At 40.4% G+C, this 70,478-nt stretch overlaps 13 protein-coding genes across 13 annotated transcripts; 7 read left to right on the plus strand and 6 right to left on the minus strand.

Annotated features, from left to right (window-relative positions):
* Positions 1–6,677: 6,677 nt before the first annotated feature.
* Positions 6,678–8,130, minus strand: EAF02_001428 (uncharacterized protein; the record flags this gene model as incomplete). Its single annotated transcript, XM_038897476.1, has 2 exons — positions 6,678–6,990; positions 7,049–8,130. 2 exons carry the CDS (start codon positions 8,128–8,130, stop codon positions 6,678–6,680), a joined length of 1,395 nt encoding a protein of 464 aa, XP_038762451.1.
* A 5,535-nt stretch (positions 8,131–13,665) lies between these two features.
* EAF02_001429 (uncharacterized protein) lies at positions 13,666–15,149 on the minus strand (the record flags this gene model as incomplete). Its single annotated transcript, XM_038897477.1, has 4 exons — positions 13,666–13,729; positions 13,780–14,819; positions 14,898–15,052; positions 15,104–15,149. 4 exons carry the CDS (start codon positions 15,147–15,149, stop codon positions 13,666–13,668), a joined length of 1,305 nt encoding a protein of 434 aa, XP_038762452.1.
* Positions 15,150–15,616: 467 nt separating this feature from the next.
* Positions 15,617–19,058, plus strand: EAF02_001430 (uncharacterized protein; the record flags this gene model as incomplete). Its single annotated transcript, XM_038897478.1, has 7 exons — positions 15,617–15,712; positions 15,767–15,987; positions 16,037–16,398; positions 16,449–17,506; positions 17,556–18,218; positions 18,266–18,556; positions 18,612–19,058. The coding sequence occupies 7 exons, from the start codon at positions 15,617–15,619 to the stop codon at positions 19,056–19,058; spliced, it is 3,138 nt and encodes a 1,045-aa protein (XP_038762453.1).
* A 481-nt stretch (positions 19,059–19,539) lies between these two features.
* On the minus strand, positions 19,540–23,978 carry EAF02_001431 (uncharacterized protein). The gene is made up of 7 exons (XM_038897479.1): positions 23,583–23,978; positions 23,385–23,463; positions 21,958–23,272; positions 21,695–21,905; positions 20,716–21,644; positions 20,405–20,638; positions 19,540–20,257 (listed from the first exon to the last, which is right to left on the minus strand). Exons 1-7 carry the CDS (start codon positions 23,620–23,622, stop codon positions 20,000–20,002), a joined length of 3,066 nt encoding a protein of 1,021 aa, XP_038762454.1. The 5' UTR covers positions 23,623–23,978; the 3' UTR covers positions 19,540–19,999.
* A 43-nt stretch (positions 23,979–24,021) lies between these two features.
* EAF02_001432 (uncharacterized protein) lies at positions 24,022–26,329 on the minus strand. Its single transcript, XM_038897480.1, has 3 exons — positions 26,016–26,329; positions 25,828–25,945; positions 24,022–25,769 (listed from the first exon to the last, which is right to left on the minus strand). Exons 1-3 carry the CDS (start codon positions 26,076–26,078, stop codon positions 24,400–24,402), a joined length of 1,551 nt encoding a protein of 516 aa, XP_038762455.1. The 5' UTR covers positions 26,079–26,329; the 3' UTR covers positions 24,022–24,399.
* A 454-nt stretch (positions 26,330–26,783) lies between these two features.
* Positions 26,784–28,847, minus strand: EAF02_001433 (uncharacterized protein; the record flags this gene model as incomplete). Its single annotated transcript, XM_038897481.1, has 3 exons — positions 26,784–27,752; positions 27,802–28,095; positions 28,155–28,847. 3 exons carry the CDS (start codon positions 28,845–28,847, stop codon positions 26,784–26,786), a joined length of 1,956 nt encoding a protein of 651 aa, XP_038762456.1.
* A 2,392-nt stretch (positions 28,848–31,239) lies between these two features.
* On the plus strand, positions 31,240–36,273 carry EAF02_001434 (uncharacterized protein; the record flags this gene model as incomplete). The annotated part of the gene is made up of 7 exons (XM_038897482.1): positions 31,240–31,459; positions 31,515–31,550; positions 31,719–31,907; positions 31,961–34,574; positions 34,623–34,793; positions 34,851–35,586; positions 35,635–36,273. The coding sequence occupies 7 exons, from the start codon at positions 31,240–31,242 to the stop codon at positions 36,271–36,273; spliced, it is 4,605 nt and encodes a 1,534-aa protein (XP_038762457.1).
* Positions 36,274–37,723: 1,450 nt separating this feature from the next.
* Positions 37,724–41,968, plus strand: EAF02_001435 (uncharacterized protein; the record flags this gene model as incomplete). The annotated part of the gene is made up of 1 exon (XM_038897483.1): positions 37,724–41,968. The coding sequence occupies one exon, from the start codon at positions 37,724–37,726 to the stop codon at positions 41,966–41,968; it is 4,245 nt and encodes a 1,414-aa protein (XP_038762458.1).
* A 628-nt stretch (positions 41,969–42,596) lies between these two features.
* Positions 42,597–43,714, plus strand: EAF02_001436 (uncharacterized protein; the record flags this gene model as incomplete). Its single annotated transcript, XM_038897484.1, has 4 exons — positions 42,597–42,674; positions 42,931–43,030; positions 43,120–43,493; positions 43,589–43,714. 4 exons carry the CDS (start codon positions 42,597–42,599, stop codon positions 43,712–43,714), a joined length of 678 nt encoding a protein of 225 aa, XP_038762459.1.
* A 26-nt stretch (positions 43,715–43,740) lies between these two features.
* On the minus strand, positions 43,741–45,002 carry EAF02_001437 (uncharacterized protein). The gene is made up of 4 exons (XM_038897485.1): positions 44,692–45,002; positions 44,483–44,587; positions 44,187–44,371; positions 43,741–44,062 (listed from the first exon to the last, which is right to left on the minus strand). Exons 1-4 carry the CDS (start codon positions 44,819–44,821, stop codon positions 43,829–43,831), a joined length of 654 nt encoding a protein of 217 aa, XP_038762460.1. The 5' UTR covers positions 44,822–45,002; the 3' UTR covers positions 43,741–43,828.
* A 5,749-nt stretch (positions 45,003–50,751) lies between these two features.
* EAF02_001438 (uncharacterized protein) lies at positions 50,752–51,631 on the plus strand (the record flags this gene model as incomplete). The annotated part of the gene is made up of 4 exons (XM_038897486.1): positions 50,752–50,764; positions 50,859–50,950; positions 51,150–51,294; positions 51,336–51,631. 4 exons carry the CDS (start codon positions 50,752–50,754, stop codon positions 51,629–51,631), a joined length of 546 nt encoding a protein of 181 aa, XP_038762461.1.
* Positions 51,632–52,496: 865 nt separating this feature from the next.
* Positions 52,497–53,252, plus strand: EAF02_001439 (uncharacterized protein; the record flags this gene model as incomplete). The annotated part of the gene is made up of 1 exon (XM_038897487.1): positions 52,497–53,252. The coding sequence occupies one exon, from the start codon at positions 52,497–52,499 to the stop codon at positions 53,250–53,252; it is 756 nt and encodes a 251-aa protein (XP_038762462.1).
* A 4,749-nt stretch (positions 53,253–58,001) lies between these two features.
* Positions 58,002–58,470, plus strand: EAF02_001440 (uncharacterized protein; the record flags this gene model as incomplete). The annotated part of the gene is made up of 3 exons (XM_038897488.1): positions 58,002–58,067; positions 58,133–58,333; positions 58,399–58,470. The coding sequence occupies 3 exons, from the start codon at positions 58,002–58,004 to the stop codon at positions 58,468–58,470; spliced, it is 339 nt and encodes a 112-aa protein (XP_038762463.1).
* Positions 58,471–70,478: the final 12,008 nt, after the last annotated feature.

Below are 70,478 nucleotides of genomic sequence, written 5' to 3' on the forward strand. Positions count from 1 at the left end.
TTCAAAATGGAGAGGCACATAATAGGTGGCAAAAAGTCACTCGTGTCATATGAGTAGAAGGATTTCATTCATGGATGTTCGGTTGATAAGGAGAGGCTAGACTAGGGCAACTCGAGACATTCAAGTCAACTTGACCTGTTATTGGCTGAACAAACGACTTCCCATGTTCCAGCGGCACCAAGCTAGTTAAAACCACCTTGTATGGAATTGACCAGATGATTTGAAGCCAAAGCAGATTTATGTTAAAGATAATTTGCTCGAAAAGCGGTTATATAGAATCTCTCCTCGGTCTCGCACTGGGCCGTCCTAGTCCAAAATACAAAATAGGAAATAAACCGAGAGTTCTAGCAACATTCATATTCCTATTAAAGACCCAGAATTGGCTTATGACTCCTGATGCACTGCTGATGAGTCCCAAATGGGCAATGGCTGAAACTTTTTACGAGTGCAGATAATCCTTGGAGAACTAAAGAGGCACAATATCAAAATCTATCTCCTATTGGACAAACCATTTCTCTAGAGAACTGAAATTTAAGGCCCCTTTCTATTGATTGTCTCATTGTGGAGTTCTTTGGGACCCAGAATACTTTTTGAAACAAGAGTGTCCACTTGGTCTCTAAAAATATTCAGATGCACATCAACACTGGCATATACGATTTTGGTGTGTGTGTGTGGATGGCTGTTCCACCGACTGCATAATGCTTGAAGATCTTGTTTGACTTGCCGCGATACTCCACTGGAAGGTATTTATTAAGCGCTGAAGATGCGCAACCACTAGGACTGCATATGGCATGTAGGCTATGGGCTCTACTGCCATTTCAGGTGCAGACTGTGCCTCGCGGAACGGAACGACGCTGTGAGATCTTTGATGGAGATGTTATTAGGATTCTACGCTGCCTTAACTGGCTTCGATCCGCAAACGAACATTCGTTGAAGTACCCGAAACGGAATTCAACTCCGAATTCGTTTCAAGTGCGGAATGATGAGATTGGAGGTATTAGATATAGAGTTTAGTGATAAGAATAGGTATCATCTTCTGATGAACAAGGAGAGAATGTCCAGGTAGTTTATCCGGAAATACATTACAGGGTAGCTAAGGTAGCTTTGGTGAACGATGCTTGATGCCAATCAAGTGGAAGGATACTTGAAGGAATCGATCATCGAAGGTTGCGATAGGTGTGATGGAGGGGTGGAAGTCGTCTGTCTAATTTTGGTGGCTCATTGCTCCTACCAGAAGGTTGACCAGGTTTCTGAACCTTGCAGAATAAGAAGAGCGTGTCATCCACGTTTTGGTATATTTTGGTGTACGTAAAAATACAAGCAGACAGATTTATAACGACTTAGCAAGGGGAATAGATTAAATCTCCGGGGCTATGTCGACATATGAAGCTATCTTCAACTGTTGAAGACTTTCCTGCAGCTCGCACTGCCGCATTCTAACTATCAACCTTGAGTGGAGAATTTTTAGCGTAATGCATTCGTTCAGACGAAATATATAGAGGTTGATGGGATAAATTGTATAAGCCTTATTTTTAATAAAAATTGTTGTTTTATGAAATTCTAATATTGCTTTTATTAATTTTATTAAATATTCAATTATCCTTTTAAAATTTCGAAATTTGAATCCTTTTATTCAAATTTTCAATTCTTACAATTTTAAAGCTTTTGAAGTTTTCAAAACTTTTTATAGATTCTAAATAGATTTAAAATAATATTTCTAAAAAGAAAAATCTGTGTTGGTTCGAGAGAGATACGGAAGACGTGGTTCCCACTATCAGTAGGCCCCTAAATGTCTATTTGTATTCAATCTAAAGAGCTAGCTAATGAGGGGAAATAGTAGGCCTTATATAGGCACTACTGAAAGAGCTAGTCTCCTTCGCATTCGCCTAAATACCTTTGATACAGTAGCCATTGTATTGAAGTCATTCTTTTGAAGTGAATTCCCTTGTTCACACAATCTGAATTTCGATAAATTTGAATGATTTTGTTAAAAGTAGAATAAATTTATAATATTTTCATTATCTAGAATTTACTATATAAATTTTCAATTAATATAATAATATAATTGATTTAAATAATAAAAATAGGAAAAAGCTTGATCGCTTTTTGATGTGTTTTGTAATACTTATGCCGTTAATCTCTATACATCTTGAATATCAAGGATTATGTAAGGCTGGTGGTTAATCATGTTGGGGGCCAAGTCAGATAGATGGGGCTGTCTGTCGGCTTAGATCATGGATTATAGAATTCTGGTCCGCATTTTAAATGAGATGAGATGAGATGAGATGAGATAAAGCCCCCGTCAGCCAGTCAGCTTTTGATAGTACGCATTGTTGCTGTGCGAATTAGACAACTGCCGTTGTCCTGTATCGATGTGTAGGATCATTTGTGAGACTATTCAGGTCCCCCCCACGTAGACATGATTGCTTACTTACATTGCAGTTCGTAGACTTGACCAATGAGGAGATATCCCGCAATATCCTCCCAACTTGCCAACAATACACAATAGATTTGATGCATAGTAAGAACTAGACAATCAGCCAATGTGAGTGGTAACCATAGAATGGAAATTGGTACAAGAATAGAAAGATGTAATGTAATGGGCTGGGTGTAATGTAGTAATGGAACGGAGAATACCCCGAATTAGGCGATGGGTCTCTTAGCGTCGGGGAACGATCACCCCGATATTCAGTAAGATTCACAGTTGTTTTCTCGTTGCCCATGTACAACATAACATTTCAAGCACACACACCTTCTATCTTGTATGAGATGATCATGAGATATGACATAATATCAAGAAAATAAGTCCGGATAATTTCTTGCTTTTTACTGTGGAAACTTGTTGATAAGTTTTTGTAAAGTCGGCCAAGACACTACCCATGATTTCACAATTATCTTTCCATTTATCCTTCCATTTTGAAGTCAAATCTATACACAGAGATATTGCATGTTACGTCTCGAGCCCAGGTATCTTGTAGTACCCAGTACTTTGTCTGAAAGGAGTTGCCGAAAGACCATCACCAAAGTAACTTTTGCAAGGTCCTCATATATTATTAACCACTTACTACTCAGCGGGGGAACGGATGGGAGAATGTGATGGTGGGCACTTGAGATTCGAACTGAATTCAACTCTTTTTACCAATGTATCTAATCCTTATCTAAGCGATCACAACCCAGTCCTCGTCCATCGTTCTCCATGATTTTCACTTGCCACTATCAATCGAACGATATATCCCGTTAATCCCCTGAGTTCTCCACTATCGTCCAGAACATCATGGATAACATTTCCGGGATTGTTGCTATCCTCAAAAGGAAAAAGCAAGCTCAGATGAGATTAATAGCAGGCATCAACGATGATCTCCCATGGAAGATCAAAGCGTCTATCGAAAGATTCAACTACTCCAGCTAGGCGAGATGCTTTTGATTGTAGCCGCCGTTTAGGTGCGTACCACTGCCGTGCTATCCGTAGCGATATCATCTGGATTTGATTACTTCTTGGCTTATCGGCTTATTTAATCAGATCTCAGCCTCCAAGCTCGTTTGTTTCAAAAGCTTCTGAAACCTTCGATCAAGGGTAACACAGAAAGAGTGTTCTTTGCAGTACTCGGCGTAGCGCCATTTTTTGAAGTGTGGGTGAAAATGAAACCCAATGTTCAGAAGCGAACTACACTATGTACCATCAAAACAAACAGTATATCGGACAACGTTGCCACGAGCATGACAAGCAAGAAACGGGCCAGAATGTAACGGTTGTACATGCATCATGTATGACAATCGTGGGTCATGGTTATCATGAATTCGGTTGCTCCCTTGTGCATAAATGTAAAATATCCTAGTTCAAATTACAAAATTACATTTCACGGTATTACTCCGTGCAATTAGCCTCGTCTATCGAGAAGGGACTCAACGGGAGCTCCCCTTATCAATTGCATCTCGATGTGCAAATGATCAGCATTGTCAGCCGAAACTAACCATGTTGACGGCCAGCAGTGGAACCAACATCTGACATATCTAACAAATCGAAAGACAACACATCAATCTTAGGGGGTGAAATGCGCGCGCTTAAAATACCGATTCTTCCCCTGCCCGGAACACGCACAGCCATCTGCCCCGTCTCCGTCCGGACCGGTTTTCATTGTGGGGTTAAGTTTTGGCCCGTTGGTCTCTACTCCGTAGAGACGCAAGGGTATGCGTCCTTTTTGAAATTTAGCCTTCCGACCAATGACCATATTTTTCACCAACCAACAGCTCGGATTTTCAGCCAATAGATGGCCAATCCATTGGAGCGGTATCGACGCCAGATTTACAGTCATTACTGTGTAAGCACCCTTCAAAGCAACAGAAAAACGTATGATTAATCCACAAGGAGAGGGGGATATGCCCTGATTTTCTGCTCTTACCTTCTCTATTCGCTCTAGTCCGTCCAAAAAGTATTTCCCATCTAATATTTTGATTCTATTTCCAATTTTCCATCAAGTCATACATCTACTTCGTACATACGGTAAGTACCTTTGTTCCTCCCCGGCCACTACTTCCCGGTCGTTTTGCCCTGCTAATACCCCTGTGATTCTCGCTTACCGCACACCCTCCAATCCAACCCATCGACCCGGCATAATGTTCTCCCTTTCTTACTTACATCTTTACCCCTACCCTAGCATTCATATATTCTTGAGCTATTCATGTTCGATTACACCTATTCTTTGTCAGTTTGTACCCACTAGCCCCATCATATAAGTCAGCATTAGCCTCATTTCGTACCTGCCGCCCTAATCACATCCATCATTCTAAGCAGCAATGACCATGGTTCCATTTCACCTATTGATTAGATACTTGAGTAGCCAATAAGTTAATTTACATCCAATTTATATCTAATAGCCCAAGCTCCTTACCAACATTGAAACAACGAAATACAAATAATTCCTATCATGTGAATGATTTAATTCCAAATTCAGAATCATGTCCCCAATTGGGATTTCACGAGGTGCCCAATGATCTCGAGAGAATCGAAGATTATTCCAACTCCTGGTACGATGAGAGAGAAAGCTGAAAGGGGCATACATGATACAGCATCCAATTTGCAACGCAAAAACGAATACATACACCGAGAGCACTCAAAACAAGGCAAACGAAAATTCCATAATGGTTGTTCAGGTAAAGCAAATAATTTAACTCAGGTGTCAATCCAAAATGGAATTTTATTTTTCCATGTCATCTTATCTCATCTATTTGATCTGTGCAACTAACAGTCCCCAAATTTTAATTTGGCCATCCAACGATCCAGCTTCAACTCGCTTGTAAACATCCTTCCCCTTCACCATATTTTTTGGCAGTTACAAGAAACGGGAAAATAGAAATCTCTCTATGTAAGGTACCATATCACATAACTCAGCTCCGATTCATACACATAGTAAGGAAAGAGATAGAAAATAAGAAAATAAAAATTTATATCAAAAATTGAAGAGATCCGGAATTCATCATGTCTTTTCCATCCAATCCCATTAGCCCAATCCCATATTTACCCTGCCGTTTAAAAATCATCTCGTTTCCGAATCCATCGCGCATATTCCCAAATGAATGCATGACCTTGACCTTGCCTACCAAAGCCCAAGTCTTTTTTTCATCCATCAATCCATCCATCATCCTACCAAGCCTTTGTTTCCCAGTGCCGACCGACCGTTTGTATGATGTTGTATCCCGCTGACGGCGGGATTACAGAATTTGAAAAGGGTATTCGTACGCTGAAGGAAACAAAAAAAAGAATGAACAAAAGAGAAGTTTTAAATAAAACAAGATTGCTAGAGAAGAAAAACGGAAAACAAACAATCAATACAATAAGTTGATGGATAACATCGAGATCCCACTCTCAAGAAAATCCACCCAACTGTTTGTAAAAGTACATGTGATGAGTTGATATTGGAAGCGACCGAGGTTCGAATCCAAACCATCGGGATTTTGTAAATCGCAGATTGCAGAATCCAAAAAAAAGGGTGGATAATTTCCCCAAAATGACACCGAGTATGATTACACAACGCAAAGCAACACAACACAACACAACACAACACAACCAAACAGGTAGGAAAGGGAAAAAGAGAACAGTTGACCCGATGCAATGCAAGGCAGGGCAGCCAACATCGCGACTGCACTTCCCAATGGACGCGTGAACGAGCGCTGAGCATTCATCTCCCAATCTTGCATTTGAATTCGTGCGGTCGGTCGTGCATCGTACATCCGGTTGTGGAACCATCAGCGACCCCCAACCTAACAAGTGTTCTTTGGCGTATGGAGACATGTAATTCTTTGGAATTGAACCGGAAGTATCTTTTTAGTGTGATAGTATACATGCTGAATGAATAGTGCGGCGGTACAATACGATACCAAAAATGCAGGTTCGTGCTGACATCTGACATCCGCGTATGCACGTCGGTTTTTTTTTTGGAAAAATTCATTTATGATTGATGACTGATGATGACTGATGAGTTTGAACCGAAGCGCTGAGCTATCGAAAATCTAGGTGATCTTTTCGTGTTTTGCAATATTTTGTGTAAGGCTCTGATGGAAATGAAAATGAAATGAAATAATCTTTAAATTCCCTCGGAAATTTTATGCCCATGGTATCCTTCTCGCCGTGACCGTTCTCAAATATCCTCCCTTGCGCCGAACAATAATGATAGTAAAATCTACTGAGTATGCCAGATAGGCTCATGATTGTGATGTTCCGAGCTTGTCGTCATTAGATATGGAGCCCCTGATGAGGATGATGTAAGAGGGCTAACCATAGCATCATGAGGCGCATGACCGGAGCTTCCGCTGTGTGGGGGTGATGAATAGTGAGAGTTCTGAATGTAAGATGGATTCCGTCCCATCTGATCTGGATGAGGTGGAAGCACTAGCTTTAGGGTGTTTATGGCATTGTTGTCCATAACGTAGTTCTGAGGTCTGAAATCAACAGTTTCGATATCAAAGCGTTTAGAACAACCATCTTCCATATGTCTATTGCAGTTGTTAGTTTGGGGGGACAGTAAAGATATAGAGTGGGAGGGAGGCGTACCTTCTCAGTGTGTCTTTTCTTGCAAAGTATCTACTGCAATAGTCACATTTATGGTTTCGTTGCTTCATGTGAACACTCTGGTTGTGGCGTTGGAGGTCCGTCTTCCGAACAAATTTTTTGGTGCAGTTGTCCACGGTACATGGAAATGGATACTCTCGGTCTGCATCATGAGTTTCCATATGCGCCTTGTAGTTGTAACTACGACCGAAAAGCTTTCCACATCCTTTAACACGACATTGGAAGTTTGCGTCTTCCTTGGTGGTGAGCTTTCGAGGTCCCCTGGTCCTTGCTACTACGCTTGGACGTCGAAAATCTTGTGATGGTGATCCATCCTGACTTTCGGATCGTCTGTCATAAATCGGGATTTGTAGAGCCGAGAATGGTGGCAAGTCAGTGGAAGTGTATTCAACCTTTTGTCCCCATGGTGATTGGTCGTAGTACGAAGTCTCGAGCGACCCTGGATAAGTATTTGTTGCACCAACATATTGAGTGTGGCCATTGTGGGGGGAGCCTAGTGTGAAGGAATCACTATTTGGAGCATATTCTGGATGGTCTTCCATCTTTATACGTGGAGTGTAAGAAGGTATCGATCCTGCTTGAGTAAAGATCTCTGAAGGTGGAACAGAAGAAAGTGAAGAGCGATGAGAGGTATTGCTGGAGTGAAGTGGAGAAGCTGGAAGAATGGATGTTTCGGCAGTTTGGGAAGTGGTATATATATCAGAAGTGAAAGGAGCTGATACTGCCGGATTATAGGAGGCAAAGGGATCATACTCCGCGGAAAGGATGTTAGGCGTTGACCTTGATGACCTGGGCGAATCACGGTGTTGCAAAGGCGTATCTGCCCAGTGGTTGGTCATCACAGATGATGAGCCTCCTGACTCCGAGCTAGCATCCTGATTGTCCATTGCTGGTGGAGATCCTGGAATAGAGCAAGAATAGAGTCCCAAGCCTTGAATAGAATCCGTCGATCTGTATCTCGAGTCACTTTGAGCCGGTGAAGGATATTCAAAGAGTGGCTGTGAGTGGCCTGAGAATGTGAAAGGCGGCGTTGGGGAACGAGTGGATTGTGGTGTCAACTCCATAGTGTTTATAAGAATAGAGTAGATATATTAGGAGAAGTAGAGAAGTGATGGAAGGAGCAAATAGCTAATGTAACGGTTGGGGGCTAGAAGTGTGACTTGAGTAATGGCTTATAGTGCCAGGTACTGGTAGATCACGACTTGGAGAGGTGTAATAAAGATCCCTGAAGTGTGATGTGATATTTCATACAGAATCTGAGGCGATGACTGTGGAGAATGAGGACTTGGACCGTGACGAATATAAACCTGAAGGAATCGGGAGTTTGGGAGCTTTGGGAGTGATATCCAACAGGATGTGAAAGGTTGAAGATGCAATATGAAGCTACAAGAATAGCTGGAGTTCAAGTGCTAGGAAGATTGAAGGATGTAGGGTGGTAGATGAGCTGTATATTTCTTGTTCTTTCGAGGAAGAGAAAGGAAGACTACGAGCATATAAGTATTGCAAGGCAGATTTCCAAGGGTTGTCGTGCTTTTCAAATAAATATATATAAACATAGCGGCTTTCAAGGAATCCTGTAACTCACCAGCGTTGCGGCAGTCTAGGTTGGCATACGGAACTAGTTAGAAGAGGAAGCAGGGGGGTGAGCCCCATGGTCCATGGAAGTTCAAATCGGTGGCACCCCTGTCATATAAGCCAACTGCAGGAGACGCACTGGTTAAGATCCGACATAAAGGTAACAAAATTTACCCGTGAGCAAGGATATTATGCTCATTCTGCTCCATTATAACGGCAAGTAAGTTAAGTAAATTAGGTTAAGAGTGCAAAGTAATATGGGGAAGGGCAAGTGGAGGTTTTGTTATTGTATGGGGCAAGTTATTAGTACAATCGGAATGACTGTATGGTTTTCTAGTCCCTCGTTTAGAAGAGCTAACGACCCCAAAAGATTGTTAGAAGCAGTAGCTGAAAACGTAGAATGCATCTAATTGAATGAAATTGGTATTTCCAACAGATGATTGCAAGACAACACTTCAAGTTGCTACATTTGATGGTATAAAGCAGGCTCAGGGGTCCATTCGTCCCAGGGTCTTGAGGAAGAGTACAAAATGAAAGACTAAGCCTTGTCATTGTTGTCAGATAGATCTGACAATGATTGGCTGAGAGATGATTTGAGGTATCTTTTTTGGGCCATCTCGTAATTTGATCTCGTTTAGAGTGAGTGCTGAGGCCGTTGACTGAATTGGGGATGTGTTCTCAAGTATCGGGATGTTTTCACCATCAGATAATGAGATTCTTATCCGCAAGGGTTCCCGCTACGACACCACGCTCAATTTTGGAAAGTTCGCGAGAAATCCAGGGACGTCTAAGTAAAGGTTTCCTGACTCCATCATTACCCTTTCATATATGGAATATCCGTGAAAGACCTCTTAACAGTCAATCGCAGAGTAGATATCTCTCATATCCCGGATGTATGATCGTACCGGAACCGGAATGCTGTGTGGATCAGAGATAACATGGTTGCCCTGCCGAATAGCACGTTGTCAATAGCACTTGGATTTGTATTTGATCTTTCCAACCCAGTGTTTCGAGAATCATCACGCAAACTAATAGGTATTTGGTCATGGGGAATAAACTTCTAGAGGGCAAACGTGTTGGATGACTGTACTCCGAGTCTCCGTAAGGGAAGGTTACTAGCAAACGCGCTGCAAGAATTAAAAATTGATACTAATCATCATAACCATTAGTGGCCGTTCTAGCATCTGAAAGCTTATAATTTTTTACTTCTCCACTGATCACTTCCATTATCTCATCCACATATTAATTAGCTCGAGACTAGGTAGCTAAGTGCCAGGTGGTAGGTATCCTTTGCCATTGACGCGCGAAACGACCAATTTACCCGCTGTTTGGGTATTAAAATCAGATCAATCTTACTTTTTCGACCAGTCATTCAAGACATTCCCAATCAAATGCCAGAGGATGACGATAAAAAAAGTGCACACAGCCTTGGGGGTAGTTTAGTAGCGACGTTAGAACTTAGGACAGTACCTAGGAAACGGCTATTAGAATAGGCCAGTAGGAAACATACCTCAGATAACAAACAACACCATAACAATATTTTAAGGGTTCAGGGCTGTACGGTACGGTACTGTACTTTGTTATGGCATTTCTAAGTGGACCACATGTTTAGACCCGCAGTTAAGTCTGGTCAGATGAATGAAAATAGGGAAATGGGAAAATTGATGAATTCAGATCTTACAGCATGAAAATGATGCCTTGCTAGACACATCGTGGAGGCCAGGTTACAGGATGGTCGATCGGTCGTTATACTTGTTGTAATGCGTTACGTTACTTTGTCTTTGTCTACTTGCTTGCTTCCGTGTTATTCTTGGGTCATCGAGTCGAGATCAAGATTGATATTTTTGTCAGATAACAGTCAGAGAGGTTCGGCTGCCTGCAGATGGGGGAAACAGATTGTCTCGGCTGCCTCTGCCCTAGATAAGATTAGTATGATTTCAAGAGATTTCGAGAGTTGAAGCAGCAATAGATCCTCCACTTCTGGTTTAGCTGCAATAAAACTCGTTGAAAAATGAGGTCACTCAAGCCACTGTATTTTGTATATTTTGTACGTGACAGGCTACCGAGCATGACCCTGAATGGCTATGTCTTTTGACCTCCCACCAACACAGCTAAGGGACAGCTCGTTTAGGTCGATTTGCGGGTGTGCTTGATCAGTGCATCAGAGGGCTTAGACCGGTACAACTATCGAAGTATTATCAAGATCTTGGCTGATCAGTATGATTACCTCAGTCTTTCACTCTATCTACTACTCCTTTTGGAACGATTTGCGGATTGTCGTTGCATCATAGAGCCATTTGCTTAGTACATTTGCTCCCCTCCTGATCCCCTTCATTCACGCGATAGGATGTAACTCATTTTCTTTTCCTTCCTCCCAATTACTTGGGTCCGTATGTTCGTACTTTCGATCCAGTCAGAAGCCTAAGTTTGCAACCGAGTTCATAGGGCCAGTTGTTCCCACATACTAACTAGCCTGCCCTGCCAATCTAATTATCGACCGTGCGAATTTTTGGTCTAGGCTAACAAGCATGTAGATCTTTTTGGGACCGGATGGGTACATGTAACTCTGATGGTCGGATCGCACTCTATTAAAAAAGAGGCTGTTGGACCGAAATGACAATTTTCCACTTTATTAATAATAATGACCAAATCCCGACCCATGGAAACCGGACGGTGAATGCCATATTCCCACGTTTGAATCCAACAGTTACTTGACTAGATGTCCATCTTCTCTGCTCATCCGCTCATCTAATCCCATTTTTGGAAATGTCTAAATTTGACCTACCGCAATGACTGTGATGATATACAAGATGTCAGACAGCCTAAGACCCATCAACAGCCTTCTTACACCTAGCCATTGAGTCGATCTCGTTCCAACATCCACACCTCGTCGTCTCGTCTGCCTGTGCTCCCCGAGAAAATGCCCACACACCCATACTGATCTAGCTTCATACCCTGGCTATTGTAACTGAAATTCCAACCCTTGTAAGTTCGTCCCAAATAAATCCCATAGGTTGAGAACGGCTTCTAGCCGGATGTGTTTTTCCTGCGACAGCGCTTAGATCCTTGAAGTTTTTCAAACCCGACTGGCCAGTACAAGCAGGAGAAGGTCAGTAGATGGAGGAAGACGAGGGGGAGGAAAACCAAGTCTTGGGGCCATCCGATGTTGTGTGATTATGGAAGAGATGCAGATGCACACATACACGCGATGCAATGCTACACTTTCCCTTGGGTAGATTACTATGTACCAAGTAACCGTACGTGAAAATCCCTCCTTGCCATGCATATCTCTTTGTTTGGGAATAATGAATGACATCTATATTTATCAATGATACATCTGGGTTTCGTCCATGTTGGTCTATTCGAAGTGATGACGGCCCCACGACCGGTACCTTCTTCGTGAGATCGAGAATAGACCTGAGATGATCATATGCCAATGATGCAATCACACATCCCGTGTTTGTTTGATTGATGACTCTTTTCTTTTTTCTGCTTCTTTTAGCTGGCCTCCATACTCAAGCTCGATACTTTGATACCGCAAATCTGCCTTGAGGAGGCAGACTTCGCGGTTAATGTTCAGCCTCTGCTCATGAATCATGTAAACGAGCTTCGATATCCTGCATGTGCAGGTAAACTACGGAGGAACCACGAGATAGAATCATCTAATCATATTCATTACAAAACCCCCATAAGTAATTTTCTACTTACAATTTCAAAATTCCATCTGCACTCCGCCGAGGCTGTGGTGGGGCTTCCATTCCCTTCTACCAATTCCGAAAATCCTCCCCTGAATGCAACATCACCTACGTAGACATAGATCACATGAACATTGACACCTTGATCATAACAACAGCAATCAAGTTCTAAAAAAGAATCTAAAACAAAAAGTTCTCCTTGGGGCTATCAGGATTCCAAATCCACCATCCAATCAAATCCAACCCAATCCAGAAATTCCTCCATCTAATCACCCACACATCAAAGGATTCGAAACAACACTATACCTACCTACATACTGCTGCGTATTCGCACAGAAAGGCAAGAAATGCCAAACATGCTCTATCTGTCTACAAAAAGGCCCCCCGGGTAACATGTCCGATCTCAACTCAGTTTGACACCCATCGGTTTGATCCATCTCTATCTAGTAGGTAGTTCTCTGCGGTGAGACTCCTTCCGGAACCGTTTTTCTTCACGCTAAATTATCATCTAAACTTAAACGAAAGGATTCACATTCTTGCGCAACCACTACAACAACCTCAAGGCCCATCGCCACCACCAAATAATCCTGTACCACAAAAATAGGCGATGTACGATCTGTTAGGGTCTTTCTGTAAGGTACGGTACCTACATCGTGTATTCGTAAATCGTGCCCTGAAACGCGATCTAATGTATAGTATTATCTACGCGGCGCTTCATCCTAATCCATCCCATTTCGTCTCATCTCATCTTACCTCAATCACATGCCACAAAAGGCCTGGACAATGAGTAATCTGGGGATACTGGAATTTTGGCCATGTACGATCCATTCTAGAATATACACATGTAGACAGGGCTACAACTACATTGGCACAGAAAGGTACGGAGGAATTGCTCTCCTATCCTATCCGTCGACGATTCGAATTTCATGCAGCAAAACCCATGCCTGTCACTGAATCCTTCTCGCGCGAAATACTCAAACAAGCCCTATTCTACCACTCCACTCTACTCTAGCCCAGGTAAAGGTGGTTGAACCATATTCCGTGTTAAGTTCCATTTTGTAAGTGAAACTTGTCAACCTGCTGCATTTGGCCGAAAGACGATAAGAGTTACTAGGGATGACAACGAGATGAGATTGTAATGATGTTTGTTATTAATTTTTATGATCAATGAGATGAGAGACGGCTCGTAAGCTTGGTCAATATTTGCCCTCCTAGTACCGAAAACGACCGACCAGAAACACCTAACATAATGCTGAAAGTTTTAAAGACTGAAAATTAGAAAAAAGCACGCTAAAGCTTGATGGGAAAACGCCATTAAATATACACCCTCTAGGTACGGTAGCTCACATAATTAATGGGCGGTGGCTCCAGACTGTCGTCGCCCTCAAGGACACTGCCGAAGTGGTTAGAAATATATAAATCAATCACAGGATTTTCACTTACGAATACTGTTTAACCAAAATTCCCTCTCCTCCCGTCTCCATGTCTATGCTGTAAATGTAAAAGCCCCCATCGCTCGTCACTACCATTACTTGGGGACTACTGCTACTCATTGCCACAACACTTTTGACTGGACCACTTCGGGGAGTAACTCCCATTCCTCCTTTTGGAAGCTTAATGAAAGCGAAATCTCTCGCTGGTTCCCACATTTCAGTGACAGCTTGGGGTAGGTATCCTCCAACGACTCCAGCAACACCTTTGCCCACCATTTGCGAGGATCTCCTGATCATGCTTCCAAAAGTGCCACTAGACTTGGTTTTTTCTATAGGAACATCTGCCATTTCACTGCCAGGTGATATCCCAGCTGGAGGAGACCCATTCTCACTATCAAAACTTCGGGATCGTCTCCATTTATCTTTATCGCCGGGAGATCGTGGGGACTCCGGCAAACCAGTAACAGGCCCGCCCAAACGGAATATATGGATTGTATCAGAGTTTGAAGATACGCAGAGCAGCGTAGAGCTCATATTAAATGATAGACTAAAAATTGATGACGGATAAGTGCCTCTTCGAAATTGGTAGAGCTTCTGTCCATCTGGTACCGAAAATACCCTAATAATGGTTCCTGTTTCTGACGCGGTTGCCAGCAACGTCCCATCATTGTTCAATGCAATACAAGACAGTGGCGCCCGATGTGCCTCAATAACATTTACAGCCTTTAATGATTTCGCGTCAAATATGAGAACCTCTCCGGATGTCGGTGCAACGTATGGAGAGAGCGGTGGTGCATGGGCTGGTCTCTTGTCTCCAGTCTCCTCCCTGGGCTTTGGTAGTGGATATGCCAAATAACAGTTGTCAGAAGAAGCGGATAGAGAGCATATGGCGTTGGGGTTTGCTGACGTAGAAATGGTGTATAGTAGACCCATGTTCTGTATATCGTACAAGTATATTTCCTCCTCCAACAACACGGCAAATCGTTTTCGGTTCAACCGCACCGCCAAGACCGCAGATGGGAATGTAAGTTCGCATATTACCGTACCTCTCTGCAGTGAAAAAAATGGTCAGCATATGTGATACTCGGAGCTCCCAAAACATATGATAACCTTGATCTCAAACCGTACCTTGGTATTCTGAATCACAATATGTCTGGGTGACTGCTTGATGGCCACCAAAGACGTCGAGAAAAGCATCTCGATTATGGTTACATTCTCATTGTCCCCCGTGAATATCTTCGAGAATGGCTCGGTGTGGTATATTCGAAATCCTTTGGCAGTTCCTGATGAGAGGCATTAGTAATTATCGGTATTGGATCAGATAGAACACCAACCAACTGCCAGGCAGCTGTAATCCTGGTTGAACGTAACATAATTCATGGCTGCAAATCAGGAGGCCCCAAAGCGATTATATGCGCGACGATGTTTCTCTAGGATAATGCAAGAACTGTGCGCTGCAAGCTTCAGGGTTGACTGGTAGTCACAATGGTGTTGGTTGAGGATTAGGAATGGCTCTTCTGCGGATGTCACTCAAGATCAACTAGACAGCGCAGCTGTAGCAATTGATGTTCCTTTGTATGAGCTGCACATTTGATTTCGAATCTCAAGATTGATGCCTCGATAAACGACTTCAAGGAAGTTATTGAGGGACGCGGGGTTGTTTCCCATTCTCTCCAAAGAGCTCCAGGAATGGGAGCTGGTTCGCCGCCTAAATCTCGGTAATTCGGCCGCTAGACTAAAATGTCAGAGCCGTTGAAGTTCCAGTATCAAATTTTTGCCAGAGGACTTTTGAGCAGTTTGTGAGACCTTTCGATTTATTATAGGTAAGGGAGAAATCTTTTGAAATCATGGAAGGCCAAATACAAAATGGGCGTCGCCCAGCGAAAGTCTCCAAATCTTCTGGGCAGACCAAAGCCCAGAAAACTGATGATTCAATCATGGGTGTAAGTTTTTACACTGGAAAAACTCTATCTTCTGTGGATGTTAATGAAAATTAGACCAATAACAGCAGTATTGTTTCCAAACGCAGTGTTGAGCGTCTCTACTTTCCAAATGAACCACATTTCTTTCGTTATTTCGTCAAAAAACCCCTTAGGCGATCCCCTCTTATAAATCGTGGGTATTGGCTACGTATGAAGGCCATAGACCATGTAGTGAAACAGTTCCTGGAGCAGAAGTCTGAAAAACAAAAGGTTGTTATCAATCTGGGATGCGGATAGTAGGTCTTAAAACCTCGGGTTTACACACTGTTCGCTGATGCTCCAAAGTGATCCCCTTCCATGGCAATGTATGAGTAGATATCCTGCTGCTTCTCAAGGTGTGAAGTTCATCGATATCGATTACAAAGATTTAATGATCAAGAAGCAAACGGTGGTACAAAACGCACCAGAGCTCAATTCCATGCTCACTAATCTGAATATCATTCAAAATGGAGACATATTGCTCAGTAGTGATCAGTACTTGCAACTGGGATGTGACTTGCGAGATCTTAAGCGGCTTGAAGAAACTATATCAAAAGTTGTGGATATAGAGAAATGTTCATTCTTGTTCACAGCAGAGGTTTCAATCACATATATGCCCACGGAGGCAGCAGATGCACTGATACAATGGGCAAATAAACTTCCCGATGGTAAAATCATTTCCTATCTTCTCCAGGGTTGTAAAGTTAACCTCTTTTAGCTCGTTTCTGTCTTCTAGAGCAATTACTTCCAGAAGAAATAAGTCATCCGTTTGCAAAAACAATGATGGCACACTTTGACAAGCTCGGTACACCTTTAGGCGCCTGCAAGAAATACCCAACTGTGGCGGCGCAAGACAGACGTTTCCGTTCTTTAGGGTGGCCATCTGTATTAGTTCGCAATCTATGGGAGCTTTGGGGAGCCGAAGATTTTCTAGATTCTAGTGAAAGGATTGCTTTGGACAGCGTTGAACCTTTCGACGAGTGGGAAGAGTTTGCTTTATTTGGCTGTCATTATCTATTACTCGTCGCAGATAATGTGAGTAGAGAGAGTCGTGAAGCGATCCAGGAGAGCTCTAAGCAAAACTTGGATGGCTTCAAGACTAGCTACACTGAAAGTATATATTCTGAGTATCCAAAAGCTCAAGGCCAACGAAGATTTGCCGCTCCACTCTTTCTAAAAAGTGAGAAAAAGGGCCAAGATCTCATTGGTAACTTTTCCGGCATGGGTCTCAATACTCGAGTTAGCAGTTGTGACGTGTACTCTACAGATGTACATGGTTTCAGTTCATTCGACTACCAAGGTTCTCATTCATGGCCATCAAGTCGCATGTGCCACACTATCACTGAAATTGGCGATGGTGGATCTCTATTAGTTGGTGGCCGAACGTCGCCAGATAATTCTATAGCGGACTGCTGGGTGTACCATAAATGGTTAAACGCTTGGGAGAGAGTTGATGATCTTCCTCAGCCGAGATATCGACATTCTGCTGTCCATCTTGGCAATGGCTATGTGATGGTTATTGGTGGCAAAAGTACTTCAAGAACTCTGGTCGATGATATCATGATCTGGAGCCGACAGGGTGGATGGGTGAGATGCAGTACAGATTCAAACGAGCGGCCATCACCTACCATTGGTTCTTCTCTTGTTATCTATCCTAAATTATTACCATCTGATTCTCCAGGGTCAAGTTTTGGGGTTATCGCTGGTGGCATAGCTGAAGATGGACTAGTCCAAGAAGAGGTTTGGGAATGGAGTATATCGCAACATACGGGAAAGGTATGCCTCACACTTAGTTACATTTGATCTTTAAAGCTGACATGAGCAGCAACCTTGCATCGTTTTCAAATTTCTTGGAAGTCCCAGCACAAAGGCCGAAAACGGGGCAACTCTTGCTCGCTTTGGCGCACAAGCACTGATCCACCAAGGCAATATCATTGTTGTAGGCGGTATTGTCAGAGATGTTCTATTGCCCCTTTCACATGAGGTATGTAGCAGTAGTATCGAAGATATGACGAGAGCCGGGCTCTCTTGCTCAAGCGTATCGATGAGTTTTGAGCCGCGGCCGCTTCTCATTGGTACTTCTGCAATTTCCAATGGCGATAATATCATAATCATGGGCGGTTCAGCAGTATGCTTTTCATTTGGAACATTCTGGAACAAGGGTTGCTATACGTTAACCACGAAACACTCTGGCGATTCCAAGTCCGGTGAAAATGCCACGAACGATGCTTCGTGTGCGCCATGGAAATTTGTGCATACTTTCGATGCTGCTGCTCCTCCTAAATCAACTCCTACTAGTCTCTCAAGCTCGGTTCCAGGAACTCAGATTCTGGTTAAAGTACCACGGGTAAAGATCGATTCATCTGTAGAGTTTGACAAGATTCTTGACGCCAGCAAGCCTGTCATCCTTGAAGGCCTCGACATCGGTGTTTGCACTCAAGAATGGACCTCTGAGTATTTGAAGGCCAAAGTTGGTGCGGATAGAGAGGTAAGTTTGCACCCGTCCTCCTAATAATTTGTCTTTAATTCTTATAGGTTGTTGTGCATGAAGCATCATCAGAGAATATGAACTTTAGCTCGAAGAACTTCGCGTATGTCACAAAGAAGTTTGGCTGCTTTTTAGACGAGGTAGAAAAGGGAGAAAAGCTCTATCTACGTTCACTATCTGCGGAAAAGGCATCAGAACTCCCTGCCGATATCGTGAAAGATTATCCTGCGATTTCCGCGGATTTTAAACTGCCTCCAGAATTAGCGTCCGTTACGGATAACGCACATAGCTCCCCGCTACGTATCTCCGGACCCGTGAATATGTGGTTACATTATGATGTAAGTTTTCTCCCCGCTAAATCAAAAGATGAAACTCAAGTCTTAACGTCTTTAGGTTATGGCCAATGTTCTCTGCCAAGTCAGGGGCTCTAAACGCCTCTTACTCTTCCCACCTTCCGATGTCAAACATTTCGACTTCGCTCCCGGTGCTTCAAGCTCGGATATAAATGTTTTCGAAAACCTCAGCGATCCTAGCCTATCGCATACGCACCCACATGAAGTCTTACTCCAACCGGGCGATGTACTATTTCTCCCTTCGCTCTGGCTACACACTGCCTCGCCTACTTCTGGCATGAGCGTCGCTGTCAATGTCTTTTTCCGCAATCTCCGAAATGGATATGCGGCAGGCAAGGATGTTTATGGTAATCGCGATCTCCAAGCTTATGAGAAAGGAAGACAAGATATCGCTAAGATTGTCAAGTCTTTTGAAAGTCTGCCTACGGATGTTCGAGGATTCTATTTACAGAGGTTGGCAGATGAGTTTGTGCAAAAAGCTACATAGGTACTGACGTCACGATAAACTTTTCTTGCAAATCTGATGGAGAGACGGTGCGGGCATGTGGTCAAAGATAGAGAATCTAAAGATTTGGTGTTGTAAGGTGGACTTCTTTCTCAAAACCAAACCAATTCGAAGACGTACACACTTCTTCACATTCCCAATAGCCGTCTCTCGTAGTCTTGAACATGTAATCGATACCCAGCTTCAATAAGCTTTCAGGCAAATTGTGAACCGGAATAGCTAAACTCCAGGCACAGATCAGCATTGCTGATTTCCTCCATCTTTACCTCCCACCCATCCATGGCTTCGAATACTACATACAAATTGAATACAGAAATCAAGCATTCAACAATCCTATTTTATATATCGCCATAAAATTGAACTGATCATCTTGATGTTAATGGAAAATTAGTAGCAATTCCCTTTTGTCTCCCCCCGGAATGTGTTTCAGCATCACACGCAGTTAACCATACTTGACGCCACTTGCCAAAGAATATAGAAATGTCTCACTAATTTTTGACTTCTTATCACAACTCCTACACTCAAACATGCAAAATCAACTTTCAAGTATCCTAACGCCACGAAAAATATCATCACACTCATCCCACAACATCACAGATCCGACATCAAAACTTCTGCGATCTCCGCAATCTCAAATAGATAAGAAGTATAAGAATGTTATTCACCCCTAAATCTTACTCCTAAATTCGAGCATCTAGCTTCCAACTATCAAGTATAGCATAGCCTACTATATTCCTTCCAGCCAAAGAGGTTTCAAACCTCTTTCGTTCACCAATCCATACATACACTACTCCTAACCTTTTGTTATACTAAATGAACACCACTTAGCACGCCAGCCATACGTGTATAACCAAGAGTCTTCTTTCCTCTCCATTTCCTCTCTTCGCGGCTTCTGCATTGTCGTTTTCAACTTCAACTCGCATCTATGGCCCAACATAACTCGTAGTTCCACCTCCGGTCACCGGCGCCGCAGCACCATTTCCGGCACCAGTTCCGGCACCAGTAATTCCAGTTCCGTTTCCAGCATCCCCAGAACTCTGCTCGCCATTCCCATTTTCCTGAATAAACTTTTCGGATCTGATAGTCCTCTTTCCATTGCTCTTGTAATACAACAATACATCCGCACCGCCCTTCCAGACGTGTGCACGGAGGGTAGCAAGGGACATTGTTATGGGAAGTTTCTGTTTGAGTAGTAGATTAGCCTTATTTTCCTATTTCTATCGTCGACTATGACAGCTAATATCGGAAACTCATCTCACTGAGAGCATCTAGAGAAATGACGTCTGACAGAAAAGATAATGTATAGGAAGAAAGGACGAGAGACAAACCTGTTCATAACAATATAAATCCAAATAATCCTCCGGCTTCATGACCTCGGGTTTCGGCTGCTCGCTTGCCGGCTCGATTCTCTCCGCCACATAAGCCAGAATCTTCTTAACCCTCAACATACGATTTGCATTGAGTCTCGCATTGCCGTCAGGGCCTGCGATAGAGGGGAGAAGATCTTGGTAGGGCTGAAGAATGAATGAGACTTTGACGGGATCTTTGAGTGGAATTTTGTTCTGTTGGTCATTAGATTTTGGTGCTGGGAGTATGGAACACAAAGCGTGAGCTTGAACAGGGAGAGGAAGATACATACCTTTAGGAGTAGTTCGCCCAACCACATTGGAGCTTTCTCGGCAATGAGATCAGCATCTACACCCACCGTCTCTACACTGCCTCTATACAGATCCTTAACACCACCACTCGTTTCTTCTTGAATGATAACAGTAGTGCCACCAGGAATCTTTAGCACTGGTGTCTCAGGTGGTAAGCTAGGCGTGATACAAGTCTCAACTTCTTGAGCCGGATTCTCCACGAGTAATCTATCATATTCGTTTCGAATCTTCTGTATCGTACCATTGAAATTATCTTCGACTTCTTTTTCGGCAGGAGGTTTATCACCTGCTTCCGAAGACTCCGATCCTTCGTCTGTAGCTTTGTCCTTGTTGTCATCTAGTACGACTGGTTTATCCATGGTAGTAGAAGATGAACGACCAAGTTTCTTCGTCCCGAAGGACATTCCTTTACGAAACTTCATGCCAAACGATTTGCTGCTATCCTTACCATTGTTTTCCTTTTCTGTATCTACCGCTGGAGATTTAGCCTCTTGACTGTCGCTTGTTGTCACAACTGGTTGTTTGGGAGGATCGTTTGTGATCGCTGAGCTTCCAAAATAGTCTGGCTTTTCCGCTGAGCTCCGACTTGCTTGTGATCCTCGTTTATCCAATGGCCCGCCATCTTCAGACACAGAAGGTAGATGACTGCCAAGCCCAGGAGTGGCAACACCAATACCCATTCCAGGGGTCATGGCAGGATAATGAGTGCCGTTTGCTCGCGGAGTCAAGGAACCTTGCTGATCCCAAGGAGTTACAGAAGCATTGGGTATGATGATGGAGGTCGGTGGACTGGCTTCTCGTCTTGCCTTGACGCTTTCATTAAGCTCGGCGCGGAAGGCTTCATCCTTTTTAATTTGCTCATCAACCAGTCTAGAAAAAATATACCGTAATATCCACTTCCCGAGGTTTACTATGAATTGTTAGCTTGAAACCTCCACCGTCCCAGAAGAATAGACATACTTCTTTGATCTTCTCTAAACTCAATGTCATCTTTCAGTTCTAGTTCATCCGCATACATCTCCGCATCGAAACAATTATACTCCTCTAAAACAACAGCCAATCGACCAGTTCTAGTGTCCAATGAACACCAAGGCGCCACGGCTTCCATTGTATTCACTTCCGGCTCTACATCTTCGAGATGACATTTTCCGAAAGATTTGATAGGCATGCACTATTTTATGATTAGTCTTCAGTCTAAAGCCATTTGTGAAAAATTTGCCTACTTTGAGAAGATCCCATAATAGCACATCTCCAGCAGTATCTAAAGTCAAAACCCTCCTACGATCATTCAAAAGTTTGTGCTTCACCAGACCATGTTGTCCCTCGATAGTTTCTTCGGGTAATGTATGAATTGGAACAATCACTCCTAAATCCTGATCCACAATTGGCTCGGATGCTTTCCCCCCACCATTCACTACCGAGAAATTGGTGACAGAATCCGAATCTCTTACGGCTGGCGCCGGAAAGCTTGCCGTATTTGAAATCCTCAAAATGGATTTCAGAGGAATCTCTTTCTTAGGTTGTCCGTTAGTGACAGGAGGTGAAGCCGCCCTGGGTTTTGAAGCAGAGCTAGTAGCGCGATGACGCTGATAGGCTTCTGGGAATTGAATATCTGATCCAGTATCGACATCTGCCCAGCGATTAATGGAGGAACTTGACGTCGCCGTCCAGATATGCTCCCCGGAAGCAATAACTCTAGTAACACCATCATTTTCTTGCGCCAGCGCCAATGAAACTCCATCGTCTAGTTCTCCTAGTGTACCTCTGATGTCTGTTTTGGCCACCAATCCAGAGCGATCACTACTGTAAAAAACGCCAAGCGATGGATCCTCAGAAAACAGCGACCAAACACTATCATTGTGCATCGTGAGTGTATGCATACATCTTCCAGCCGTCATACTCCACACTTTAACTGTCTGATCCGAACTCGCCGTCATAATCATATCGCCCGCTTCATTAATCAATATATCCCTAACATTATCCGTATGGCCCACAAACTTTGTGATTCTCTTCCCCGTTCTCGAATCCCATAAGCGCACGATTGATTCTGGTCCTCCAGCTGCCAGTATATTGTTTCCAGTGCTTAACGCATATACCGATCCCTTCTCAGAAGTGTCCTCGTCGCCGACTTCAATTTCGAGTTGTTTTCCGCCTCCGTTCAAATCCCAGAGACAAATTCGTCGATCTAGACCACCCGAAGCAACCCAATTGGCGGTATTGCCAGGACTAGCGAGGCATTTCACATAATCCGCATGCTGACCAATTGTCACCGGTTCACTGTCCTTCTCCAAAGGTCTCCAAACCCTTACAGTCAAATCGCTCGATGCGCTCACCAGCGCCGTGTTATTTTTCGCAAGTACTATATCATTGACCCAATGCGTATGAGCTTGAGTTTGCGCTCTGAAAGTGGTCGCAGACTTTGGCTTAGATTCGGAAGAAGGCGGATCGTCGAATGGATTACTGGTGGAGGGTTCTTTTGGTCGCAGATCCAAATTTAGATCCCAGGCGCAAATAGCACCATCTCGGCCTCCTGAGTATCTTTGTCCTGTTAATCCATGCGCCTATTTCTAACCATAGCTCTTCTCTTAAAGAACTCCACTAACATATGACCAAAGAAGTAAAACCGCAACACAAAATCCACAGGACTCACAAAATTGACTGCTCACTATCCACGGCCAAACCATTCACACCCAATCTATGTCCGCCCGGAGAATTCGCAAGTGGTAAGACTATAATCGCGCAGAACAATTAATTAGCTTCTGAACGATCTTTTGTTCTTTCCCATATTCAATGCGGAGACTCGATGCGACACCATCACACACAACGAAATCAGGGGCTGTTGGCATACCGTAACTTATTCTCTGCCGTGCCTTCTTGGCCATCGCCATCTTATCTTAGAGGCTTGCCCTCTATCATGCGCATGAAAACAAGTTTATACTTGTTTCGCGTCTCTGTGTACAAGAGTTGAAACTTTCTTCTATGTAGATTCGATTGACAGTCACAAAGATAGAGATTGGTTTATGTCGCAAACAAGGTGAGTAATAAGTGACGACTTGCAGATTGTAGGATCGAGGTTAGCAGCGGGTTTCGGTTTATTAAGAGATTAGTGGGGATTCTAGAAGGATGAACTGCAGTTTGTGGGGGAGTTAGCATTTTAATCGGGGCTTGTATACATAAATGTTGGTTTGTGGTATGATTATGATAATAGCCATGAGCCATGAGCCATGGGTTATATTGATATACGGGATTCAAATTGTTGAGTAGGTATTATGAGTGTGCTTTGTGATTATTTAAGTTTCGAATTATGATATAATTTTGGATTTCCCAACCCATTATTACTAGGTATGTGTGATTCAACCTACTAGCACAAGTAAGCAGGTACAAGGTTCTATCAGATGGAATAGACCATGCCATCTTCTGCATGTGTTCGTGTCAATCATACGGAGTCATCGTCCCCAGCTCATATCATCCATCCAATGAGAGTTATTGCCTCGGCTCTTCTTTCCCCTTCCCTTCCCTTTCCTCTTTCTTGACCAAGACTCCATCTTTCAAAATGCATCTTTTAACACCCTTCCGGCAACCTGCCATTTTTTATACAACACATAATGGGTATCGTTCCTTTGTCCTTGCTAAAAAACGCCTGTCCCAGAAATCACAAAGCAAATTTAAAAAACTCCCCGGCCCCAAGCGAAATCTCCTTGAAAGCCTTTATTAATTAAGAGCGCAGCGATGTTCCTTCTCATGGTCGTCATATCCGTCCCATTATAACAGTCAGTATTGACGCCCAGAGCAACGCAAAGAGCATTTGTGCAAACGAATACTCCACAATCATAACCATTCATTTGTCGAGTACATCCAGTGTTTGGGGTCTTCCATTCATCTTCTTTGTAATCTGCACCGAGTTGAAATTTCAACCACCCTCGCATCAGTTTGATGAATGTCTTTGGAGACCCTTGCAAACTATCGAAATACTCAATAGTTCTAGCCATGGGTCGTACAACTCCAACAGTCCAATGGCTACCTCTGCAGATAGGAACAAACACCGTGTCAACCTGGAGCAACGAGACTCCGGGAGCTTTCTTCCTACCCATCAGACGTTGTGTACTGCTTGGGCCTTTCTTATCTAAGTTCTCGTAAAAGAAGCTGTTATGTGCTATAAATTTTGGCACTTTCCCTGCAGGTTCCCCAAATTTTTTTGCCTCTTCTTTCGCGAATTCGTTTGCAGCTTCCACCACCCATTCAATATAAGTGTTGATAATCTCATCGTTGAGCCAGGAATTTCTACCCAATAGAGTTCCAAAATCTTTGTAATGTAACGGAGTGCCACCCTGCGATTGGGTAATTGGCAAATTCCCATTTTTTCGAGCGCGATCCAGAGCTTCACAAACAATGTCCTCCCATTTGTCGTCTAACGCATGTACTAACCGGTTCGATGGATCTCGTCGTGTCAGTCTGCGTTCCTTTGCAATTCGAATCTTTTCTTGCTTTTCCTTGAGCTCTTGCGCTTCACGTTCCTTCTTGTGTTTTTCTTGAGCTCGTGTCGAGATGGCTAACGGCGAGGGTCCATATTTATCGTCTTGTTCATCACCAAAAGTTAATAAAGTGGCCAAACGGTCGTTTAAAGATCTCTCATCAGTGACCGTGGCCGTGGATGAGCGCCTCAAGGCACTCATCGGTGGGAGGCGTATGGTGGGAGCTTTAGGTGATCGTGGTGATCGTAGCGTATCTGCTATCGACTTTGGTCTTTCTTCTTCATTTTCCCCCTCATCATCATCATCCGAAATTACTATAACCTCTCGTTCTACGGGTTTCGTAGGAGCATCGAAAGCTGGTGGGATCCATTGTGCATCGGTCTGTGCCCTCAGCTCTTCTTCCGACAAGCTCTTTGATTGGTCCATATTTATTGATGTTGTCCTTGGTTGATGTGATGAGGTTCTTCGGTGCTCGTCGCTTCTTGATTTATTTCTCTGCCGCTTGACCGCGGTTGACCCATCTTCTCTCGCTTCTGCCCTCTGGATATGTTCGTCTGCGACTACTGTATAGAAGTTCTTAGTAAATTCGGCAGGGAATAAGAATACCGTAGTACCACTTACCATCAATGTTGCTGTAGCTCATGTCTGTATATAATGGATCGACCCTTCTACGAAACCATTCCAAGGCGCCCCAAAACCAACCCAATATAGTCTCGAACATTTCGTCCCCGTGAATCGGCTTACCAGAACATCAGCTCCTGTCTCCTTGCAAACCCTAAGCTAATAAGGCTTTGGGGGTCTGGACATACCTCAATAACTTCTATCGAATTGTGAGTTAACTCTTGACTAGCTTTGCGCTTAAGACTGGTCATGACGGAAACGCGAAATTCCTTTATTGCTGGGATCGCCCAACATTGAGAAGTACGTAAAAGTAATATCCCAACTGACTTTGGAGTATTTCCTGATTGATGTTGATTGTTGATAGTTGATGTGCTGTTCCTTCAAGTGGGCTGAAATTTGGGAAAGATTGCATGTAGTTGTGGTTTATTGGAAGAGTGATGGTTGTGAGATTTGCGGCAAATCAATGATGAAAGAAGAAATGGAGAAATAAGTACTACTAGGTACCTTACCTTACCCTACCTAGTGAATGTACGGGATATGGAACTTCTTTTGGTGAAAGATGATTTAAGGTTTTGAAGAGGACTGGTGGAGAAAGCTTTTTGATTGGATGAAAGTTGTTGGTGCCGGAATTAAAAGCAGGGGCTGGTCATAGCTGGGTTCAGGCCGAGACAATCGTAAGTGCTTCTTGAAAACAACAACAACAAAGTATTAAGGTACATTTTATAAATACACATAGATATATATACATATATCTATCAATTATCAAAATGATCAATATTAAATCAATAAATTTGTATGTAGTTTTGACATGATTCATTTATCTGTTGGTATATTCATTAACTACCTAATTGCTAAGTATAACAATACACGCCCTTGCCAAACTCCAATCCAGTCCAATTCCATACATCATTGGTATCAAATCATACAGTGCATACTACGTCTTGACCCCATAGAATTTATAGAGATGGCCTCGACTCCCCAAGCTTCTTCGAACAGAAGGCTCCAAAATATTCATTCAGCGCGTCCACCGTGACGCTACCTGTTTCCAAAGCCACAACAATTCCTACATATCCGTCCGGTCTAACAACAACCACACCTCCTTTTTCTTCATCCAATCCCATCTTGCTATGACTCGAAGCCTTCGCATCAGGCACTACACGATCCCAGATGTCATCTGCATAGACGTGATCGCTATATCTAGCCAAGATCTTTGGAACGTCTCGCGCAATCTCAATATTCTGCCTCTTCTCCGCAAAAATTGTGCAGAAGGTGAAGAAATGACTGTGAGGGTTATGCCGTTCGTGATAGGACACCTTATCGACATCTGATCGTAGATATGTGGAAAGGAATGAACCCTTCTTGGTAAGGTTTTGTGCAAAATCATCCAGTGCTTGCTTGGTAGATGCAGGTTTTCCAGCAAAAACGTATACTCGGAATGAACCATTGACGGGAATCTCTTGCTCGAGATGAACAACGTTGGCATCCGTGACTCGTGTGACATTGGAATTGGTGAGGATACGGCCCGTTCGGAGCTTATTGCCCTTTGGATTTATGGCGCTGGATTGTGCTGGATGAGATGATGACCAGTTCAGAGAATTTGGGTTATATGCCACTCCATAGCCACTGGTAAATTCACAGGACTCTTTGAATGTTTTGATAAATTCGTTTTCCTCTCCCTCGACGTTTGTGTGCTCTGCTCCTCGTTGTGTAGCTGCCTCTACATCCTTAACAGCTGGCGCCTTTTGTGAGAATAGAGCTGCATATTTTGCATCGAAGTCCAATAGATTTTCAGCAACCTTCTTTCTCTCGGCCTCGTATGAACGCAGAATAGATCGATCAGCGAATCCTGATTCGACATGGTGAATTTTCCACGCAAGGTTTTGGGCATCCAAGAAGGCTGTATTCATTCCCTGTCCAGCTTTTGGCTGCTTTTTGTTAGCGGATGTTGAGATGGGAGTATTAAACACGACTTACACTGTGTGTATGGCAGGCATCACCGCCCATGAACACTCTATGATCAAGAGTATATTTGTCCGCAATTCCTTGACCAATGGGATACACAGAGTACCATTCCACACGCTCCCATTCAATGTTGTACGGTTGTAGTATCTTCTTTGCAGATGCCTGCACTTCTTCTTCCGTTGCCGTTTTTCTAGGATTCCAGTCCTTATCGGTCGAAGATGCAATCTGTATGTAAAGACGGACCATGTTATCTTCTCGAGGAATGACCATGATAGATCCAAAATCTGAATGAATAGTACATTTCATCTACCGATTTATCAGTGATTGGTAGCTTAAGATGATGTGCGTAGGAAAAGATTGCTTACCTTGATATCAGGAAAGTCCGTTTGAACAACCCCATCCATAACACCCCATACATGTGCGATTGGATCCTTGTGTTTGATACCAATGTTCAATTGCTGTCGTACAAATGATCTCGCTCCTTCGCCACCAAACAGATATTTAGCCCTAACTGTCTCTTTCACGCTACCTTCAACTTGAGCTAAATTGACCTCTACTGGATATTCGGGATCTTCCTTCTCATCTGTCTTGAAGCCGGTTATGGTCCAAGGTCTCTGGATATGAACATTGTGCTTTTCTAGATCTGCAATGAAAACCCTTTCAATCATTCCTTGATGTAACAATGTTGTGAAAGGGTATCTGGCGTCAATAAAGCTCGGACAACTCGCCCATGTTCCGGTTCTGTGTATGCCCTTTCCGCCCGAAGTTGGATCCCAGAATGCGACTTCGTAGACCTTCGCAGGTTCGTATGCCATGATGGCAGGCTTCAAACCCATATTCCTTAACAGATCCAAGGACCGAGGCTGAATACCATCTGCTCTTCCAGTTTTGGTTGGCTCCGATCTGTTATCGATGTGCTTGATCTTATAACCCCAACGTGCCAGACAGGTTGAGAGCAGTAGCCCTACCGGCCCAGCACCAACGATTACAATATCATACTTCTCCACTACACTTCCAGTGTTTCCAATGTTCTCCTGGGGTGCCATACTTTTCTCCATTGTTGTGACTGTATGGCTAAGAGCGAGGAATTCAAAGGACTTGACAGAAAAGGAAGGGAACTTGATTGAAGCAAGATGACAAGAAATGTAGAATAGTTATGAGAATGCAACAGAAAAGAGAAGGGAAATCGTGAGACTTTAATAAAAAATATTAAATTGCTATGAACTACATGTTGAGGTCGGAAACCTCTAACGGCATTTCATTCGGGCGCCATTGATCCATTCTAAAGCTCGATTGACTACCTTGATCTAATCCCGAAGAGCATTGAAAGCTAGAAAGGAGTGTCAGAAAGGTATGAAATAGTAACGGGAAGGCCTACGGCAAGTTCAACTTGGAAATATTGCGGGGAAGCGTGGTTGAAGGCGGAGAGTGAACCAATCATATCGCTTGTATTGATTGCCATGAATTGCAACTCGTATCGGCTTCGAAATTCGGTAGCTGCTAGGTTAGTTTTAAGCTTGGTTTGAAGAAGTGGACGACTGGGGCCAATGTGGTTGCTGGAAAACGGCTGCACGTGGCATTAAGTAAGCTCGGGGAACTTTCGGTGTATCATGTGACAGATGGTCGAACGACCATCAACCACAACCAAAGGTCGATGGGTCTTGATGATTTTCTATCAGTAGGAGAACCATCATACAAGAGCAGTTGCAACAGACATTCCGGGAATCATCAGGATACACGAAACTCGGGCAATATCCCATTTCGGGGTGGAGATACCCAATGTGTTCAGTAGGTCATGGAAACAGAATCATGATCATTGGCAAAGCAAATGCAAAGTCCATGACGAAACGCTGTTTGCTGCTCTATATTGCATGAATCCCCTTAACCCTGGTCACCGCTACATAAATAGCAACTCTGTACCCGAACCTTACGACACAAAAGAGGTTCAGCAGGCTCCAAAGGCACATTGAGAGAATGGTTCCTCAGCTGAAGGCGAGAGTGACAAATGATCTTCACTGAGACGAAAAATTGGGCACCAGTGAAGATGAACTCAATATAGAAGATTTAATCTGTCACGTGGGTGGTATTAGAGTTCCTAGCTGGGGAGCAGCTCTCGTCTCGACCGACTCCCAACAATCTCATACGTCGGACGCACTCGCGATGAGTGGTTCAACTCTCATGCTTTACTGGTGGAGCTCAGAATGTAAATTTTGCTCGTTACCTCTTATGAAGGGTAGGCAGGGCTTTGAAGGGTCCAAGAAAATTATGCAATGGGTATTACTTCGCATCTACTAGGCAATACTTCTTTGTAGGGCGTTATGGAACCAAGATTGCAACGTAGAAGATACCATACTTCTGATATGATCTTAAACATATCATTAGGTGCATGCATCAATGCCGTATTATGCAAGTTGTTCGGATTAAATTTGGACATTGATGGCATCTTTTTCCTTGGTAGACAGACAAGATGAAGTTCTCACACCAACCGTGGCAAATGGAGTAAGATGAGTTCAAGAAGGGTATATGCAGTGGGTTTCGCCAATCTAAAAGCCAAACGGCGGAACTCAGAGGATGAATTTGTGTTGTAAACCTCTCAAGCTCTCAATCAAAAAATCTCATGCCACTCTCAATACTCGAGAGAATTGGCTGGCCATGGTGGTTGGTCTCTTATCACCACCAGCACTTATGTTATGGTGGAGATTTATTTTTATCTCCAGACTTGACTTCATGATCGTTCCTCAAATAGGACACTTGTTCTACAATCTTTGTTATTGGTGGTAGTATGTTGAGTTGAAGGATAATCGCGCCTTCCTCAATTGTTGCCATTCCTTCACTTGGGAGAGAACATCGTACGATGGCACCATTTTCAAGTCGCATCTCTGTCAAAAGATGATAAACCGATGAATATTCTTAAACAAAGGCCTTGAGATGAGAAAGTGTGCAATATGCACTGTTATTTCTCTTCAAGTTCCTCGCTTTACAGTGGAAGCACTGAGAGTTATTCAAGATGATATAAATTATTTCAATAACCGAAGAGATTCACTTTCGACTTTGTCGGACAACAACAAAACAACCAGCCGACTTCTTACTTCTCACCCTCACTTCTTCTTGTTCTTCGGGCTGTCAAAATACTTGCACATCATAAAATTCTTTATTGTTTCTTGAACTATTGTATCATAGATCGACAGATACGATTCCACCATATTTGAGAGGTTCTCTTAGGCACTTTCATCAGTTTCTTCAATACACTCTTCCTCATAATTAAATGAATTTGTTTCCTCCTTCCAACCAGTAAAAACAACCGGACGTTACGATTGCTTGGTTCCTTTCTTTCAGCCAGTATAATTCACTGGTCTTGTTCACAAGAAACTATTGTTCTTTGGAAGTTTTGTTTTGGCAGCAATTGTCATTATATTCGTACTGTTCACTTACTATAATTGCTGGTTTGACATGGTCATAAACTATCCAGTCAATACTCTATCTGATGTCTATGGAAATGCAATGATGAAGACCAATTCCATCGATATCGATGGCGATAGTCCATCAGGATATGACAATGGTGACATGATACACCCAATTTTGGGCAATTATCATCTTCCTGTGGAGATTGAAAATTCACGGAAGCAATCAGGAATGCATAACCTCTCTCGGGAAGGTTGGGGTGAAGAGAGTGAGTGGAGTGTCTCCAACCTAATAATTCATAAATCCTGATTGACAATTTCTAGAATGTCGTAATTATTTAATCCGACTTTGTTCAGATGGTAAGCAATCCAGTCCGAGATCTTACACCTTTGTACCCACCCGTTCAGAAAGGCATGGTTTCAGTCTTCAGGGAAACCAGAGCAGACTTCCCAAGTTGGCCAAAATTACTTCATTTTGGTCATCTGATTATCTTTCGTACAATCTATACTAATTGTGAAACCATTTAGTACCTCGAAATTTTCCATATAAGGATGGATTGCGCATATTACATCCTCGACTTCAGGAGAGATTTGGCGACGAGAATGTTGACTTGGCCCTGGGAGTCTTGGAGGAACTGATCGAAATTGAAGAGCCACCGCCATTTCCGGCTTCTGTTTTCCAAAGATGGAAGCACGAACATCTTCGCAGAAAGGCAAGTGCTCAATAAGCCATTGCGTGCTCCTCATCTTTCTAACAGCGCTGTAGGAAGACTTCACCAATCCACATGCTCCGCATACTGCAACAATACAAGCGCCAGTCGTACCTACCCAAGCACTCGTTGCGTACAGAGAAGAGCAGGCACGAAGAAAATTCGCTCAGCCGCAGATAAGTCCTACTGCTATCCCATACTGCGAATCGTGCAACTCGAATATTGCCCACCAACCTAGCTGGAAGATTGACCATAGCGTATTCGTCTCAGTGGGAGGAAAGCCGGCAACTTTGGCATACTGTCCAACACCCGAAGAGCTTCACAAGGGAATGTGGGATCCTGAATATGGCCGTGCAGGCGTTTGTGTGCGACCGAATACTGCTCAAACAAGTCCGCCTGGCTCGGCAATGGAACCCATTGGACCAAATGCAACACCATCGAAATATTCCACTCCTACTCGATCTTTCATGAACAATGCGAAGAGAGAGCTAGGGCAGAGGGTGATGAGTGCTCTCTCAGAGACTAGAGAAAGTCTAAGCAACGTGGCTTCTGACCGAGTAGAGTTGTTAGATATCGAAAGATGCGAGAAGTTTCCCCGCGATAGAATCTCTACCAGTTCCGAAACTTCCAGAAAGATTAGTGGACAGAGTGAAGTTCGCAAAGTCTCTAAGATAATGAACGTCAACCTACCACCAGGCCGTGAAATCCCGAATGCAAATTTCGCGAGAAAAAACGAGTTGATTTTAAGCGGACCATCAAGTCTAGATTATCTTCTCACTTCTCGTCAGCCCACTCTTGATGAGGTTGTCAATAAAATGTTGGAATCGAAGACAAACTGTCCTGGTAAAGCCACCTCAAACATCGATATTCATGCTCCTTTGTCCGGTGAAGACGCCAACCCACTCCGTTCTTACTTGAGTACCTACTATAGCCTTCCAGCTAGTCCCAGCGATTTCTTCGATGGTGGGCTTGACTATAAGTGGGACACTCCAGACCCTATCGAGAGCGCAGAAAACGAAGTGTCCAACACGTATTCCGTTTCAGGAGCCGATGAAGCGCTACCGTCAACTCATCTTACATATGGAGATAGCCACAACATCACAGACGATTCCCAGGTTGAGAATGCATATCATGCGCATACGACTGACTGTGTTGATGAAATCAAGGCAAGCAAATTCTCGATCTTGGACAGCTATGACACGAAGCTGCTTGAAACCAAAGAGCAAGAAATGCTGTATCCTACGGTGTATGTACCTCCTCCAAAGAGTGACATCCTGAAGATGAGAGGCCCGGCAGTAACCTCAAAGAATGCGGTTCCTAAGGAAAGTTCAGTACCAAGCTCTGAGCCTTTTGAAGATGAGCATGGGCATGAAAATCGCAATAGCTGCGATGGTACATGTCAGTCCTGGGAATGTCGATACAAACAAGAATACCGAAAATCTTCCGGAAATCTTGTGAAGTGGAAGGAGCCTTCTTCGGAGTATGATGAAGAATCTGAAGAGTCCGAAGATTCTCGGCTGTCACCGGACATCTACAGTCCCCCATCGTCCCTTGATCCCCTTAACAAGTACAAGGGCTTTCCACACAGTACAGAACAACTTTCACGAAAAGCAAGTAACATTTCGTCCAACTCTGAGCTCGATTATTTCGAAAGCTACAATACTGAAACTGCAACAGCCCAGAACATGACATTCCCAAAAGTGGAGAACTTCGAACCGATTGTGCCCGAATTATCAAAGTCGCAACTATCTACCTCACTCGGGAAAGTAGATATTACACCACCAGGTCGATTGTCTGAGCGTTCATACCTTGCAAAAATTCGGGTTCCGATAAGAAGTAAATCTTCTGCCGCTTTTGGTACACAAAAGGCGGGCAGTCCAACAAGTTCGATTCCCTTGACAACCGAGTTCCCACTGACTTCACAGTCACAAACGAAAACAAATCAAATAAATCTTGCAAACAAACGCTTGAATAATTCGTATTCCTTGGAATCTTTGGTCGAATCAACTTCATCTGTAGTTGCGTTTGAATCAGTTCAAAAGCAGGTCATGAATTTCGACGGTGCAGCCGATGATTGTTTACCAAAACAAAACAATAGATCCAAAGTAGCGACTCGCGACAATAGATCCAAGAACAACGACGGCGATTCACTTTACAATGAGAACAATATAAGCGATGCGGCGAAAAGGTTCTTGATGGAACTCAATCAAGGACGTCTCCCTACCTTACAATCCCCAATAATTTGCCCTCCGCAACCTTTGTATATCTGCAAGCAACCGAGTCAAGTTCAACTTAAACAAGCAACAGAACATCAAGATAACAACTACAACCACGAGCAAACCCGCTATCCGCCTCGGTCATCTTCCATTCCGAAACGCGAGTGTCTGGGATCAATTGAGCAGGCCATGCCTTTTTTAGTTGACGAAGACATTGCAACCCGTGAGCCAAACAATCGCAGCACAAAGGACTCGCAGATGTCAAGGGATCAGCCAAGAACACCTGAGACTACTGCGCGCTCAACTGTCTCTGAAATCAAGCAATACTACTTCTCTGACACCTCTGGCACCTTTGGCACCTCTAGTGGCTTATTTGGTAATTTTATTCCAATCGGAACCCCCGGATCTGTTTATTCTCCTCAACCACAACAGCCATTGTACACGATGCCTATTCATAGGTAAGCCAAATAATACATCAATATTGGGACTTTTCTAACATGGATTAGTTTTTCACACGGTCGCAAGGCAGGAAATTTCAGAAACCCATATATATTTGAGCCAGACACTCCGCTCGTTATGGATGAGTCGCGCCAGACCACAATGACCGACTTCATGCATATTGATGCAAATGTCAGGCCTGCCTCGTCGCCAAGTCTTGGCCATGTTAAAAACTCACGGTCAGTTGGCCATGCCGGAAGTAGCAAAGATCTTTGATGGTGCCCCCAACACTCAAGTCATGGCCATGGCCATGGTCTCCAACGTAGCGATACATCCCCAAGTATTACGCCGTTGCGATTTGCAGCACGCGAAGAATCTCCTGCTCCTGATCACCGAGCCTATGATGCCAGTATTGATTCTATCTCGCCAATCCTTCAAAACGGTTTTGCGACTCAAAGTCTCCCCAACCGCGGTCGCGCTGCTACTCTTGAACTGTCTCGACTTCCTGTCAACAAAGGTGCCAGAGATAAATTTCTGCAGCCATCCAGCTCACCGGTTCATCAAGCTGCACGAAATTATCAACGACCATCGCGGTCCCCAGTTCGTATGCCATCTGGCGAGCATCGCAAGCAGTCTTCACGCCCATCCGATGAAGACGTACCGGATGGCAGAGGTCGTTCTGCAACATATTCCCCAGTCCGAAAGGAGGTAAAATCAAGTGAAAGCAATGTGTCTTATTCGAGCACCGCTTCGACTACAATCAATCATCAGATGACTCGATCCCCCACAAAAAATCTAGTTGACGTAGCTGAAAAGGAAGAGCCCGATTTTCTCGGCCAGGACCTGCTTCCGATTTCTCCAAAGAAGAGATCGCGTTCGCCAATGAAGAAAATGTTCGGGGAGCATGGCTGGCTTGGCTCATCTCAAAATGAGGTCCGACCAAGTGTTATGTGTTCAAAGTCGACCCAGAAGGTGGATAGACCCAAGAAGCCTGGAATGATGGAAAAGATTAAAAATAAAATTGAGGGCTTCGTAAGTGTATACCATCCATGTGCCATATCCATTACTGACTTTGAGTAGGCTGAAAAGGCCGACATGAGACTCGACAAGAATAGAATATCAGTTTTGTCTATTTCCATCAACCCGTATGAGCAGGCTAGATATTTGGTTGAACTTGAACTTATGGTAGTTCACACAGCCAATACCTTTCTCATGATACAATTCAGCCAGGGCCGCATGTCTATCGATAGCATCAAGAAGACTGTGGATACATGGAAGAACAAGGGGCGTCCTGCTGTAGTCGAATTTATGTATGACCAAGGCACCCAGCGGGATCTCGTCACCGCCAATCAGTACAACTTCCGATTTCATGGTAACCGACTAGGTGATGATGTTCGTATCTCATCTATGCTTTACAATTGGAAACAGGTGGCATCTCTCATGTCTATCCGCACCTTCTGTAATGCAGATACTGTTCTCTTGAAGCTGGTGTTCGATGTAGAGCAGATATTAGAGCTCATTGGTGGTTCAGAACAGATTATGTTTCGTCTCCAGCATCTTCGATTGTCAATCAACGAGGCGATTCGCGTTGCAAAAGTTGAGAGGTCTACTTCACGAAATGGCCGTGAGAAGGGCTGGGAACCACAATTATCGTCAAACATTTCGCACAGTGATCCGTATGAAGGTAGGAAGCTCGTTCCTGAACATTACGCCAATTGAGATAATTCGATCAATCCGCACACGTCTATGTGTTGTATGTATGTATGTATGTATCTTCGCCGTCATTCGATTGATTTATATCGACCTCGAACTCATTCAAAAGACCTGTCATCTAGAGGTTAGAAACTCCAGCGCACAAGATTTCTCGTGGAAATTGAGATTCACGATTGTACATGGGTTGATCTGTGCATTGTGGAATGGATAATAGATTTGTTATTTTCGCCGTATTAATTTGATCTTAGTGTTCTCATGTTCTCAAGTTAGCTTTTCTGTTTTCTTTAAATCTTTGCCATTTTGCTGATTTGCTTCGAAATCCCAATTCATCTGAATTCATCTCGATTCATCTCAACCTTCTGGGCGAGGTTTTGACTGCAATCCTATTGTACTCAGCGTTGCACATTTTGATTACATGTGTGTACCTAGGGAGAATGGAGATGAAGCTACGAGTATGTACAAGGAAGAATGAAGCAACAGCTGGTAGATATCTTAGGCGATAAGAAACCTTCAAAGTTTCAAGCAGTATTTAAAATCAGAAAGTGTAAAATGAAAATTGATTTTGTTCTTTATGTGCACCGTGATTGTGATGTGTACCTGGGTGGTGTAAAGTATATCTCGTCCAGGGTATGAGAGATTGGCCCACCTCTCTGAAAGTGGTAAGGTGTACATGCCTACCATGGTAGTACTGATTACGGATTGACAAACGGAGATTACCATCCATCCATCCACCATCATTCAACCAATTTATTATGATTAACCTTGCGAGGTTTGGAAAACATTACATTGTAAGAAAGACGACTCACTCGTACCTTGATACCACAATACCACAATTTATGACTTGAAGCTATTCAGAAATAGATAACAATCCAATTTTGAATACATTTTTTCTCTAATAAGGTTCCAAGATTTACTTTTTTCCTTCTATTGTCTTATCAATCAAACTATCAGTAGGTGGCATGTGATGTTTCCCAATCCCAAAGCGCCGCCCGTAACCTAGCAGACGTCATCTCACACAGAAAGTCCGCTGTACTGTCCTGTACAAGTCTGGATTGCAGTTGCCTCCACGCCCTCCAAAAGAAACACGACTACAGTGAGTACTTCCTTCCTATCTTTGGCTTGCCCGATATTGGCAGCGACAATCTTGGTTGTTCATGGCTTCTTCTTCTTCTTATTTTTTCTCTTCATCTTCTCTTTCATCATCTTCAGCATCATCATCATCTCTACTACCATTCTCTATACATTCTTTCCGCTTCAATACAAGTTACACCGCCATCAATATTATTATACTGTCTCTGCTTTTGATTTCTTGACGACGGCCACATTCGCAGAGCAGTGACCAGTATCTAATCCTTCTAATCCTATTAATCACCTAATATTACTTTCTTTATAACAGTAAGTGTGCCAGTATCCTTTCTACGGGACCGCCTATTGATTCTTAGCAGTACAAGACAATATGTCTCAACCTATTCATACCTTCGGAAAAGGATGTGACCTCGCTCCTCCTGGTAGCAGCGAGCAAGCTCGCAAGCCGTGTGATGAGATGCCCCCAATGCGAGCGCAATTCTTCTATTGTTCTCCTCTTCCGCTCGATGATCCTCTCACTGCTGTACCACCTCCTACGGCCGACTCCAAGAATGTGAGACATCCTCCACGACCATTCCCGAAATGCGATAACAAGGTGCTCCTGGAAGCATGGCTGGGAATGGGTTCAAAGCGGGACCGCAGAAGTCATAATCGGACATGTAAGCCTAAGTTAGGGATCGAGCCGATAACAGACAAGATGATCACCAGTGCTATCGGATTTAAACCAATAATCAAACGCGAGGCCAAAGAGTTGAAGGAATCTTTGATGTCGACTACAAGAAATTTTGAAAGACAACAGACAAAGACTGGATCGGCAACGCAGCCACAGCAGGCCCACTCCGAGCATTCAAATAGCCATCAGGAACATAAGGTAGGAGCAAATGAGGGGAAGACTTTACCCTCAACTATCAGTTGCCCTTGCAAGGGGAGTCATCTCTGGTGCAGAAAGAAGGCAGGGAAGTGCAAATGTGTGTCTTGCCCCAAAGCTCCACAAGAAGTGGCTGAAGCCGAAACCCACCCACCCCATGCATCCGCCCCTAAGGCCAATGACAAGCCACCTGTTCCTGGGCCAATCACAAAATGTAAGTCTAAGGAGAATCTTCAAGAAGAGACTACCGATCATAGCAAGCGATCCAAACACCATGGGCATAGTTGCAAGAGAGAAAGACCTGACAAAGAAGGGTCTGAGAAGGACTGCAAACCAGAAGCAGACCCTGAGCATGAGTGTACGTGCAATCGTTCATTAAAAGACTCAAATTACACAACCGGAAAATCCAAGGAAACCAAAATAATTCACAACCGCCCTACAGAGCCATTCCCAGCCGAATCACTCAAACATGGTCAACAAGGAAAAGTAATTCCTGAAGAATGCAAGCCACACAACCATCAGCCTAATTGTTTGTGTACCAATATCGAATCTCACAAAGATAGCACCGATCAAAAGACGAGATCTAAGCATTGGGAACACAATTGTAAAAAAGGAATGGCCGAAAGAGAAAGGTCTGAAAAAGAACTTAACTCGGAAGACAAGGCCTGTAAAGAGGAACCCGAGGAGAAAAAGCCTGTCAAGACGAAGTTGAGCGACAAAGGGAAGGGGAAGGCTGTTGCCCTCAATGACCAAGATGACACGGATCAAGTGGAAAAGACAAAGACATGGTTTGACGAACAGTTAAAATCTCAAATGGAGTCAGATTCAACCTCGTTCTACAGAGATAAGCGTCACCACAGCGAGAGTACTGAAGATACGGAAGATTCCAGAGCACACGAGAGTGAGGAAGACGCTTGCTGCGTTGAGGATAGAAAGTATAATCCAGATCCACTTACCTCAAGAATACCAAGCTGCTGTGATGATAGCAAGGCTGATGCCAACTCTAAGCGACAACAATCCGAAGCCGAAACTGTATTTTCAGGCCGATGTGAGGAAAGTAAAGCTGATAAGGCTTCCGAGAGAAAGGAATCCGACATCGAGACAGAATTTTCTGGCATCTGTGACGGAGACAAGGCAAGAGATCGTCCAAAGCGGAAAGAATCCGAGGCCGACACTGTATTCTCAGGTAGCTACGACAAGAGTAAAGACGAAAGATCTAAGCAAGATTACCCCGAGTCCGTGACAAGACTTGGAAGTTGCTGCGACGACCTTAAATTCAAAGATAAACAAGTTTATGAGGGGCAAACATCTGGGAAGCAAAATTACGAGAGGCCTACATTGAAAGCATCTTCTAAAAATGTATCGGGCGGAAGCAGATTCTTCGGTGGACGCCAGGCAGATGGTACGGGCGATCAAGACGGTGGTCTGTGTGATGACTCCTATGAAGATCTTCTTGTTGATTACATGGTTGCCGATCAAGGAGATGCTACAAATGACAGATGTACCTGCAAACGTCAATCGCAAGTATCTGAGCATGATGTACTTTCAAGCGGGAATGGAAATGTATACACTAAAAGTGCAAAAACTGCCGGTTCTGGTACCACAGGAAAGCCATTTCTGAAACTGCCTGCTCGTGGTGAAAGTCCTCAGATGCAGAACAACACAGCATATGACGATGAGCCACCCACTGATTCTCGGATCTCGCACGAACGTGACTCTACAGAAGACATGGAGGTTGAAGGATGCAAGGCCTACAAACATAAGGAGCATGCAAAATGTCAGGTTGACATACCTGTTGGGACATGTAGACTTCATTTGGTCAGCTTATCATCTCTGATTTTGAAGCCGATATACTGGTCACCTCTCAATGATCAGTACCCTTGTATATATGGCACGTGGTTCTATAAAGATAACATGTGTCCTGTAGAGCCCGCTGTCGCAAACCAGCTAGAGAAGGGTTACAGGGAGAATGAGTGTTGGTCTCAGACATGGGCCGATCAACTTAACTCTGCAATAGAAGTTGGCGCGGAAGGCGAAGAGAAAATCGTTCACCGTCTCTGGCCAAAAGAAAATGACGACAAAACTCTAGATTATGATTCTTCCAAACACATTCTCTCCGCAGATCCACATTGCGCCGCACGCTGCTTTCATGGCGAAGCTGCCGCAGAAGGCAAGGTTGAAGAGTCGGATTCAAAGCCAGGTGCAGCTACCTCCATTAGTAAAAAATACCCTAATTCACAAGTCATCTATAAGAACTGTGAGGAAGCCTTCATTCTGAAGCCCATCATTTGTCCTTCGGCTTATTACGGACGTAGACCCCTCGCAAAAATCAAAAGTGGGCTGTGTGTTGGTATACCTGTCGTTCGTGGATTCAACCGAAAGGCTTGGAATAAGCTTTATCTTTCAAAGAAATCAATGACCGCCACGAAAGTACACACCAAAAGTTCTACGCATAGTAACACTGGCTATAATATACTGGAAGAGTGCCCGGCATGTAAGGCACAAGAGGAACCTGAAAAAGTTACTGATTTGTGCCTGGTCATTCATGGCATTGGCCAAAAACTTTCGGAGCGCATGGAGAGCTTCAACTTTACATATGCAGTGAACAGCTTCAGATGTGAGATGAAGCGAGAATTAACAAATGACGATGTGAAGAAGGTGCTCCGAGAAGACTTCTGTGGCCTCACAGTGCTTCCTGTCAATTGGCGTGCCAATCTTTCATTTGAAGATGGTGGGCCAAGAAAGCCTGGAGACAAAGAACGTCCAGGCTGTGATTTCTCTCTTGACGACATAACCCAGCCAACAATTCCAAGAGTACGCCAGCTCATCTCGGATGTGATGTTGGATATTCCATACTATATGTCTGGGCACAAGCACAAGATGATTGCAGCTTTAATTGCCGAGGCCAACCGGATATATCGTCTTTGGTGTAAGAACAATCCAGGTTTTCACAAGAATGGTCGGGTCCACCTTATTTCACACTCCCTTGGTAGTGTCATGGCGCTCGAAGTGCTTAGTAAACAGCCCACCACCTTACCAGCCGAGCTTTCATGGCGACCCAACACCAAGCATTTTGACTTTCAGACAACAAACTGCTTCCTGGCGGGTAGTCCATGTGCATTCTTCCTCCTACTCGATAGCAAGTCTTTAGTTCCTAGGAAGGGTATCTCTAAGCCTGGCTGTGAATGCGAAAATGACAGCAGTAAAGACATTTTCGGTGATGCAGGTACATTTGGATGCTTGGCGATAGACAACCTTTACAACATCATGCATTGCAACGATCCTATCGCATATCGCTTGAACGCATGTGTAGACTCACGATATGGGGCAAATCTCAAAGAAGCGGAAGTACCGGACTCTTCTCGCAGTTTCATGACCGCAGTGACCCATGCTATGAAATCTGCTGCTGGCATGTCTCAAGATGAAGCGCTTCACGTTGGAGAAATGCCTAGACCTACTTTAATTACCAAATTGCCATCTCAGATGGAAATGGAAGTCCATGATTTCACGGCCGAGGAGATGGCTGAGAAAAAATTCTGTCAATTGAATGAAAATGGTCAGGTAGATTGGATTTTGGGAAATCGTCCAGGGATGTTAGCCAACCAGTATATTGATATGTTGTCAGCTCATAGCAGCTATTGGAACAGTAGGGATTTTATCCGTTTCTTGTGTGTGGAAATTGGAAGGAGATCTGGGAAGATGCATACCTTGCCAAACATGAGAGCGAGGAAGAAGAGCCAGAAATAAACGGGATCCATAAGGGTCACAACATTAGGGTTTGTGTATTTGCTTTCAGAGGGAAGGGTCACTAGGGAGTACAATATGGGTTCGAGAGGTGCTTATTGAGTAAATTTGGTACACGGACATAGGGAGACAATTGTGCTTTAGGGAGTTGGAGTGGTATGGTTTTGTTTGGTAATGCTTGCTTTGTTTTACGTCCTCATGATAGACCTTTTTGCTGCGATTACCCTAGACTACCTAGTACATTATGATACCCACCTAGAATGAATCATGAAGTATAATTATGACCACAATTGAAATACATGGATACTGACGACTTGGTGAAATGTTGGACTGAATTCGTGTTAGATGAGATATTGATAATTATCTGGTGAGGGATGAGCTACGTGATGCGTGGTGAGAGTTCCCCACATTCCCGAGAACCGAGGTACTGGAATTTTGACGTGCGGAGTGACTTGATAAGGTGGATATATCCCGCCAAGCTGGCTGTTCAGAATAGTATGAGAGAAATAGGCTTGCTTCATTCGAAAACATCGTTTTAAAGGATTGAAGTAAGCTGCATTGAAGGAGTTTGTAAATTCGATCGTGAGAGGGTCACAGGAGGCTTACAAGGAAGATTGAACACATGGAAAACATGGCAGCACGACCAAAAATCACGTTATACGTTGATACAGTCAGCCCTTTTGCTTATGAGGCTTATTGGATTTTTAGGGTAAGTGGATTTCACAATGAATAGAGTTGAACGGCGGCATGGTGGTGGAACGGGCAGCCAAAGCTGATGAACCTGATAAACCATCGAAAGGTTTCTGTCTTCACAGTCTAGTCAAGTGAGAACTGGATGTTGGTATTGATTGAGGGAACATGAAAAACTTCTTGCCTCACCATCTCTTCCAGGGTTTCTCGCTGGATACAAAGACTTGTTTCTTAGCTTGATTACCATGAGACGTGCTAATTCATATTTTTCCTAGCATGATCCTACATTCTCGAGATGCAACATTGAATACATACCTGTATTCCTGGGTGGCATCATGAAAGATGTTGGGAATAATCCACCTATTAATATCAAAAGTGTGTCTCACTGCTCGTTTTCTGCTTAATCTCTCTCTTTCTTCACGCTGGACTTCTTCATTCACTACAACAATAACACTTCCCCTCAGATAAAGATAAATGGATCGACCGTGATCGTCTCCATTGGGCATCTGTCTTCAATATCCCCATGTCTTCTAAAACACCAGTCGGCTTTCCTCACATGACGCTTGGGATTCAACGCGCGTTGGGTGTGTTGCCATTCTTGTTTCCGGAGGGGAATGAAGCGCACGAGATTTTATGCCAATGTCTAGATCGTGTGTATGAAATGTATTGGGTGGACGGGAAGAATATCACGGCTCCTGGTGTCTTCGAAGAGGTGCTTCAAAATTTGATTGGGGAGGAAAAGAAGGAGTTGGTATTGAAGGAAATTGCGGGGAAGGGTAAAGAGGCGGTGCTGAAAAATAATGAGAGAGCGGTACGGGATGGGGCTTTTGGGTTACCTGTGAGTTTGCCCCTCTCCCTGGGCTTTTGGTCGTGGAAGTTTGTGATGATGGGGAAGCGGGAGAAGTGTATACTTGCTGATATGAATGAAAACAGTGGATGGTATGCACGACTTCCGCAGGTGAAACGCGGGGATTCTGGGGTGTGGATCATTTAGCACAAGTGGTGGATTTCTTAGGGTTAGAGAGAACAAAGAGTAGAGCTTGGAAAGCTTATCTTTGAATTAATTCAATGCTTGTCTTTATTATGCTAAGTCCAGAATCCTGTACTCAAATACGTCGACGAGCCATATCCTTTGCTCCTTTGATATCGTGAGTGTCATTGCTTCCCATGAAATTAGATAACTAAAAGTCCAGCAATACCAAAAGCACCTAGTAATACAACAATAGCACTTAAAGAACCACCGGTACTTTTCGATCCGATTGAAGTACCAGTGGCAGAAGTACTAGATGTGGTGTTTGAAGCATCGGCAAGTGTTGTGACTGTGATACCAGGGGTGGTAGGACATTGGGTTGAGTTATCTGAAGCCTTGAGTGCAGTGACGTTGCTGGAGAAAGTGATATCGGCACACTGATTGTTTGTCAGCTTTGGAGTTCGTTGTCTTCCTCGTTTGTTACTCTTCCTACTAAAAAGAGGGAAATGGCGTACAGAGGAGGGTTGTTAATCAGGTGATTAGAAAGAAGGAAGAACTTACGTTGTAGAGGGAACTACCGCTTTCGCCCACAGTAACAACTTGAATTGTGGCGTTCATGCCATCTTCGAGGGTGACACCGGAGGGCAAATTGAAGTCGGAGAGACAGAGGTGGCCGGATCCGGTGGCGTTTAAGGGGGAGGGTGTGAGGGAGATATTTAGGTTAGAGGAACCGTTGATACCGAGGCCTTGGGAGGTGTTAGATCGGATTAGAAAGTTTAGAGGGTATGGTGAGAAGGTGGAGAGTAGGATAGCTGTAAGAAGAATGGAGTGGAGAGATACCAAGGGAAAAGACGTACCAAGGTTGATGAACACATATGTCCATGGATGATGCAAGTCAAGATTGATGGGGAAGGAAGTAGTAGGGTAGAGAGTACGGTTCTCGGTGGTATTGATGTTTGCGCCTAGGAGGAAGGTTAGAGATTGTGTGAAGTACTAAACTAGTCGTTTGGAATTGGATGGGAGTGGGATGAAGAGGATGAATCCTAGTAATGGTAGATGTACGTACATGGATACTCCCACTGAGACGCTGGCGGAAGAAAGGAATTGCCTCTCGGTGGTGGGTACTGGATAGAGAAATGGGCGGAGACGATGGATGAGAGGAATGAGAGAAGGACGATGATATTGAGAGTAGCCATGATGATTTAACTTTCCGCGGTGATCTAGATCACGAAAGTCTCGAAGATTGGGAAGGCTTTCTATTAAAATGAAAATCCAAGACACAGATCGAGAGCCAAATACGAAAATCAAGAAAGATCGACGTTGCTTAAGAAGTTATTCGACGAGACTATTTTCAAAAATCCAGCCCATCCATGCAGGAACACATACATATAGATATGCACGAACAACAAGGTACCCAAACTAATTCCCTCATAATTTGCTCAAATATTCAATATCAAATATCACGCCCATTCTCACCGAACCATCCCATCCCATTCACTCCCCCAAATGAAATCCCCACTCCACATCTCCCACCTGCCAGATGAAAAATTTCGCCAGAATACATGACAAAAAGACAGACCACCAGTGGGTGCACGGACTTACGGGACAGCGTGACAGGAAAGCACAGTTTTATATCAAAACAAGTGATTTTAATAATTCAATTAAAATTCAATCTACTATTGAATTCTTTCAAAATTGATATATATAACTTTTTAAATATTAAAAAATAATTTGTTTAAAAATGATTAAGATAAAATATGATTTGAATTCAAAATACAAATAGTATATTTTCCTATCAAAAATTTTGATAAGGAATTATATATTCTTTTATAAAAATATCAATATTGATTTTTTTGATTCAATCTTAAATCAATATAAAATCTTTATACTTTAGATTTATACGTTTGATTTTCAAATAAATTCATCGAAATTTTGAATTTTAATCGAATTATTAAAATCGCTGTTTTTGGTGTGAAATTGTGCTTTCCTTCTTGAGTGTCTCATGAGTCCGTGCACCCACTGGTGGACCATATATATAAAATGTGCTCAACTGCAGCGTCTTACGGTTCTTGGCGACGTAGGATTTCCGGCTCCATTGACCCAATAGAGAAATGGTGGCTGGAGCTTTGGCTTGGCGTGAGGGATTTGGCCAATTGGGTGAGAGAGGGGATGAATGTTTTCTTTGTTTGCCATGGCGGGAGGAAAGCGAAGGTGTGTGGAATCGTGCTCATATTTGCGCAGTTGGGATATGGGGAGGATTGGAGGGACAAAGGCGTGAGTGAGGTGAGAGGAGGATTTTTTTTGGTTGTGGATGTGGAGTGTGGAGGTTTGAGGAGGGGGCTGAGGAGATGAGTTGGGGGGTTTTTAGGGTAGGTTAGCTGGTTTTTATAGTATTTGAAGATGAATTAGATTGAATGTTTCTGTTGGAGCTGTTGATTGAATTGTGTTGTTGTCGCATTGCTTTTTGATATTCACGATGGCGATCGAAGGGAAGTTGCACGAATATACGACTTTGTATTTGGACCTTGACTGGAGTGCGAGCCTTTCTGCACTGAACTTGCGATTACTTGTCTCACATCGAATTGCCTTTTTTTCTTTCTTTTTTTTTCGGAAAATATGTATGCACAGAATTCTCGGCGAGGGGCAGGTGTAATATGCAGCAGCAGTGCGGGTGTTTGACCGGGAGGGATGATATCCCCTTTGCGCAACAACCTTTCCTGTCTTCTTGGGGCTCGAGGAAGTATGTGAGGGTGGTGTTATGACTCCAGAGTAAAAGACTCATAGTAGATATGGACCGGCAGAACTGAGTCCCAAGGGCCTAAACGTCCTCCGTTATTGCAAAAGATGTCAGGAATGTATCTAGCGTGGAAATAGGCATGGTACTGTTATTCGGCAATGAAAGCTATGATCAGAAATGGTTGTTGTCTTGCTTGGTCAAAGTCGCTGCATATGGGAGGACTTTCAGATTCTAATCATTCTTGGGGTTAAAGCAAGATTTATTTTCACTCAGGTCAGAAGAGCTATCGCATTCGCACTAGACAGTGTTAATGTTATGACCTTTTCTGCTTGCGCTGTCAAGCTTACTCTATAGCTTCGGGAAAGTAGCAAAGGTACCATGAATGAGAACACGGCTTCACGTCTTTAACACGCTCTCTTTTTGTCTAGCAAAAGACTACAAGGAATAAGTTGACTCATGAACTGTTATAAAAAGGTACAGTCCTCTTCTCCGGCATAATAAGGTGCACTTTCAATTATGTCGACAGTGCACTGAGCAACAGGTAAATATTGGTATAGCTAATAAGCTGAGTTTTACTCAAACAATCTACAAAAGACATCTGAATAGCCAAGTAAACTATTGAAGGCACACCAACAGTGAACAAACTCCCTAGCTCGACAAAAGTCACCAAACCGGCAACTAAGAACTCAGAGCCTGAAAAAAGGCCAAGATCTCCGAGCCATAGGCTCAACCATCTTTCGGTCTTGATGATGAATAGTGCATGAAGTCTCCCCTGTCAGAGCTTCCACTGAGGCTTGGATGCTGTCCAGTCGAGAGGGTTTTTGGGTAAGTTTGCCCAGAGCGCGGCTCCATATATACGGTTGCGTCCGCTCGGCAGACTGCAGCAGGCTTGAAAACGCGTACTCATGAGCAAATTGCTGTTATGGCTACTAAAGGTGTTAGCATTATTTGTTGGTGACGGGTGCCAATTTCGATATTTTTTGGACGAGACATACTGAACAGAAAATATCCGCTAGGGAAATGTTTCCATGGCCATGAAGGCTGAGAAATCTGAACATGTCAGGCATGAGCCGTTCGGTGACTGGAACACTGATGTTGAAAGGGCCTGGTTTATTGTTTGTATTCTTTATCGCAATGATGTTTAAAGGACCTGGTTTATTGTTGGTGTTCTTTATCGCAATGATCACTCCAAGACAAACTGCTTGAGTTACTCCAACTGGAATCTAGCAGTTGGAGTAGATGTTCAAGTAGGAAATCAATTCCTCTTCTGTTCTTGGCAGACATGCCAATAGATCGTCAAATTTGCGTATAGGAGCGAAAGACTAATCGAACCACTAAGGAATAGACCAGAATTTAGGTGGTTGAGAAAGCCCCTGGCAATTGAGTCCTGGAAATAGTTAACCTGCTTTTAAGACGGTTTGAGCTTGTGGGATTGATTATTGAGGAAAACCAGGTGGCAGGCAATTGCGCAGATTGAGAAGCATTTGGTGCGCTCGCTGTGGCATCCGGCAGAGGCTGAAGTTACGGAATTCGTGACAGAATCTGGAAATCAATTGTTGTTAGCAAGTCTTATAATTGATGATAGTTTGAGATATCTCTACCTACTAAGGGTTTGAATTGTTGAGGTGAATACGGTGGATTGCGGTGGTGAAAACGAATGAGCAAGTCGTAATGGTTCCTCCATCTATCTTTTGCAATGCTTGTCATGAAAGGTATTCGTAATACCGTTGCTTTGTCGAAAAGCCCTAAGAGAATGACTCTAATTCTTTTAGGCAAGCCCTTTAACAAAGCATAAAGAGGTGAATTGGATGTGCAAGGACAACAAACATAATATCATTAAAGACTCCCTTCTGACATTGTCTATCATGTCTGCTCTGCTGAGATAAAAGGTGAAACTTGTGGTAATATCTGATGTTATGTTTAGTGTACGATACCAAGGCAGAAGAAGGACAAATCAGACGTTTTTAATCTCTAAGAGAACAGTCTATGGTAAGTAATTATCAGAATTCAAATGAATATGCTTTTTGTGCAACTTTCACAACTATTTTTGAGGATCCTATTGTGAATAGAGGAATTTACTTACACAAGTTTGGTTGTTCGAGTGAAAACAAAAATATAGATGCTAGTCAAAAAAAAATGTGCACATGTGAAGCTTTCGACTCGGCTAAATAGGAGGCATTTCTAAAGATCATGCACAAGTCAAAGATTGGAAAATATGATGTATTATCAATGAACTTAACAAATATCTCAAATTTTGTTGATGAAAGTATTCTGAAGGGAGCTTAGTCTATTTGAGCTTCAAAGCAGCATGGAAACGAATCCAAAATTCAGGATCCTAGCTCCAATCAAAATTTTCGAACGCTTAACCTCTTTCCAACTGCTTAATTGATTGATTGATTGATTGATTTAATTAACGTCCTTTTCTCAGTCCAAGATTATTTAGGATAGTTAGGCTTTAAGAATCTAATAATTGCTAGTAGATATCTACAGTAGATATATTCAATTTGGGGGAATAAAAACAAATGCTGGGGTGTTATGTCTGATTTCTATTTGGAGTGCAAATAGAGATTAAATAGTTTTTATTTTTTGAGATACTTCTTTTCTTATTTTTCTTTTATCCCTAATTCAATTAAAGTATTCTAATATTCAATTTCTCTTTTTAAAATTCTAAATTCAATTTGCTATTCTTTCCTTTTTATAAAAGGCAAGAGTTATTTTTTTCTGAATTATTTTCAATATAATAAAGGGTTCTCTTGTTAATTTATTTATTTATAGTGATTAGGGGTTCTCTTGTTAATAAAATAGCAAAAAAAGGTATCACTTTTTTTTATCTTTATCTCTTTTAAACTAATTTTTTATATATTTTTATAAGCTTGATATTCTTCAGTTCTTATTAAATGTATATAACCGAAACTATTGAAAATAATGGGGCAGGGCTGAATTCTAAGTCTTATTGTTTATACACAAATCAATTTGGAAAATTCGAAAATTCGAAAATTAAAAGAAAAACATTATATTATATCAATGCTTAGAGTATAATATTAATTTGAAGGTAATGGTATTCTTTATATTATATTGTTATAATATTCAAGTGGCTGAAAGCTAAAGGGTATAAAAAAGGGTTGTAGTATGAGTAGAGCAATAGCAAGCTCTATATCGAAAAGACTTTTTTAAAAGAAAAGATTTATTGTGTATCATATTTCTATATTTGAAATAATAATCGATAATAGATATTGAATCTAATCGGGGCTTCTATAACCTTTGTATTTGTGTTTAAAGCTGGTATTCAATTCTTTGTAGGTATTGCTATCATAAAATCGTAATATAATTCTTCGCTATATCTTTGAATCTCTCTCCTTCCAATTCTTCCAATTCCATCTGCAACTCAATCTTAGCTCTGCAGACTCTCAAGAGAGAGCTGGAGATTCATAGGATGCACCGCGTACAGGTATTGAGTCTTCGCATCCCTCTTTCCAACTGCAACCACAACTGCAACTTTCAACCTTCAACCTTCAACCTTCAACATCAATATAAGACCTACAGAACCAGTATTATCATTACCATCAAACTTCTCCGTCGTTATATTATGCGTTATGTGTACCAATAAATGCTCAGCTTATATCTTTCAATGAAAGAGCTACTTTTCGGCCAACCCCATGTCCTTCACCACACCTCTTCGACACCTATTTGTAAGTCAGCTCAATCATGCTCCAAAAACATTGCGCTGAGAGATATTAATACTGATAACAGTCGCAACATCGTGCTTGAAAAGCCCAAGATCTTCCGGCGGACTTTATCACCCACCGCATATTTCGAAGAGTCAGAGCTCAGACCGAACACTTTCACTCGTATTAAAAAGTGAAAGCACAGCATCGGCTGCCACTACATCCCTCCATATAGGGAAGGGGTCTGCCAGACTTGAGGACCAGCTCTTCCATATTGAAGTACGTACATGTTTCATCACTTTTCATCCCAAGCTTAAATGCGACTACTTTCCCGACTTGGGTTCAACTTTTAAGGACTAGCAGCTAAAACATTTTTCTAGCCGGCTCATGAGACAGATATTTATCAGACGACCCAAGCAGCTCAGACAATAATTTCGAGAAGGACGCCTGAAAAATTCGAGTTATTACTTTCTATCCTTACACCCCAAGCTAGAGACAACATGGAGTTGATCTGGTACTCCTGGCCAGTTCAACTCGAGTTTTCTGCTGGCGCTCAAAGCCGCAGGTTTAATTAGTCAACAAATCGACCACAATCAAAGGGTCTAGGTGTCCAGCGCCAACGTTCTTCTCTTCCACATTTCTTCATAGATCGCCTACGAACGCGAAAGCTTCACTTCCACACAGCTTCTGCTACAATTCTTTTTCTCGTGAGCGGGACATATTAATGGTTGCTTTTCGTTAGTTTTAAAAGCCATAAAGCTTATAGTAAGTTATCTTTGATTATACCTCCATTCATTTTTGTTCATAACAAGCACAACTAATCGATCATAGTCCAGGATTATCCATGGATCAACAAACCGATTCTCGAAAGAATACGTGGACAGGGCACAAAAATGGCGCGCGAATATGTTATCTCGTCGACTGTAAGTTATCTCTAAATTCGAGGAAACCCTTCTTTGCCCGGTCGAATGATCCATTCGCAGTTCCACGATCTAGTTGGTTATAAATTGGCATGTATGGCTTAGATTTGCATTGTGCCACCTGCTAGCTTCCAATAGTCATGTTTTCGATCAATTACTGATATTCTTTTTTTCAACAGGAAGGTCGACTACATCCGAATAGTGGACTATCAACAGCCAACAAAAGAACCAGCCCGACCCTGAGGGTAACAAGAGAAAGCTCGCCCCCCCAAAAATGACCTGGTGTTATTTAGAGGACTTCGAAAGCTTGATGAAAGAGCACATCCAGAAAGAATGGGAACCAAATGGTATATCTGGTTAGGTTGAAAAAATAACCTCACCACTCAAGTATCCCTCGTAAAATTTCGACAAGGCAGGTTCAACTGGCAAATCACACGCGATTACCCATCGGAAGCTTCTCGAGCTGTTAATCGAAGTCAACCGGTTGCAACACCGAAACTCAGTTATAGAACTGATCAACCCAGACCAGCACCAGAGAGGTATGTTCCACCAATCGTGCCGGCAAGGAAGCTGGATGGAAAAATTGAGCTGGACAAGACAAGAACCAACTTGGATATTATCCATACGTGGAAGGAGGGAAAAAGACTCGAAGGCTACCTTTTGGCATTATCATACTTTCAATAATATGGGCAGAGTAGCTGCAAGTGTTTGCAGAAAACTCTCGGTACTGGTAGAATCTAGACTAGTTAGAGGTCCACCCTCTTATTGAAGGTCTTTTCTTTACGGTAGTTGGAATACGCAATTTATTCCACTCTCTTATAGATTTATGCATGAGTCGGTCAGTTGAATAAATCGCGTTTCTCGCATTCCGTCAAAATTTAGAATTGTGTTCGCCTTCAAAAATCTACATTGATATACTATTCATAATTTCTGAAGCACTCTATGCGCTGGGAGAATGGCATACTGGCGTTAACCTTGTTCACGATTTTTACAGACAGAGCCTATCCCCAACATATTTCATGATGTAATTTGCCTCCACGCCTTCTATTCTTGTATTTCGAATTGACACTTTTTAGATTGACGAGTCGCATGTAAGTTGAAGCCTTGCTTCCTGTTTTGGGACTTCGTTTTGAGCCATGAGATTATTGGCTATATAATTGATTACACCACTTTATCACTCCCTGTTCTGTTAAATAAAGCAATCGAAAAATTGAATAGAAAGTTGTGATTGTAGGTTTACAGTTTTTTATCTCTACACCACCTGGTGCACCCACTCGCTTAATTAGACTTCTATGTTTTGCAACATCTTGAATTATCAAGCAATACACGCAGACGGCCGACCAGCCACTTTTCGAATTTTTGTCGCGAATCTCGAAGTTTTATTCACAACCCATGGAGCAGATTATCTTGCGTCTTGCTGCCGACGTCTATCGCTTTTTCGATATTCAAAGATATTGCATTTGACACAAGCCATTTGTGAACGGCTTATAAAGTCAAATAATCTAGGAAATCTCAAAGAATAAGAAAACTCAAGCAATAAATTTTCGAAATGACTCTACACAGCACGCGGTCTCAGAAAGGCAAGCAAGTTGACACCGGTAAACCTAAGATACAGACGGCACAAGGCATCATCAACGACAAGAAAAACGCGCGGTCTCGCAAAGGAAAGGAAGTTGATACCAATACAACTCCCTCAGAGCCGGTAAAAGATAATGAGGGTGCCGCTAAAGAGCTTCAAATGCAGGAAGTCTTCAAAAAAATCCACCAGCTAGCATCTGACTTGAAAAATCTCCGACATGGAGTTGCTGCCCTTCTCGTCGAGGAGTTTGGCAATGTCCGAGTAGAGTCACTTCTTGGCGATTTATCGAAGATCAAAGGTGCGGTTGACGCCAGTGGTACTACCTTTCATGCCATCGTCAATCTTATACAAATAGGAATCGATGAACAACAACATGGCATTGACAAGGCTAAATTTATGATTGTTGGTAACTCATCAAATTATTGCGAGGAAGAGGGAGAAAAAGATCTTGAGGACGGTCATATTTCTAACGGTAGCGCTGGGTCTGGTATTCCAGCTGTGCCAAAACGTTTACAGCAGCCTCCACAAAAGCAAGTCGATGAATCCCAAACTTCTGTTGTTGAGCCTTCGACTGTCGCAGATGTTGCCTATCCATTGCTTCACCGGAAAGCAGCTAAATTGTCAGCCCGAATAACTGATGTCAACCGTCGTCCAAGTGTCAGTGTAGCATTGGGCAATGCTGGAACATCTTCCGGTGCTGATTCATTGAGAAGATCATTGAGATGAAGAAAGAGAATTCGTGACACAGCACAAGATCAGGAGAGAGAAGTTAAACGTCAACGCCGTTCCTAAGAGGTTCAAGTACGAAGGGTACTTGTGGCGAAACACAATTTCATAAGCAAGTATCGGAAAGGCAGGGTGACAAGAGCATATACATGTAGAGATATGTTTTTCTTCTTGAACGGTTGCTACCTCCCTTCAGTGTTCCATTACAGAAATTCGCCCTGGCTTGCAGTTTTCTCGCTTTATTCGTACCAGATAAGAGAGCCCAACAGCACTTGTCTTTTGTTCTGGCAAGGCATGAAGAAATACAGGGTATGAACCGTTGTAGAGAAGAAAAATGGCGGACGACACATAATTCAATGTCCTTGCACATTCAATGACACAACTATAAACCGGCTTTCCGACACACTCGTGCGGCACAACTACACATGACGGGAAGGCTCTTGCTTGCAACTGGTACGCAATTGCAAGAAGGGGAAGCAGGCAATGGAAATATTTGGCAGGGAAATGTCCCACATGCACCGATACTAACCATATCGAGGCATTTGCTTCTGCTTCAATAGCCGTCCCATTTAGCTCGTTGCTTTTCAGATGAGGAAATAAGTCTCCTTTTCAACACTAGATACCAGACTCATAATATGGACTGCGTTTCCTTTTTCGCCATCTTCTCGAAAACTTCGAGAATTATTTTTCTGCAAGAGGACTAGGCCAGGATCTCTCAACTCAATATCAAAAGCTTGTCGTTATCCCCTTTATGAAGTTGACGTCTATGAAAGTGACAAAGTGTGAATTTGACTAACAAGAGCACATGCAAGGTTCAAGAGTGACAAGTGATTCAATATGTTTCCATTCTGTTCAACGTCCCCTTTTCTTTGAGATGATTGATGAAGGAAGGAAGCTATCAAAGAGCAAGGTTTTTTGATGTCTTCCTATATGTCTGCCTGAGATAGTTGTTTTTTAAATCAAGAGGTTGTTTTTGATCAGTGTGATGTTGTTGTGATGGTCCGAGCTCTGGAAAAAAAATTTATCCCCTCCGAACACCTAAATGGACCATACTACTACAACCTCTTGTTGACCTTCCAGTAAAACCTTTCTACCCCTAAAGCTCTCAAAGGATCTACAATTCAGATGCACTCGATGATTCCTGTTCAAACTCTTTCAAATGGTTATTCAAACGGTTATTGTAACGAATCGCCACACCCTTGACCTGATTGTCTACCAAAAAGACCTCAAGTATGGAATGAGCACCCCGCCTTCGATCCTTCCTCAATTGTTCTACGCGACATACTCTCTTGGTGCTCTGATTGGGGAACAAGCTTCCAAAAGAGTACGCTCAGAATTCCAATCATTCTCCTGGATATACAGATACTTTGATGAACTTTCCACTCCAAAGCGTTTTGAGGCGTTTCGGATTCAAAGCCAACGCCTCTTTCTATTCCCACTCAACGCAATCACCAATAGTTTAAGAACGGAGCTCAAATCGAGGATATATTGGCAAATTCAGACGATCAGACTCACCATGCCGTTGTCTGCTGTTTTTATAAACATCCTCTCGGGAGACCTTGAGCTAGATTTATGTTACCTATACCGTGACACTCGCTGCCTCATAACCCTCTCGAACTTTCCAAAATCTCACACTACTCCTGAGCCTATTCTCTTGTGGTAATGACAGACTCAGTCAATGAAATGGTACTTTCAGTCCTGGTTGCCACTGCTCGCTTTACTGATTTTGAGGCTGGTCTCATGTCTCCAATTAGACTTCATGTCTTGGTGACAGCTCAGTAACTACTTTTGGGGGAGAGAAGCTCTGAAGATCGTTGTGTTGCTCGAAGATATAGCTTTTGAATTACTGCAACGATGTGTTACCTCAGGCCGTCCCGAAAGACTAACTACCCAGACAAGACAACTTTCCCTCCCTCCCAGCAGCTCATCGTCAACGGCTTAAGATTCCTTCCTTGCTTCTTGAACGTTTCGGACAAACCAAGTTATTAAAAGCTCTTCAGGATGGCGGAGCAACCATAGGGGAAGAACTCCGTGTCTCACCCTACAGCTAATGCACCAATCGTTCGCCAGCAACGACGGATCCCGATGTCATATTGCACCTAACTTCAGTGTTCGCAAGCACATGTACTGTGATCCCATAGCCATCACCTGGGAATCTAAGACTTGAATTGCGTTTGAATGACTTGTAGCCTGTTATGCTTGAAGACAGCAACACATTTCCATGCACGTTTACTGCCCGTGTCCGGCATGGTAGTTATGTCTCACTATTTCACATGGTGGGATAAAGTTCGATGATTGAATGCACAAGTACTAGAACAACGGTACGAATAGGTTGATACCTGGAGTATCAACCGCTGGTGGCAGAGGCAACTCAGAATGGGGGGAGGGTTAATAACTTTTGATGATACTTTGGACTTTGGACATGCAATGCCTCTCCAGTTCCACTCCTTTTGAGAGCTCATGACATATGTAAGTCCCAAGGCTCAAGTCTTTTACACTCGATGCTCATGAGAAACATATTTCTATTCTTAAACTTGGCTATGTAGCTTGGCTCTTGTCCCATATGTGCCTCATAAGATTGAAGGTGCATTCACAGCGACACCTTCCTCTCCACACGAATGTATCCGCCTGAAAGTTGTAGCATAACATTCATGAAGTTACCATTCTCAAAGTGCGCGAGTTCCCACCACCATTTATCTTGTGGCATTGCATCGTCACAACTGAACTCTTGCCAAATGCATTTTGGACCTGCATACTTTTCAGAATAGATCCCACGAAAGGGTCTAGCCAACGACCAACGGAAGCGTCAACATGTTCTTCACGATTTTCGGACTCCTCGTGCACCATGGTTTCCTTATATTATTCTTTATCTAAGAGCTTAGGGAATTTCGAGCTGAGATCATCCGCTTTCTAGATTAGGACTTCTGAGGGAGGTGCTGCAAGCAATGGCATACATTAACATTTTGATGGCATAAAATAGAGCACGAAGATACTTATCTAATCGTTGATTGTTGTACCCTATTTGCGAAAACTTGTACAGTTCATGCGGCTCCTTTTGAGCAAGAGGTTCATAGACTTGAGATCCTCTGCCGGGTCTCCTAGGTTACGTCAAAGGCAACGAGATTTCTCGGCATCTGCGTCGTTATAGCTGAGCGGCTTCGCTTTATGCCCTGAATAAAAGCCATGGTGTCGTAATCGTGATCAACAAGTATCGTGTGCATGGTTCATTTGGCCTGCCCGCGTTATTTCATCTCGTTGGCGTTTATGCATATAGGAAGACCATTATTCCGGGGCCTTTCAAGTGATTGTCCCAGGCCCTTCTAACCTCCGAGAGTAGCATCGATTCGACTTGTAACTCTTAGTTCACGTCGACCTCTTATCTCTTATTTCGTAATTCCTTTGACAGTACCTTTGGAAAGGGCATTCTTCTTTGATTTGCTGTAAATTTGGGACATTTTCCATCCTCCACATCGCATAGTATTGTTTTCAAAGGCGGCTCTTATCTCATTGATGACTTTAGGATGGGCTTATTAGCCTGTGAATTTTGTCGCGGAGTAGGGTATTGTGTGTGTGGTTCCTTTCTTGCTTGATGGGAATTCGACATTAGGACCGAGATAGATAACTGCCTTCGTTGGGACATTGAGATATTTAACGTAGATGCGGGCAATACTAGCTTCTTCTTTGATTAGCTATTGATGCCTTGCATACAAATTTATTAATATTATATTGAAAAGGGCCTTGAACTCATGAAACTTACTGTGATGGTTCGGATTTTATTATTTCGAACTTGCCGGTCAAAAGTAGGTGCAGGAAAACGCCTGGAGAGGCATTTGAGAGCTGAACCAGGGCATGTCCACCACAGGAGAAGACACATAACGGATTTTCCTGCTCGTTAACTGCCGAAAACAATTGAAACGGCAACAGCACATACATATCTGCGGCGCTCGTTGGAGATTGGGAGGTTGTGGAAAGAGATGTTTTGGTGGGGTCAATTTTCTCAAATAAACGGATTTATGCAGAGCTTCAGTTACATGAATTCTCAACGTTCTTTGATGATAGCTCTTTATTTTGATGGATTGCAGTTCTAGTATTTCAGATGTGCTCTTAGTCAAGAAGATTAATCGTTTCATTTATGAGTTTTGGTATTGTTCAATTGGGATTCTCGCTGCAGAATCGCCTATTTCGTAAACTGATCCGAGAGGACAGGAGACTCCAGCAGACTTCCAGACTCTCAATGCAAATCAAAACCTCGGTAACTGTTGATCAATTCTTGACATGACTCTATGATACTACGTCGCCTTTCTCGCAGGCGTCTGTGATTACTCTCGATGGCCTCATGCGTCGTTTCCATTCGAACCTTCTTCGTAATGGCTCAATATACTAGTAGTTTCTGCGTGCTCCAGACCCAACGACCATCACCTCAATCTAAGCTGCGACTGATTCAAAGAACTAAACTAACCTCAAGCTCAAGAAAACATGAACCAAGCTGCTAGTACTATACAAGGCTAGAGACTAGCCTTTTCTGTCCTTTGGGCAACGTAAGTAGGAGGCCTAAGGACGACTAGGTATCGAAGCTAGCGTACTTTTTGGTCTCTGGCCCCACAATAACGAGGTAAACTTCGCGTAAGCTTCCGTCTTCAGGTAATTTTGAAGTTAAATTCAGTTTCTCGCTGCAGAAATTTCTAAACCTTTACAACCTCAAAATCCAACTCAACAATTCCCACCACATCAACCAAACAACTCGCAAGAATGTCGCGCGTGCTTCCAACTCTTTGCTTTTTGTCCCAAAAGATCTTTCGAATGATTGAGAAGATCGTAAGTCTCGTCAAGATCGATCTATCACTCTTGGCTTGATAAATAACTAACGTTTTCAATTACAGCATGAGCTGCAACAGACGATCCTGAATAAAGACGACGTAATCCACCATTGGTGGACAAGAGCACAGTGGGCCGAGCGAAGAGTTGGTGTCTTGACCGCTGAGATCGCTGGCAAGGACTCGGAAATGGCTGAGAAGAACATCAAGATTGGGGAGCAAGTTGATGAAATCGCTGGGCTTATGGCAGAGCTCGCCGTCGTCAGAGTACGTATATATTCTGCTGCGGCTGCACTCTTCCTCTTGATAAATCGTTAACAGAATGTCTACAGGCTGGTCAACAGGCGAATCGTGGCAGATCCCGGGGAATTCCGCGGAGAAGAGCAAGAAGGGTCCGCAGGTAGGGAATGTCTGTGGGTGGAATCATTTTGCTCGCCTCGAATCAGTTTTGTTGTGTGGACAGAGGGTGGTGCCCTAAAGAACCAAATCCTATTACCAATCTTTCCGAATTGAACTGTTTTCCGCCTCAAATATACTTTCTATATATGCCTGTGACTCGTAGTGACGTGAATAATTCTTTGACTACTCATTGCTTACTACACTTTCTTACCATTATGGACTACAAACAGCTTTATCTTCACCTTTTCCCGTTCCCAATTGTGAGAATTTGCTTGATCCGTTAAAGATTTGATATCGTAAAAGGTCTCTAGCCTACGAATACTATAATCAACCTGTAAATTTAGAGATCCATGCCTTCAAGTGAACTCTCTATAGGCTTCGGTATAAGCTTTCAAGCCTATAAATAGCCTATAGCTAGCTCAAATAGACTGCTTCTAATGTCTCTGTCCCCTGATGAGCAGTTAGCTTGAAATTTCAAAGTAATTATATACCGGTGGGCTATTTCGTCTTGCGAACTCAGCATCGCCAGCGAGTATCTCCCGGTTAGCTACTTCTCTAGATCGTGCTAATCACCTGACCCTAGCCCTAGATCTTGTGACTTAGACATTCCGAGTAACTTTCGTCTGAATCTTCAAATCTAATATATTGTTTTGGTCGACATACTGAGAATTCTCGTCTCTTATACTTTAGTCTGCTCTCTTACTTCTTTTATCTATACTTATATAATCATTTTACTCTAAAAGAAAAACCTAGACTAAGTACTTACAATATATCATCTGAGTATAAGCTAATAGATATAAGTATATAGTTCTATCTAGTAGATGAGATATCTTGTCTCTTATACTAGAGTCTATTGTCTTACTTCTGCTTTATTTCCTTATATATTATTCTACTTTATAAAAAAGATTTAGACTAGATATTTATATTTAATATTTAGATGTAAGCTAATATACTCAAGTATATATTCTAAATTAGTGAATAAGAGATCTCGTCTTTTATTCTCAAATATGTTATCTTAATTATTCGTTATAGATTTATTAAAAGATATAGTTATATAACTCTATCTTTTATTTATATATGATTATAGAAGTCTATAATATCATTTTTGTTTAATAGTTCTCGTTTTATATATTCGAATCTATAATTTTAAATCCTCTAATTATAGATATATATATATATATATTACTATTATTCTAAAATTCACTTGAGCTTAATATTCAAGATCTGTTATCTAAATAATTTATTTATTTATTTATATTAATTAACGTCTGTTTTGGACCTCCCTAAGGATATTTAGATGTGTTAAGATAAGGAACTATTTGAGTGGTGTGATCATTGCGATTGAATTTAGTAATTTAATTTTAATACCAGGGGCTATTTGCTTTTCTGTAGGTATGATCCGCTTTTGTTTCTAGAAAGGAATATCTGATCTGGATTGTTGTTGAGGTAAAACTTGATTTCTAGGTGGATAGGTTTGTTGTAGGTTTTAATCTTTATAATAGAAAAAAAAAAAAAAAAAAAAAAGTAAAAGTGGGTTGCTATTTGTTTAGTTAAATAGTAAAACTCTTGTATTATATATTGGGTTTGTCTTTTCAACAAAGCTTGCTGCCCATCCCTTATAAACTCATCACTCAACTGATCACTCGAATACACTACACCCTAAAAACCGCAAATCCAATATATAACACAAGAGCCCTGCTGCTCGGCTAAACAAATAGCAACCCACTCTCGCTTCTTCTCCTCTACCATAGGGATCGAAGCCCACAACGAGCCTATCCACCCGGGAACCAAGCTCTGCCTCAACAACATCCCGGATCAGACGTTCCCTTCTGGAAACAGAAGCGGATCGCACCCGCAGAGGAGCGAATAGCCCCTGGCATTGAAGTTAAATTGCTAAATTCGGTCGCGACGATCACGCCGCTCAAATAGTTCCTTATCTTAGCACGTCTAAATACCCTTAGGGAGGTCCAAAACAGACGTTAATTAATATAAATAAATAAATAAATAAAAAAAATATATTGGGTTTGTAGCTTTTAGAGGTATAGTGTATTCGAGTGATTAGTTGAATAATGAGTTTATAAGGGATGAGCAATAAGCTTTATGTCACGGAATTCACCGTATAGTGTAACCCTACAGTATTAATCCTAGTACTCCTTCGGAGTACTCATTCCCATGATTACTAAAACTATTTCACTCAGTTCATTTGTATACCCTATATACCTAATTAGGCGACTCCATCGCCTGATCAGGGTATATAAAGCAGGTATGATTCTTATGATCACATCTGAAGTCAATCTAGTTTATTATCACTCTATATACCTATCTCCTGATCAAAGTAACCATTAGATATAGCTATTACCTCCATAATAATTATAAGCCCGGTTGGCATTCATATTACGCCCTCATTATTTATATATATCTTTTGATTACTCTAATTTATATATACTCTTTTCTATTTATCTTTACAAACTCGTTATATCTAAATCCAATTTCTCAAAAGTCACTAGACTTGTTACCCATGGATACTAGTCACAATGGTTCCTGAATTTACAATATCTTTGTATATCGAAAAGTATTTGGAAGGATATCAAATTATCTGATTCCAAGACCATTTCGATTATTCCAATCAGTTCTGGAGAATCCTTGGAAAATGGAAAAAACTCTTTATCAATTGATCCTTATTAACAAAGAAGACTGGTTTACTAAGGATCCATTTGAGCTTATTACGATTATTGATTTTATAAGAAAATACGATTTGAACAATAATATAAAGTATCTTGCTAATCTCAATACTTATAAATAATTTCAATAGAAAGATTTAGAAAGAGATATTAAGATGATTTTATTATAATCCTTTAAAGAGCTAATGCTTAAGCCTATAAGGTTTAAAGCAAGTATCTTTTAAGATATCTCAACAGAACACTTTGTACTTCAAGAAGAATATTGCTATCAAAAAAATAAGTATAATATCATATATAAATCGTATTAGAATGTTTATAAATGGATTACAGAAACAGTAAACTCATTCTATCTTATGGAATTTACTTTTAATAATAATAATAAAAAAGCTTTATTATTTAAAATAATTATTCAGAAACTACAGGATAAGCTTGCACCTACCATTACAACAGCAAAATCTATTATTGCTCAAGAATATTGAAACATTTTTCAGCAAATAATTATAAATCAAACTAATCCAATTAAATAGTATAACGAATAAACTAAAGCTTATATTATCACAAAATCATATTATATCGAAGTAGAGGATAACTTAGTAATCATCAACTTTCTATAGATTATAGAAATATGTATACTCTCTATTTGAGCAAGCATTATATTCATTCAGATCGAGATTAATAATCAATTTAGAATTCCCAATTACTTTTTGAAATAATTCGGAGATATCTTTAATAGCTTAATCTATTAGAACTCTCTAGTATTCAAAAGTAAAGATATATTCTTAACAATCAATTCTGAACCTAAGTATAATCCTGATAATCTGTAAGGAAAGTAAGACAATATTTGGAGAAAAGGCCCTAAAAAGGCAATTAATCGATATGAATACTCTTATAAGTCGGAATCTGATTAGAAGAATGGAAAGGTAGATGATAATCACTATTTCAAGACATACTGGTTAATTAAGTTTGCATTTATCAGAAAATACAACTCCCAGAATTTAATCTTATTAATAGAAAAGAAATATAATGATATACAAAAAAGAATCAAGAAAGATCGATAATCGAATATATGCAAAGTCTAGGAATAGAAGGAATAAATCAACTCAAGAGATAGTATTTCTTAATCATATGATTCAAGAGATCCTGAATCAAGAATAATTGCCTGTTTTATCCAAAACTCTACGAGTCATAGGATTTATACTATTACTTCTGATCCACTCCATCAACTTTCTGATAATACTATACTTAACAGCAATAGCGCCATACATTTCGTTAACAATATCGATCTTCTTAACAGATATGAATATACACTTTTATCAGCATCAGATTATATTGAGGCAGGAACAATAAAAATTCAGGTTGTCGAATAAGGCACTCGCACAATCAAGAATATCCTCCAAAGACCTCAAGGTTCAAAAGGTAATCTGGTTCTTTCAAATATCATATATATTCCTGGATTTCACATCAATATCGTTTTGGAAACAAAGCTCTTAGATATAGGAATATGGTTTTTAGGGATGGACTCTATATTACAAAAGAACAATCTTGAGAATAGTTATATTGTCACTCATTATACTCATAAAGATAACTTCTTATTCCTAGAATACAAACCACTTTCCTCCTACTTAATCAACCTAAACACGATACCTGTGAATCCAAACCTTCTGATATATCCCACAATCAATACCAACGTCAAACAACCATTTCGCCAATTGAGGGACCCACCTAAACCTCGAGAGGATTCCGCAGAACTCTGGCATAAACAATCAGAATATTTGGATAAAGAAGCATTTAAACATCTCGTCTTCTCAACAAAAAACATAAAAATAAAAGAATTCTTTAGAATTAAATATATTGATTATTCATACATATATACTAAACAAATAATATCACGAGCTCCTAGTAAATCCCGATCACTATATCCTTTCTACAAAATTCAATAGGATTTATTCGATTTTCCATATATATATACCAAAGTATCCTGGCTCCTGATAATCAAGGATATATTTAATAGAAAGATCTTTAGCTTTCCATTATACCAAAAGACTCATTTTAAAGTATTCAATATAATTCAGAACTTCCTTACTTAGATACTTAGAAAGTACAATCTATTAGTAGTTTATATCAAACAGAACAACAATACTTTAATTATTGATATTATAAAAAACATTATATTCGAAAATTAGATTAAAACCAAAGATATTGAATTTGAGTTATCTCTATCAAATATATACAAATCAAATGGAGAATCGAAACAAGTAGGATAAGAGATAATTATTAAATAGATTAAAATACGGATCTCTGTAGGTATATCTAATCTTTTATAGATTGAAGTAATACAAGCTGTTATCTATCTATATAATATTAATCCTTTTAAAGCTCGATTATTCAAATCCCCAAATAAAATACTAGATACTTAGTTTTATAAATACCTATGATTATTTGCCCCAACAGTCACGGATTATTTAATTATCGATTTTCATTCAAACTGGAATAGAATATATCAATATGGGTATAGAACATACCCTTTGAATAAAAAAAGAGAACTAGATATAAACAAGAGAATTTACAAAACTAATCTTAGAGCAAATATTGAATATCTTGTTGGATACATACCAGATTCTTCAATCTATTGTATTTGGATATTTAAGCTTAAGCAGATTATTATTATTCGAAATGTTATTTTCTTTGAGAAAAGAATATATAAAATGAATTAAATAGATAAAACTATTGATATATATATGGATCAAGAGCTATAGCAATTTATATTAGTTTTTGATATTTAGCAAACAATCGATATTGATGATACTATTATTAATCAAGATGATGATATAATAACTTCGATATATATTATTATTAATTCTATTAATATTACCATACACATTTCAGATATATTTTAAGACAAGTAGGACTCAGGGGTATCTCTAAAGAATGAGAGCTTACATATAAATACCGAAAATAATAATATATACAAGATTCTATACTCTAAAGAAACCTTAAAAGTAGAAAACCGAATTCAAGAATGAATTATTATTGATTAGGTATAGAAGTCTACAAGTTCTATTCCGATATCACCAAACAATTATAGTAATTAACTAGAAAGTATAGATTATAAGTATATTGATAATACTATCCAAATCATATATGAAGAGTACAAAAGCAATCCAGATATTTATTCTATTGATATTATGGATACCTATATTGTAGAGAAAGTAACATCACTAGAAAGATTACTTTTTCCGATATATATAATCGATTAATTCAAGGAAAATCAATTTTTATTTCTTTTTAATCGAAAATTTAAAAGATAAAGGATTATAAGGATTGAAATTCCTCATTTAATTCTCAATTTATCTGAATATCAATTCTTTGATTTTGATAATATAACTTTTGATATCAATATATCTATGGATTATTATTATCAAATTCGATAATAAAAGAGATTACAAAACAATTTGTTAATAAGCGATTATATGCTTATAGGTATTCTTATTATAAACTTATTGCTTAAAGGTAATTCCTGTATCAAAGATTTTTATTTAACATTTTGGTTTAACCATTCAAATATGGATATACAAAGGGAAGAACACTCATTTGTTATTGTATATAACATGATTGTCTCTGCTATACAAATAAAACCTAGTCTTTTTAAAGTATTTGAAAATGGAGTCTTAGAGGAGCTATTTAACTTATATTTATCAGGATTACCCAAATCATTTTAGTATTATTACTAATTTAAGGATTACTTCTTAGGGAAATGGTTTAAATATGAGTATGAGATTGAAATCAACAATTTAAAGAATTGTAAAATATAGTATGAAATTAATATATAAAATATACTAATTGTCTTTATACTATTGTAATGGGTATTTATATATAAATATAATAAACAGGGATTTTTAATGCAATATCGAGCTAGGCTAGTTGTTTATGGTGATCTTTAAGCTAAAGATATAATCGAATCAACCTATATTGTAATATTTGTCGGAAAATCATTTAGGATTGTAATAGTGTTGATAGCAAAATACAATCTGGAAATAAAGCAATTTGATATTATTAATATATTTATCAATATTCATAGGGATCTATTAGGTATACCTGTAGTTTACTATTTATCGGATGGATTTAAGGAATCAAATAAATGTATAGTTTTTGATTATGTATTATATAGTCTCCAAGATTCCTTTATATTATAGTTTAAGAATTTTAGCAAAACATTAAAGAATCTAGGTTTAAATTAATATAAGGAGGAACCCTATCTTTTCACAAATTCAGATTAGACTATTTTGGTATTATTCTTTGTGGATGATATACAGATTGTATATTATCGCAAATATATATCAACAACTGATAATATCATCTCTGATATCAAGGCGGTCTATGAATTGAAAGATTTAGGCAATACAGAGTAGTTTTTGGGTATCCAGATTATTCGTAATCGAAAAATGGAAAAACTTTGATTAGTATATGATATCTATATTAAAAAGATTGTAAAGAAGTTTAATCTCAATAATGGCAATGTATGTATATCATTACTAATCATGGAATTTATAAAATATAATGGAATTGCTATTATTATATTTATATGAATCTATTAAGAAAAGGTAGGATTAGTACTATATATTGCAATCACAGTTAAAGTAGATGTTGTATTTGCAGTATTGTAACTCAATCACTTTCTAATTAATCTATTTCCGGATTATATGAAAGTAGTTGATTATTATATTCGATATCTCTGGAATACAAGATACTACTCAATTGGATACTATCGAAAACAGATCCCACAGCTTTTGTTATTTTCAAACACCTTATTTGCTGATAATAAGGAATTATAAAGATCATTTTAAGGTTTTGTAATCTTATTATTCAATAAACTAATAATATAAAAAGTTTCAAGATAAGATATTATTACTATTTCTATTATCAAAGCCGAATTACTTAATATCGAATGTATATCAAAAGAAATACTAGCTACCCTTCGATTTTTTAAAAAAATCAATCTTGTAGTTAAATAATTAGTTATAATTTTCTATAATAATTAATAAACAATTAAATTAATAATAAATAAGAATAAAAGGATTACTATTAAGCTGAGATATATCAATATATAGAATATATAGCTATATTAGGAATATTCAAAAGGGAGTTTCTATCTTATATATTTGCCCACAACAGAAATAATAATAGATAGATTAATTAAAAACTTATTATAACAAAAGTTCAATCATTTTATATTTCTTCTAAATCTATAAGATGTGAGTATCAGGATTAATAAAATCAAATAATATATTTTTTTTAAAAGCATATTTCTTTGTAGCAAATTCAATCTCGAGTTGTATTAATTTAAGTTTTGCTTTTTTTTAGTAAGCTTATTATTAGAGTTAATTATATTCTCTTTACCAATAGTATTATATTTGTTATCAAGATTACTATTATTATATATATCAAATTCAATCTTTTTTTCTTTATTTTTCGAAGTAGTATGAGTAGGTTGTAATCGAGTCTTAGGACTTGCTGTAGGAGCCCTTATATTAATCTTCAAATGCTTTATTGTAGGAGATTGAGGAGCAGGAGAGGATCTCTGTTTTCTAGTTGGAGAGGGAGATAATGATCTTGTGGCAAGGGAAGGATGAACGGATAATCACAATAATCAAACAGGGGGAGGAGATATAATCTGTATTAGTAATGAGAGAAAATCAAGATCGATAAATTCGCTATCCTCTTTAATCATTGCCAATATAATTGTTATTGCAATATGGGCCAATTTCTGGTTTGGAATAATCCTTTAAAGAGTATGTTAGTAGATTACAATAAAATAAAAAAGATTAGAATATATCTTTTCAGGAAGTATCATAAATTTAGGATTGCAAAGTTTCAATAGTCGAATACTTAAAGATCTCAAATATACTGGGAGAGGTGTATAAATATACATAATGCACTTTTAGCATTGAAGAGAAGATATATTTCTCCGCTTGAAATACTTGCTATATTTTTTATAATGACCAGAGAGAAGAAAACGAATACACTTTGTACAGGGAATAGTATTTTGTGCATCCTTATTTTTAAAATCATGCTTTAGACTTTTCCGCTTGTGCTTATCACAAGCTTTGTAAATAAATATCCAGCTCTTATTTGACCTAGGAGTGGGGGTAGGCTGTAAAATGGGGCCCCATAGGTCGGGTTTTCGATCTCATGTCCCACCCATCAGGACCCCATAGATTGGGTGGGTAATAATATAAATAGATATCCTATCCATGGGTTACCCAATGGGTTGCCAAGACTCCAATGGGTTACCAAGAATCCAATGGGTAACCCAAAATACTATGGGTAACCTAAAGCCTAGGATCTATTAAGTATTAATATGATATATATAAAGAATTCTATTAATATTTCTATTAATTACCTTCTTCACATTATATTTCGATTATATTTTTATTATAGAGTTGGAAAAGTGTTTTATTGTATTTATAGTATTCAGTAATTCTTCTAAAAGAAAATATATTTATGAATTTGTAGAAGTACTGAGATAATCAAGTTAATCTATATATACATAATGATTACCAGTATATGAATATCCTAAAATATCACTATATATAGTTTGAACTAGAAGCATATCCTTTTGTTGAATTATAATTCGTTTTGCATGAATTGCTATAAGATTTGTTATTGAAATTAAATAATTAGTATAAAACTTAATAGATATTAAGAGATTAGATTAAATTTATATTCAAATTTTTTAATTAAATATGCTTCAGTAGCTTTTTATAAAGCTAATAATGTAGTTGATTGCTAGCGAGTAACTTTTAGAGTTAAATCCTGAGTGATCTTTTGAATAAAATATTGAAAAGGAAGCTTTCGGATCAATAACTCGGTGCTTTTTTGATATCTTCTGATTTCATATGATATAATCGCTAGAAATTGGGTTTAGTATACTATTCTACTAATATTTCTATTAATCAACTTACTATTTAGCTTAAAGCGATATGCTTTCTTAGGAACTTTCTTAAAAACAGGTTTCTTTTGTGTATTTTTTGTTACTTTATTTGGAAGCAATCGATAATTCTGAGTGCTTAGCATTTTATTGAAATTAGTAAATAAATTAATAAAATAAAATCAATTAATATACTTGATAACATTTTCTAAATAGTATATTGTTATTGTAGTAGTAAAGAAATGAAGTTGAAAAAGAGGTTGTTTGTATTATATGATATTTTGTGTGGATGCTTTAGAACTTAGATTGTTGTCTTGGAAATAAAAAAAACAAAAACTTCGAAATTCACTATTATACTATTATTTTCCAATTCTCATTTTTCTTTAATTTTTCTATTATTCTAATAAATAATATTCTTCGATTTCTTATTACAGAATCCTTTTTTGCAATTAAATATCTTTCATTTTTCTAATCTTTTTATTAATCCGAAATCTTTATAATATCTGGAAAGCAAAAAGTATCAAAGGACTTATCGCAAAATCCTAATACAATCAAAATGCATAAAAGAAATGAAACTTTAGAAAATGACCCTATTCGTAGAAAAATTGAAAAGGTTAAAGTAAGAGATCAGAATATTATCATTTATACAAAAAAGAAATTGAAGACAACACAAAAATATATTAATACTTTCGATAATACTCAGTGTCAGATGTTGATTGATTGCGATACAGAAATTCGGTACAAATGGTATATATATATCTTTATTCAACTAATTTTTCTATTAATCCGATTAATAGAGTAATAAAAGGTAATGATTGGAAAAGTATTGCTATATCTCTAGACTAGAGAGATTATAATAGGCAATTTGTTATTGTAAATAATAATAATAGTGTATAGGAGAATATTAAATATAAAAAAGAATATAATAGAATATATAAGAGTTTATAGAAAGATAATAAAGCTTTCAATCAAAAATATAGTTGGAAAGAAAAGGATAATAAGGAGTTTGAAGAAAGAGAAGCACTTTTGATTTATAATGTCTATAATCCTTTAGAGGTAAGTAATATTATATAATTAATAGAAAGATTAATAGAAACTAACCTTTATTAGAAATACAAGTATTTGCTATTTCGATACTAATAAAAAACTTGAAGAAGTGTTGAAAAGATATTGTTCAAAAAATCCAGGAAATCGGAGGATATTGTAGAGGCTTTTTCTATCTTTAGCCAACGAGAAATCCAAAAAGGATTAAGATAAGAATTTTTCCTTATATTGATTTTTATATAAATTGATTAATTTGATTAGATGCTTTTCTCTTTATTATTAGTTGCAAAAGAAACAAGGCAAGTTAGTAAAGAATATATACAAATTTCAGTTGTAAGTTTACATTCCCATTCTTAAACCCTATTTCAAAATCTAATTAGTTTAGCTTATCCAATAAACTTCGTGATTTGAGAAAGGAATACAAGAAAGCTATAGAGTATGATATACTATTTTCACTAATCTTTCCATTAATCTTTCGATTAATTTATTAATCCTTATTAGAAAAACTTTAATATAGAAATCACCTGCAACTTTCTTTATAAGTCCCGAGAAAGCATTTTGGAGAACACGTATAGCTTATTTTATGAATGATTCTAAAATGAATAATTGGATTGATCTTCCTGATCCTGTATTTTGGTGGCCAGAGTTTATTAAAAAATCGATAATATGGGATTTTTCATTTCAGAGAATAATCGAAAGCAATATATTGATGTAAGGAGATTAGTTTATAATAAAAAGATCGACTAGGAATTATAGGATCTTTAGTAATTGATTCTACTTGCGAATGCAAATTTGCAAGTGTTATCTGATACTCAAGCCAATCAAAAGCTTATTGAGAGTTTTTATGATTAAAATTGGTATTTTAATATAGAATAATCAAAATTGAAGTTTTATTATATATTTTCTACTAAGTTTTCTATTAATTTTCTATTTGATATTCGTGTTTTTTGTAAGAATAGATTTTTATCTTCAAAATCTATTAGATATTGAAATCTATTTGGATAACTTTGTTATATCTTCTAGTTATCTTTCAAGTACTCCTAATTCTAAAGCTATTCGATCCTTTTCCGTTCTTTGCCTCCTTATGAATTGTTTTTTGAATTATATAGAAAAGGTGGAAGGTTTTTTAAATAGATACAAGAAGTTCATTAGGATTTTATTGAATAGTAGAAAATTCTTAATGATTTAATGATCAGACCAATAACTCAATTAATTTAATAAAGAAGATTCATTAGAATTCAACTATTCGTAAATCGATATATTGGACTAAATACAATCAGGCTGCGAATAAGGGAACCGGAGAGCTAGTTTTAATATATTGTTAATATAATGGAGAAACTGAATCACTCTGGAATTAAGA

The sequence above is a fragment of the Botrytis sinoallii genome (assembly GCF_014898435.1).
Source record: "Botrytis sinoallii strain Bc 23 chromosome Unknown BSIN_002, whole genome shotgun sequence".
In the NCBI taxonomy this organism is placed as follows: domain Eukaryota; kingdom Fungi; phylum Ascomycota; class Leotiomycetes; order Helotiales; family Sclerotiniaceae; genus Botrytis; species Botrytis sinoallii.

Bases quoted from the DNA above. Each gene is read 5' to 3' on its own strand.
- EAF02_001432 (XM_038897480.1), bottom strand. From the start codon at position 26,078: ATGACCAGTCTTAAGCGCAAAGCTAGTCAAGAGTTAACTCACAATTCG. The intron at 25,946-26,015 runs GTATGTCCAGAC...TGTTCTGGTAAG, and splicing joins ATTCGATAGAAGTTATTGAG to CCGATTCACGGGGACGAAAT. The intron at 25,770-25,827 runs GTAAGTGGTACT...ACTTCTATACAG, and splicing joins GAGCTACAGCAACATTGATG to TAGTCGCAGACGAACATATC.
- EAF02_001431 (XM_038897479.1), bottom strand. From the start codon at position 23,622: ATGGCGATGGCCAAGAAGGCACGGCAGAGAATAAGTTACG. The intron at 20,639-20,715 runs GTATGTATCTTC...AATGACCAACAG, and splicing joins TGGGCGAACTACTCCTAAAG to AACAAAATTCCACTCAAAGA. The intron at 20,258-20,404 runs GTTTGTCTCTCG...CTACTCAAACAG, and splicing joins ATTTATATTGTTATGAACAG to AAACTTCCCATAACAATGTC.
- EAF02_001437 (XM_038897485.1), bottom strand. From the start codon at position 44,821: ATGGCTACTCTCAATATCATCGTCCTTCTCTCATTCCTCTCATCCATC. The intron at 44,372-44,482 runs GTACGTCTTTTC...ACACCTCCCAAG, and splicing joins ATATGTGTTCATCAACCTTG to GCCTCGGTATCAACGGTTCC. The intron at 44,063-44,186 runs GTAAGTTCTTCC...ACAAACAATCAG, and splicing joins GCGGTAGTTCCCTCTACAAC to TGTGCCGATATCACTTTCTC.